This window comes from Stegostoma tigrinum, chromosome 39, assembly GCF_030684315.1.
Source record: "Stegostoma tigrinum isolate sSteTig4 chromosome 39, sSteTig4.hap1, whole genome shotgun sequence".
NCBI lineage: Eukaryota > Metazoa > Chordata > Chondrichthyes > Orectolobiformes > Stegostomatidae > Stegostoma > Stegostoma tigrinum.
Genome location: NC_081392.1, coordinates 12,320,732 through 12,392,820, shown reverse-complemented (window position 1 = coordinate 12,392,820; position 72,089 = coordinate 12,320,732). Strand labels below are relative to the sequence as shown.

The 72,089-nt window shown below is 45.6% G+C and overlaps 2 protein-coding genes across 2 annotated transcripts; both read left to right on the top strand.

Annotated features, from left to right (window-relative positions):
- The first annotated feature begins 10 nt into the window (after window positions 1-10).
- Window positions 11-1,119, top strand: LOC125447686 (forkhead box protein G1-like). Its single transcript, XM_048522303.2, has 2 exons — window positions 11-111; window positions 221-1,119. The coding sequence occupies exon 2, from the start codon at window positions 223-225 to the stop codon at window positions 1,117-1,119; it is 897 nt and encodes a 298-aa protein (XP_048378260.2). The 5' UTR covers window positions 11-111; window positions 221-222.
- A 29,379-nt stretch (window positions 1,120-30,498) lies between these two features.
- Window positions 30,499-41,745, top strand: snrpd2 (small nuclear ribonucleoprotein D2 polypeptide). The gene is made up of 3 exons (XM_048522517.1): window positions 30,499-30,613; window positions 37,455-37,634; window positions 41,415-41,745. Coding segments are annotated over exons 1-3 (357 nt in total). The 5' UTR covers window positions 30,499-30,611; the 3' UTR covers window positions 41,590-41,745.
- Window positions 41,746-72,089: the final 30,344 nt, after the last annotated feature.

The window sequence follows — 72,089 nt, the reverse complement described above, 5'->3', positions numbered from 1 at the left end:
TAGGTGAAAACCTCAAACATGAGTCTGGGAGGAATGAAAATATGAATGGAGAGGGGCAAGGCTTGATTGGACGCAGTGGCCATGAGCTGGGAGATGATTGGTTTGATTGAGGTAGGTGGAACCTCATGTCAATTTCATTACAAGGTTTGGGGAGATTTCTGAATGGGACACTGCAGCCGAGATAGTTGAAGTGTGCGCGTGTATTTTTTTTGGTTCGTAGTGATGTTGGACATGGCAGGTTTGGAAGAGGCAGAAATAACCAAGAAATCCAGCTTCAGTATCGAAAGCTTGTTGCCCGAGGAGCGGCCGGAGCAGAGTGAGGGGGCAGGCGGCTCAGGCAAAGACCAGGAGCCGGAGGAAAGGCAGGAGAAGCCACCGTTCAGTTACAACGCCCTGATCATGATGGCCATTCGGCAGAGCCCCGGGAAGAGACTGACCCTCAGCGGCATCTATGAGTTCATCATCCGGAATTTCCCCTACTACAAAGACAACAAGCAAGGCTGGCAGAATTCCATCAGACACAACTTGAGCCTCAACAAGTGCTTTGTCAAGGTACCCAGACACTATGATGACCCGGGCAAGGGCAACTACTGGATGCTTGATCCCTCCAGCGATGATGTCTTCATTGGGGGATCCACCGGCAAATTGAGGAGGAGATCAGCCCCTTCCCGGGCCAGGCTGGCATACAAGAGGGGCACCAGGGCGGGTCTGACCCTGGCCAGCTCCTTCTACTGGCCTACCCCCCCATTTTCACCCTGGCAGCACAACCCCCTGCCTTACCTGGAGCTGCCCCCGCCTCCCCCTCTGCCTCCCCCTTACCTCTCGGTGCTGTCCCAGAGCAGTACCCACCATCCTGAGGGCGCTCAGGTGGTCTATGGTGCCCCCCATGTCCAGCTGACAGCTGCCGCGACCACTACCCTGCCTTGCCCCATGCCCTGTGCCCTGAACCTCGTCACCAGTAATGCCAGTTACCTGTTCTCCCAGTTCTCACCCGTTACCCCCCTGATGGGGGGCTTGGGTCCACCAACGCTGAAGGGTAAAGAACTCCAGAGACCTTCTGCAACTTTCCCCGGGGCTTATTTGTCCACCCAGAACCTGGGATCGCCTTTCATCCTGTAAAAGACTGGATTAAACAGCAAAGCAATTTCGGAGGCTGCAGATAAATCTGAAATGTGTACATATATTACAACTGCAATTGCTGGAGAAAGTCAGCAGGTCTGTCAGCACCTGTGGAGAGAGGCACAGAATTAATGCTTGTAGTCCAAGATTACTCTTCATGTTGTAAAGGACTGGGTTAAACAGCAACATACTATTGGATATTGGAGATATGAAACCTATATTAAAATCAAACAAAGTTCAGAAGAAACTCACAGGTCTGGCAGCATCTGTGGAGAGAGAAAAAGAGAGAAATTATTAATGTTTTCCACTCCAATTTGAACTGCAGAGAATACCCCCTACAATGGAATGGGGTGAATTAATTTATTTTACGAATAGCAGATTTAAAGGTGTAACTTAGTCCTGTAAATTGTGTGCATTTTTTGGGGGGTTGTGGGAATAAATTATTTTAAAAAGACACTTTATCTGTATTTCATCAGTATTTCAAGAACTTTTAAGTTCACTCTGACCGAGGTATGTAATCTCTTTTAATATTTTAGTCAAATTTTCAGTTAGAAACTCATTTGAATAAAATTGTGTCAAAGTTTGTAATTTTTTTTAAAAAAGTAATTACAGCTGTGAGAATAATCTTTTTTAATGTTGGAATTAAAATGTGATATTGAATGTTGGGCTTACTACTTTGTGGAAGTAATTACTTTTAAAGATTTTTTTAACATCTGCAGTAATGTGTTAGACTTGTCTCAGTTGCTCAACTGTGAGTCACTAAGCTCTGGGGTTTGAGCCCCACAATAGGATTTGAGGACAAATAAAAAGCAAGGCTGCTCCTCACAGTGTCCTACTGAAGGAGTGCAGGACAGTCTGAGGTTCCGCTTCTCAATTCTCAACTCCAGCTGCCTGCTCTGGTCAGCATATGGGGGTGGCATGGGGGCTCAGTGCTTAGCTCTGCTGCCTCACAGCACCAGGGACCCAAGTTTAATTCCAACTTTGGATGACTGTGTGTGGAGTTTGCACGTTTTGCTGTGTCCATGTGGGTTTTCTCCCACAGTCCAAAGATGTGCAGGTTAGGGTGGATTGGCCATGCTAAATTACCCATAGTGTCCAGGATGTGTGGGCTAACAATGGGAAACATGGGATTACAGGAAAGGGGTAGTGCGGTGGATCTGGGTGGGATGCTCGTTGGATGGTTGGTTTACAGTATTGTTTACAATAGTGCACACATTTCAAAACACACCATTGGGTGTAAAGTATATGTGATTGCAAATGGTGGGTTGGGATTTGTGAAGTGAGATGGTAATGTCCCTACCTTAAGACCAGGTTCAAATTCTTCTGTGGACTGAAGTGGTGAAGGAGCTTGATATGAAAAATCATTTTTCTATAATTGTAAATAACTAACAGCATTGGGGAAGTGATCCGCACATTATATAGTACATTAGGTCACTTTCTGACACTTGCATGGATCAGATAAGACTGTGCCATTTTTTTGTCACAAATCCCTATCCCCCACTTAGCAGGGCACCCTTTCACTATCTTCAGAGTAGTGGAACAAGCAACGGGGGGGGGGGGGGCGGTTCAGGACAAGGGACACATTTTAAAAAAGATGCCGGGGCAATATTTTTACAAGAGGCTGGTTTGCATGTGGAATGATCTGCCTGAGGATGTGATGGATGTGGGTACAGTTACAACATTTAAAAGAAATTTCGACAAGTTCAAGAATAAGAAAGGTTTGGAGGGGATATGGGCCAGCAGCAGGCAGGTGGGACTAGTTTAGTTTGGGATTATGGTCGGCATGTGCTGGTTGGACCGAAGGGTCTGTTTCTGTGCTGTATGACTCTATAACTAATGGAAAGCAGTTGGATGAATACTTGAAGAGGGAAATATTTTGCAGGTTGAGGTAGATGTAAGTGATTAGATATTTCATTCAGGGACTGTGTGTGGAAAAGATGGGCTGTACAGCCCCTTCTCTGTGCCATTGGATTGCACTGTCTCAGCAGCAGAATCAAAGAGACAGATGCCAGTTATACTGTTTGGCATTTGACTTTCACCAGTTATTTTATACATAGGTGCATTTTCTCTCAAACTGCAGTTCTGCTGACTTGGCCAAATCAGGCCTGTAGACAATGCTCTCTTGTAGACTCTCTCTGTAGACAATGCTGCTTATGCTGTTGCCTCAGTCTAATATTGGCATTGACATTTAAGATTGTATTTTGTACTGCCAAACAGGGTGGATATGTTTGCAAGCAAAGTTTGGTAGCCCCTTTCACCACCCTGAGACATTCCGAAGCACTTTAACACCCAATACTGCACTTTTGAGACATAGTTTCTGTTCTAATGAAGGAAACACAGTGTTTAATTTGCACGCAGCAAGCTCCTATAACAGCAATGTGGTTGGTTGGTGGGGGGGTAAATATCGGCGAGGAAATTGTGAGCTCCTGAAACAGGGTAAGAGTTGATGTACATGGGTGTTTCTCATTGTTTATTCAATTGGCTGAAAATTCAATTCTTAAATGGCAAGGCCTTTCGAAGTGGACCTCAACCCACAGCCACGGTTGGTGTGGGTGTCCCCTGGTGGTGGTGGCTGTTTGGGAGCATTGGGGTTGGTGTTGGTGGCATTGGCTGATAAGAGCCGAGGCCTATTCCATGACTTCCCCAGTGCAGAGTTCAAATATCGTGGCTTTGGGTTAAGGATAGAATTAGCCTTGAGCTGTGAAATTCTTCCTGTTTGAACAGCAGACCCATCTGAATGAGATCTCAGAGGCGCTGAGTTTAATGATATTTCATGCCTGTAAAGAATCTGGGAGAATTATAGTGAAAACAATGTATGGAGCAATTCGTTCTGTGGGGATTTCTCACAATAACTGTAGAAAGCACTGTAAAATAAATATCACAGTTACTAATCCTTGGCTATAATTCTATTGTGAGGTGAAGTCACAGAGTTGTATGGTATGAAATTGGTCCAACTTGTCCATGCTGACCAGATATCCCTAATTAATCTTGTAACATGTGCCAGCATTAGGTCCACAGTCATTCAAACCCTTCCTATCCATGTACCCCGATGCCTTTTAAATGCTGTAATTGTACCAGCCCCCACCACTTCCTCTGGCAGCTCGTTCCATACACGCACCACCCTCTGTGTGAAAAAGTTGCCCCTTAGGTCTCTTTTAAATCTTTCCCCTCTCACCTTAAACCTAGTCCACTCGTTTTGGACTCCCCTACCCTGGGGAAAAGACCTTGGCTATTCACCCTATCCATGCCCCTCATGATTTTATAAACCACTATAAGGTCACCCCTCAGCCTCTGACGCTCCAGGGAAAATAGCCCCAGGCTATTCGGCCTCTCTCCATATGCCAAAGCCTCCAACCCTGGCAACATCCTTGTAAATTGTTTCTGCACCATTTCAAGTATAACAACACCTTTTGTATAGCAGTGAGACTAGAACTGAATGCTGTATTCCAAAAGTGGCCTCACCAATGTCCTGTCCAGCCACAACATGACATCCCAACTCCTAGACTCAATGCAATGACCAGTATGTTTATGCAAATACAGGTCAAATGTTGTCATTTTGTTTCTTTGTCCTTTCATGGGTTTTGTGAGTGCCGCTGTGGGCAAGCCCAGCATATTTTGCCCATCCCTAAGATCCCCTTGAACTAAGTGTGATTTCAGAGAGCAGGTAAAGGGCCAATCACATTGCTGTGGGTCTGGAGTCAGAGCTTGGAAGGTGGTGGGTGGTAGTAATATCGCTTGGCTTGGTAATCCTGCACCCCAGCCTGATGTCCAAGGGAACTTGAGTTCAAATTCGACTGAGAATGTGAAGAATTCAATTAGTTAAAAAAAATCTGTCATTTTAAAATAAGTGGTCTCACAGCGACCAAACTGTTACCTGGTTCACTGAAGTTCTTTAGGGAGGGAACTCTGCTGAAGTTACCTGGTCTGACATAACCCCAACCCCCCCAACAGTGTGGTTGATCCTTATAGGGGAAATAAATGCTGCTTTAACCAGTGATTGCAATGTTCCGTGAATAAATTAAAATGAGCACACAGTTGAGACTAGGTAAGTATGCTGGGTTACAGATCCCTAGACAGCACTAAAGAATCAGACGGGCTTTATGACAATCAATGAACATTTCATGATCACCTTCATGTTTAGATCATCTGTGTCAGCTTTAGGTTGTAAAGTGCAGTTTTGTCCTATTTATCTGAGGAAGGATGTTCTAGCTACGAAGGAAGTAGAGTAAAGGTTTACCAAACTGGGGAGATGATGGCCTAGTGGTGTTACACTGAACTGTTAATCCAGAGACCCAACTAATGTTCTGGGGACCCAGGTTCGAATTCTGCCTTGGCAGATGGTAGAATTTGAATTCAATAAAAATACCTGAAATTAAAAATCTAATGATGACCATGAATTGATTGTTGGAAAATCCCACTGGCTCACTAATGTCTTTTTATGAAGTAAACTGCCACCCTTACCTGGTCTGGGCCTATATGTGACTCCAGCCCCACAGCAATGCCATTGATTCTTAAATGCCCTCTGGGCAATTAGGGATGGGTAATAAATACTGCTTGAGGGGGAGAAATACCTTCACCCAGAGAGTGGTGAGCTTCTGGAATTCATTATCACGGAGAGTGTTTGGGGCCAGAACATTATGAGTTTCCATGAAGGAGATAGATATAACTCTTGTGGCTAAAGGAGGGATATGGGGTGGGGAAGGTGGGATTAGGGTATTGAGCTCAATGATCAGCCATCATCATGTAGTTTAGTGAAGCAAGCTCAAGGAGCCAAATGGCATGCTCCTGCTCCTGGGCTCTTTATTTCTATGTTATATTCCAGCTTTATTGAAGAATTGAAATCCCATCATGGTGGTGGGAGTTGAGCTGTTATTGATGAAGTATTGACCTGGGCCTCTGTACTACTAGCCAACTATCGCAAGGATTTTTTTTGTCCACAATGCCACTTGCTGTTAACTGACTGTATCAAAACTGGACAACTTCCCAACCCTACGTGCTGGGTAATCTGCAAACTGAGCCCCAAGTAACACAATCCTGAAAGTGTGAACAATCGCTATTCACCGTCCTTTTTAATTTTCTGGCTATAGAGTCACGCAGCACAGAAACAGACCATTCAGTCCAACCAGGCCATGCCGAACATAATCCCAAACTAAACTAGTCCCACGAGCCTGCTCCTGGCCCATATCCATCCAAATATTTCCTATTCATGCACTTATCCAAAAGTCTTTTAAATTGTACCAGCATCCACTATTTTCTCTAGAAGTTCATTCCATTTGCGAACCACTTTTGGTGTAAAAATTTTGCCTCCATGTCTTTCTTAAATCTTTCTCCTCCAACCTTAAAGAAATGCCCCTCATCCTGAAATTCCCCCTACCCTGGGGAAAGTCACCTGTCATTCACCCTATCCATGCCCCTTATGATTTTATAAACCTCTATAAGGTCACCCCTCAACCTCCTAGGCTCCAGTGAAAAAAGTCCCAGCCTATCCAACCTCTCCTTATAACTCAAACCTTCCATTCCCAGCAACATCCTGGTAAATCTTTTCTGAACCCTCTCCAGCTTCATAATATCCTTCCTATAGCAGGGCGACCAGAACTGGACACAGAAGAGGCCTCACCAACATCCTGTACAACCTTAATATGACGTCCCAACTTGCCTACTCAAAGATCTGGCCAATGAAGGCAAACGTGCTAAATGCCTTCTTAACAATCCAGTCTACCTGTGATGTAAACCTCAAAGAATTATGTACATGAACCCCTGGGTCTCTCTGGTCTACAACGCTATCAAAGTCCTATACTTAATTGTATTATTCCTGCCTGTTTAAAGGGGGACGGAGAGTTTGCCTCATTGGTAGATACATCTAAACCAGAACTCAGGGATCTGTAAGTATATTCTTTCGGATATGGCATTGTGTTTTTTTATTTGACCTGGAAGAATTAATTGAAGTGACGAGCGCAAGCTAACCTTCCAAAGTCCAAAGATGTGCAGGTCAGGGTGGAGTGGCCATGCTAAATTGCCCCATAGTGTCTGGGAATTTGCAGGTTAGGTGGGTTAGCCATGGGAAATGCAGGGTTACAGGGATAGGCTGGGGGCGGCGGGTCAGGGTAGGATGTTTTTCAGACTGTCAGTGTGGACTCACTAGGCAGAATGGCCTACTTCTCCATTGTCGGGGAATCTATGATTCTAAATGAGATGTTGTCTGTACAGCCGATACCTTAAAAGCCTGTTGAATATATCAACGAAGCAAGTCTAACTTTGGAAAACATGATTTCCTCAATTGGAGAGATATGGTAAAGGATGGAGACACTGTTTTAATTTTATGGCACTGGTTTCCCCATTCACACTAAACCTAAGTTTTGAATGATACATAAAAAAAGTATTAAAATCTAGGACCATTAGTGGGATGCAAGGCCTGCCGATTTCATCTCAATTCTTAGACGAAGACTAGCCTATGAATCCTGGGAACCCAGGTTTGAATCTTGCTGTGGCAGATAATTCAATAAAAATCAGGAATTTTAAGAGTATGATGGTGACCCTGAATCCATTGCACAATTGTTAGGAAAAACCCATCTGGTTCACTAATGCCCTTTAGGGAAGGAAACTGCCATCCTTACCTGGGCTGGCCTACATGTAACTCCAGACCCACAGTGATGTAGTTGACCCTAGACTTCCCACTGGACAATAAATATGGGTCTAGCAAAGTGTCCTGAATGAATTAATAAAAAAATACTCAGCCCATTTGATCTGTGAAAATCAGTGTCAGCAACAGTTAGAGATTTTGCAACACAAACAGAAGTTGCTGAAAAAGCTCAGCAGGTCTGGCGGCACCTGTGAAGAAAAATCAGAGATAACATGTGGGGTCTTTCCTCAGAATTGATCCAAAACGTTAACTCTGATTTTTCTTCATGGATGCTGCCAGACTTGCTGAGCTTTTCCAGCAACTTCTGCCTTTGTTTCTGATCTAGAGCACCCGCAGTTCTTTCAGTTTTCATTTAGTTAAAGAATTTGTTCAGTCAGGGGTTACGGTCTGGAGAGTGCTGCTGTGCACGTCTGTCACTGTTTTACACTGAAGGAGCAGTAGCCACTTTCAGTAGAGAGAGAGAGAGAGAGAGAGAGACAACTGGTCTAATCTGAGTGCCATCACACCTCAGGGGAGAGGTTGAGAATTCTTGGTAACCTCAGCTGGTACAGGATTCGAACCCACTGGTGTTGAGTCTGCATTGCAAACCAGCCATCCAGTGTACTTATCCCCAATAATACTGGTGCACACAACTTTCACATTATATAACACTGTCTCGACCCGAAACGTCAGCTTTCCTGCTCCTCTGATGCTGCTTGACCTGCTGTGGTCATCCAGCTAAACGCCTCGTTATCACAGTACAAGTGGGTACAGGTCTGACACCAGCATGCAGTTCAAGAATGTCACTGCAGGTGGCAGTGTTGGCACCAATTGGAGTGAATTTAACCGAGATAATGGGAACTGCAGATGCCGGAGAATCCGAGATAACGAAGCGTGGAGCTGGATGTACACAGCAGGCCAAGCAGCATCTCAGGAGCACAAAAGCTGACGTTTCGGGCCTAGACCCATCAGAGATCTAGGCCCGAAACATCAGCTTTTGTGCTCCTGAGATCCTGCTGGGCCTGCTGTGTTCATGCAGCTTCACAATTTGTTATCTTGAATTTAACTGATATTGCTGTCCCTTCAATTTGCTGATGCTCGTGTAAACAAAAGAAGCTGGGTATTGGAACAAAACTAATCCGGACGCTGAAAATCTGAAATAAAAACCGGAGGAACTCAGCAGGTCTGGCAGCATTTGTGGAGAGAGAACCGGAGTTCTGAGATAGACTAGGTCACTAGTCTGCGCAGCATAATGGCTCAGTTGTAAGCGCTCCTGCCTCAAAGCAACAGGGACCTGGGTTTGATTCCAGCCTTAGGCAACGGTCTGTGCAGGTTTCTTCCAGTTTCCTCCCACAATCTAAAGATGTGCAGGATAAGTGGATTGCCCTTGACAGATTGCTCGTGGTGTGCAGGTTCGGTGGATTAGCCATGGCTATTGCTGGGACAGGATACGAGGATGAGTCTGGGTGGGACCTTCTTTGGAGGGTCAGTGTGGACTCAATGGGCTGAATGGCCTGCTTCCACACTGGAGGGATTCTTCGAACACCATGACCCAAAATATTAACTCTGCTCTCTTGCTGTCTCTCTCTCCGTCTCTCTCTCTCTCTCCACAGACACTGCCAGACCTGCTGCATTTTTGCAACAATTTCTGCTTTTGTTTCCAGCATCTGCAGTATTTCACTTTTACGTTTCAAGTCTGATATGGCTTCTTCAGAACTGGGTGTTAAAATTGTTTTTAACCTGCATTGCCTGAAGAATAGCTGTACAATTTGATACTTTCAATGTGTTCTACATTACCTAAGGAGGAGCCTTTAAATGTATCTGTCCACATTTGCCTGTCTTTATGATGTATTTTCACCCGCGGGTGTATTACACAAGCCAACTCGCTTTTCCTTCCATTTTTCATTTCTCCTGAAACAGCATTGTGTTTCCAATTTACTCACTGCTCTGCAACGTCTCTCTCAGCAAACATCCATTTAAAAACCCTCTCTGTGTTTGGAGCTGATCATAGCTTAGTGACAATCATTGGTGGTAGTGTTCTCCTTAAGATTTTTAACAAATCTTAACACTTTTTTATTAAAAATGTGTACATCTCTAGGCACTTGTGACTCAGGGGTAGGGAACCCTGCTACTGTACCACTAGAATTGTACAGCATGGAAACAGCGTTGGTTCAATCAGTCCACGCTGAGCATAATTCCAACTAAACTAGTCCCACCTGCCTGTGCTTGGCCCATATCCCTCCAAATATTTCTTATTCATGTACGTATCTAAATGTTATAACTGTACCTACATCCAACACGTCTCCTGGAAGTTCATTCCACACATTAACCACTCAAAAAAGTTGTCCCTCAGGTCCTTTTTAAATCTTTCTCCTCTCACCTTAAAGAAATGCCCCCTAGTCTTGAAATACCCCACTCTGGAGAAAGGATACCTGCCATTCACCTTACCTATACCTCTCGTGACTGTATAAACCACTGCAAGGTCAAGCCTCAAGCTCCTACACTCCAGCGAGAGAGGCCTCAGTGTCTTCTGTGGGTGCCCTCAAATTGGTCTGGCTATGGGCGACCTCCCAGGGTTCTCACACTGAAGCACTGTCAACTGGCCTCGTCCTGCTGGAATTATTGAAGTTAGGAAGACAGGGAGTGGCACTGAAGGTGTTAAAATTTTGTCTTAACTCATGGATGCAGGTGGGCAATATCAAACTGAGCACTCATAAGACAGCTGCTGCCTGCGGGTGAGAAAGAAAACTTGCATTTGCATAGCACCTCGAGGTGCTCCAAGGAATTTGAGAGGCATCGAAGCACCTGTTTGAAGGCTGCTCACTGTCCTATCATAGGATTTGGTGCGCAGCGGGTACCAACAAACAGTGACTGCTGTTTTGTTTCATTGTGTTGGTGGTTAGGGGGTACATACCAGCACATTTCTCAGTTAAGTCTTTGCACCCTGAGTGTTAATTTTGATATTGCCCATCACAATGGGAGGTGATGGCCGAGTGGTATTATGGCTGGACTCAGGTTAGGATCCCACCACAGCAGATAGTGGAGTTTGAATTCAATAAACATCTGGAATTCAGTATAATCACAGCCTTCCTAAAGTGCAGCAGCAGACCATTCAGCCCACTGAGACCGCACCAACTCTCCGAAGATCATTCCACCCAGACCCATCCCCATCCCCCTACCCTATCCCTGTATTCCCCATGGCTAACCCACCCAGCCTGCACATCCCCTGATTTCATAGCATTCCTACAGTGTGGAAACAGGCTTTTCGGCCCAACAAGTCCACACCAACCCTTGGGGCATCCCACGCAGACCCATCCCCCTATAACCCATCTAATCTGCACATCCCTGAACGCTACAGGAAATTTAGAATGGCCAATCCACTTAGCTTGCACACCTTTGGACTGTGGGAGGAAACTGGAGCACCCAGAGGAAACCCATGCAGACACGAGGAGAATGTGCAAACTCCACACAGACAGTCGCCTGAGGGTGGGATTGAACCCAGGTCCCTGGCGCTGTGAGGCTGCAGTGCTAATCCACTGAGCCACCGTAATGACAGCCACGAACCCACTGTTGGAAAAACTCATCTGGTTCACCAATGGCATTTAGGGAAGGAAATCTGCTGTCCTTACCTGGTCTGGCCTACATGTGACTCCAGGCCAACAGACACTTAACTGCCCTCTGGGCAATTAGGGATGGGCTGGCATGGCCAGCGACATCCACATCCCGTGTGTGAACAAAGTAAAAAGCTGGTCCCTGGTGTTAAAATGATCATTTGGTCTGTGTCTGGGTCCATGGATGGCAGAATCAGGAGGATAGAAAGGAAAGGTGTAGTTACCTGAGGATCACTGATGGGAGCAGCACTGTACAACAACCTCCAACTAAGATTATCTACACTTTGACAGCTTTTCAAATGCAATAAATAATAAATCACAAAGGTTACACAAATAAGTGTCATCTATCAATTAACTGTGTATTTTTGCCATGTGTTAAATCATTTTGTAAAACAATGGTGAGTGATTTGAATTCTAAATGAGCATTAGGAACTCATAAAAATTAAACAAAATTAAATATTTGCAATGTATTGAGATCATTATTGTTGCATTTCACATTTACTGTTGATCGCTGCCTGTTTCTGCTTCTGGGTGGTCATTATCCGAACATATGACCTTGCGAATTGGGAGCAAAAGGAAGCCCCTTGAGACTGCTCCAACGTTTAAAAAGATCAGAGTCGATCTGACTGTAATTACAACTCTACATTACTACCTTCCCTCATGTCCTTTTACTCCCATTTCTTAACAAAAATCTATCCAGCTCTGCTTAAAATTATTCGGGGATGGGGGAATTCAAGGCCAGGGCGCATATTGTTAAGATGAGGGGAGGGGTATTGAAAAAAAGCACGAGGGGAAAATTTTTTACACTAGATGTGATATGTGTGTGGAATGAACTTCCAGAGGAAGTGGTGGATGTGGGTACAGTTACAACATCTAAAAGCTATTTGGATAAGTGCGTGAATAGGAAAGGTTTGGAGGGATATGGTCCAGGAGCAGGCAGGTGGGACTAGTTTAGTTTGGGATTATGGTCGGCATGGACTGGTTGGACCGAAGCGTCTGTTTCCATGCTGTATGATTCTTATTTCACCACCTTTTCAGGAAATGAGTTCCAAAGACTCATGACACACAATGACCTGATATTTATGGTGACACCTCATTTTAAATTCTCGCACAAAAGGGAACATCTTCATATATTCTCTGTCAAGACCCCTCAGTATTTTAGGTTTCAATCAAGATGCCCCCTTATTCTTCTAAACTGCACCCAGATACAAGCCGGTCTGGTCAATCATTCCTCATAAGACAACTCTGGCTCCAATATCTAATATACCATCTCTAAACTACTTTCTAATGTATTAATATCCTTCCTTAAATAAGGTGACCAGTACTGCGTATAGCATTCCAATTGTGGACTCAGTCGTGCCCCGTGTAACTGAAACCCTATGTACCTACTTTTGCATAGAATTCCCCTTGTGGTAAATGATAATTTACTATTAGCTTTCCAAATTACTTGTTGTAACCACTTACTAACCTTTTGTAGTTCATGCACTAGGACACCCAGATCCCTCTGCATCTCCGAGCTCTCACCATTGAGACAAATTTTTAAGTCTGTTTGTTAAAATGGGCAATTTCATATTTTCCCACATTATACTCAATTTTCCACATTCTTGCCGACACACTTGACCTACCAATATATTTTTATAATTCCTTCTTCACAACTTACTTTCGTACCTATCTTTGTGTCATCAGCAAGTTTGTCAGTGATACCTCCTGTGCTTTCACCTAACTTATTTATATAAATTGTAAACAGTATATGTCCCAGAACTTTGGCCTTGGCCATCTCTTGTTACATTTCACCGACTGAAAAGGATCCATTTACACCTATTCCCTGCTTTCTGTCAGGCAGCCAGCATTTGTTACACCAATATTCAATCCCCAAGCCATTGGCTTTTATTTTCTTTGATAATCTCTCATGTGTTATCTTGCCAAGTGCTTTGGGGACATCTAAGTATACACCAGATCCTCTTTATCCACGGCATGTGATCGATCTCCAATAGGTTGGTTATTTTGCTTTCACGAAACCATGTTGAATCTGCCTGATTGCCTTGAGTTGATCCAGGTGCCCACTTCTGACATCATTGCTAATTCCGATAATTTCCCTACAACAGATGTTAAAAGAGCTGGTCCATAGTTTTGTGTCTTGCTTTTTGAATACATGCATTACATTTGTTCTCATACAATCTATTGGACTGTCATAGAATCCCTGCAGTGTGGAGGCAGGCCATTTGGCCCATCAAGTCCACACCAAATCCTCCAAACAGCATCCTTCCCCAACCTGTAACCCTGCATTTTCCACGACTAATCCATATAGCCTGTGCATCCTTGGACACTATGGGGCAATTTCCCATGGCCAACCCATGCTAACCTGCACATCTTTGGACTGTGGGAAGAAACCCACAGACACAGGGAAAATGTGTAAACTAGAACATGCACAGACAGTTGGAATTGAACCTGGGTCCCTAGTATTGTGAGGCAGTAGTGCTAACCACTGAGCCACTGTACCTCCCATCATATCACACCAGTACAGTACACCCACTTTCCCCAGATTTATTCCTGACAAAGTGTGCAGTTATATGGATTGTTGATGGAGTATTCCTGTGGTGTTTGGTCATGAGAGGAATCACAGGAGTGCAGACAGCTTGGGTTCCTGAGGGCTGTGGGAGGGTTGGAGGAGATTACCTCGAAGCTCAATAAAACATATCAAAAAAATACCCACTGCTCTGCTCTAGATCACTGTGCAATGCACTGTGCTGGATTACAATATGTAATTGTGCCTTGCAACAAATTGTTTGAGAGAACAGTGGCATGGTTATAGGGTCGTGGAGGTTACAGCTCAGAAAAAGGTGCTTCGGCCCATCAGACCTGCACCAATTAAAAACTAAAACCTAAATTTATCGGTCAGCACATGGAGTGTAGGATCTAGGAGGTCATGTTGCAGCTATACAGAACAGTGATCAGGCCACTTTTGGAATACTGCATTCTGTTCTTGTATCCCTGCTATAGGAAATATATTGGGAAACCTGAAGGGGTTCAGAAAAGATTTACAAGGATGTGGGCAGGGCTGGAGGGTTTGAGCTACAGGGAAAGGCTGGATAGACTGGGGCTATGTTCCCTGGAGAATTGGAGGTTGAGGGGTGACCTTATAGAGGTTTATAAAATCACGAGGGATGTGAATAGAGGACAAAGCCTTCTTCCCAGGGTAGGGGAGTTGAAAACTAGAGGGGCATAGATTTAAGATGAGAGAGGCAAAATATAAAAAGGGCCCAAGGGGCAACTTTTTCACACAGAGGGTGGTGCATGTATAGACTGAGCTGCCAGAGGAAGTGGTGGGGGCTGGTACAGTTACAGCATTTAAAAGGCATCTGGATGGATAGGAGGGGTTTAGAGGGATATGAGCCAAATGCTGGCAAATGGGGCTAGATTCTCGTAGACTATCTGGTTGGTGTGGACGAGATGGACTGAAGGTTCTGTTTCGGTGCTGTACATCTCTATTCTAACCTCTTTTACCAGAACTTGGTCTATTGCCTTGCATTCCTGTGTTGTGCATGACGGTGGTTGAGGGTTAGCGTGACTTTGTCCTGTGCTGCGCAAATGTTTCAACTGAAGGCATTTCAGCTTAATGAATTGGAATATTGCAGCTTACTGCTTGAGGTTAATTAGATTTGAAGTTGATACCAACTTTGTTGCAAAACATAACTTGACAGACAACACACTGTATGAGACCTATTCAAGATAGATTAATTATGTTTCTGTGTTGATTTATGACTCAGTACTGCCAAAACTCATATACAGCCTGAAGTTTATTCTGACTGTAAAAACCAACAGCTTGGCAAGTTGTAACATGTCATATGCCATAACATGCAACATGGAAGTGTCAGGCATCAACATATCGTAGTTTTGTAGCAGAGGGAGAGTGTTATAACTGGGAACTTTACTTAAAAAGTGAAGAAATAATAGAGAGTATTTAAAACTTTTTAAATCATCCACAGCATATGTGCATCACCCATCCCTAACTGTTTCCTGAACTGAACAAGCTTTTTCAGAGGGCTGTTAAGATTCAACCACATTGCTTAGGTCTGGATTCACGTGTAGCGCAGGCTAGGTAAAGATGGCAGATTTCCTTTCCTGAAGGGCATCTGTGAACTCTGATTGGTTAATGATTTCTCTCCATGAATTAGGGTTTTTAATGACAATTGGTAACAGCTTGGGACCTTTGCTTTTAACACCAGAGTTATTTGTTTTTCAATGGTAGTATTATGGGCCCACCTCTCCAAGATCACTCTAGCTGGGCGTATAATGATTTGGTAAGGGAACCGCTTTGCCCAGGACCGTGAGAAATTGCAGAAAGTTGTGTGCACAGCCCAAACCATCACAAAAAACCATCTCCCATCTATGAAGATAGTAGGAACTGCTGATGCTGGAGAATCTGAAATAACAAGGTGTCGAGCTGGATGAACCAAGCAGCATCACAGGAGCAGGAAGGCTGATGTTTCGGGTCTGGACCGCTCTTCAGAAAACATTTGCTGTGGTCATCCAGCTCTAGACCTTATTATCTCCCATTGATGGACTCCACTTACACTTCTCATTACCATGGGAAGGCTCCCAACATCATCAAAGACCCCTCCCACCTCACTCTTCCACCCTCTTTCATCAGGCGGCAGGTACAGAAGCTTGAACAGATGGACCAAAGGTTCAAGAACAGCTTCTCCGCTGCTGTTGTTAGACTGCTGAACAGACCTCTCTAAATGTGATCTAATGTTGACCTTGCTTTCGCGCACCTTCAGTGCAGCCGTGACCTTGTAGACTTCTCTCTGTCTTAGCGCTCTATGTCATTGATTGTTATGATCTGCCTGCATTGCTCACAAAACAGAACCTTTCACTGTACTGAGGTACATGTGACAACAATGAATCAGATCCAATCAGCTCATTATCTGGCACCTCTGGGTGACTAGTCCCAGGGACACTGCCATAACGCTAACTGGAATACTGCAATGCATCGATAGAGATTCTGTAGTGTGAAGATTGATAAATCCAGCTCCCCTCTGCCCTCTCGGAAACAGGTCGCATGGCATTATTTTGAAAAAGAGTAGGGGACTTGGCCTCCGTGACCCAGCACATCTCTAACCCTTTAACCAACATTGTACAAATTTTTCTTTTAGTCATTACCACCTTACTCTTTGGGAGAGCTTGCTGTGTGCTAATTAGCTGGCCCGTTTACTACATTGCAACAGTGACAACACTTCAAAAATATGTTAAATAGAGGCCAAAAGAACTGCAGATGCTGCAAATCAGAAACAGAAACAGAAATTGCTGGAAAAGCTCAGCAGGTCCAGCAGCATCTGTGGAGGGGAATCAGAGTTAACATTTTGGGTCCAGTAACCCTTCCTCAGAACGGAGAGTATTTTTGTACTTAGCTTCCATGAGAGGTGACATTGTGCACTCTCACTATGCTCCTGTATTTCTGCGCTTGAGCACATGCGATGATAAAATTCATACCTAAAACTAACTCTGGTGCTTTACAGACATCTTCAAGCTTCGTAAGAAACATCACAACAAACATATTACCATGTTCCAATGTCCAAATATCTACTGTTTCGCCACAGTTTTCACAGACTTTGTCTGCATTTCACCCAAGGCCAGCTCTCTCTTGCTGGGAGTATAGTTCCTACACTCCTGGCCTGCCTACGTAGATCCATGGTTTCCACTTGCTTTTACAATTTAACTGTCTGATTCAAAGACCTGAGGTTGTGCAAGTTGCTACATAAATGGAAATTCTCCTTCACCTAAGAAAAGAAAATGGAATGGAACAGGAGGCAAAGTTCAGGGAAATTTTCATGAAGGTTGTGGTAATTTCATTCTCCAATACAGAACAGTACGATAGTACGTCTTGTCCGCACCGACCAGATATCCGAAATTAATCCAGTCCCATTTGCCAGCATTTGGCTCATATCCTCTTAAATCCTTTTTATCCATGTACCCATCCAGATGCCTTTTAAATCCTGTTATTGTACCAGGCTCTATCACTTCCTCTGGCAGCTCGTTCCACACACGCACCACCCTCTGTGTGAAAAAGCTGCCCCTCAGGTCCCCTTTAAATCTTTCCCCTCCCACCTTAAACCTATGCCTCTCTAGTTTTGGACTCCCCCACCCTGGGGAAAACACCTTCGCTATTCAGCCTATCCCCGCCCCTCATGATTTTAGATACCAAGGTGTGGAGCTGGATGAACACAGCAGGCCAAGCAGCATCAGAGGAGCAGGAAGGCTGACGTTTCGGGTCTAGACCCTTTTTCAGAAATGGCTTTATCATTTATGATTCATGATTTTATAATTTTTTTTGGGCAGCACGGGGTCTCAGTGGTTCGCACTGCAGCCTCACAGCACCAGGAACCCAGGTTAGATTCCACCCTCAAGCAACTGTCTGTGTGCAGTTTGCACATTCTCCCCGTGTCTGCGTGAGTTTCCTCCCACAATCCAAAGACATGCAGGTTAGGGTGGACTGGCCATGCTAAATCGCCCATAGTGTTCAGGAATGCATAGATTAGATTGGTTATGGGGTTTGGGTCTGGGTGGGATGCTCTGAGGGCTGGTGAGGGCTGGTGAGGGCTTGTTGGGCCAAAGGGCCTGTTCCAGCACTGCAGGGATTCTATGAGGTCACCCCTCAGCCCCTGATGCTCCAGGGAAAATAACCCCAGTCTATTCAGCCTCTGTCTATAGCTCCAACCCTGGCACATCCTTGTTAATCTTTTCTGAACCTTTTCAGGTTTCACAAGATCTTTCCTGTAGCAGGGAGACCAGAACTGAACGCAAAATTCCAAAAGTGGCCCTAACCAATGTCCTGAACAGCCACAACATGACATCCCAACTCCTACACTCAATGCCCTGACCAATAAAGGCGAGTGTACCAATGCCTTCTTCAATATAAAAACCGAAGGAACTGCAGATGCTGTAAATCAGATACATCCGCTTCTCCTTGGCCCATTGGCCCATCTGATCAAGATTCTGTTGTAGTCTGAGGTAACCTTCCCGGTAGTCCACTACACCTCCATTTTTGGTGTCATCTGCAAACTTACTAACCATAACCTCCTTTGTTCCCATCCACCTCATTTATATAAATGACAAAATGGAGTGGGCCCAGCACTGACCCTTACCGCTTGCCCAATTGTTTATAATTAGAGCTCATCTCAATCAAAAAATGTCCAAAAGTGGGGAACGGGAGATGGGAGGAATGAGCTCAAACAGAGAAGATGCCTACTTTGCCCAACAAGTCCTGTTGACAGTCTCTGAGGTGACCGTTTGAATGGGATACCAGTTGGAACCCTATCCATAGGCTGCCAGAGAAATTCCTTTTTGTCCTGTTATTGATGGGATGGGGGGAGGGCTGCCGTGGTGCTAATGATTTCCAAGTTTTCCCACACTGACTGTCCACCCATCATTGCTGCCTGGGCTCAAGTCTAGAGCGTAATATTTTAAGGAGATTCTCCAAACTCTTTAGCACCACAAGGAAGAACAATATGAACAAAGTTTGACCTTTTGTATGATTTGTTTCTGTTCAAAGGAATTAAAGTAATGAAGTAACCACATTCACACTGCATCATACCTGCAGAATGAGGTGTTTCCAGTATGGGGAGCCTAGGGGTAGAACTCTACACCAGTTGGCTTCAAACCATATACTAAATCATTGTAATGAACAACAGGCAGTTGTAAGTCTGAAACTAATTGCCGTCACATCCATATAATATAACACATGCAAATTGAAGTCATAATACAGCCAGAGAGCCCAACAGGTAAGTTTCAGGTTATGCTCCTTTATCACAATTCCACAATGTCCATCAAGCTCACACTAAGGTGTATGTTTGAGTCCCATTATATGTCAAAGTTGGCACTCATATGACTAATCTCAAGATCCCAGTCTAGTGTGGAGAAAGACCCTCCTGCTGCCTCAAATATATGTAACTATAATCTTGTACAAGGAAGAAATGCCTTAGGTTTGTTTGTTGGTTGGAGTCAAACTCTAAATTTTTTTTGCTCCTTCACAAGCGACTGTACAGACCGATCTGCTTCAGAGACTATGAGTGCACATACAGATATTTTTACTAGTAACGTACATTTTTGAAATAAAAACTATCAGTCAAGAAACATTTGCAGAGACTAGGGGGACAGAGAGAGTGGTCCACGTGGGGAATGACCTTCCAGAGGAAGGGGTGGGATGTGAGTACAGTTACAATGTTTAAAAGACATTTAGATAAGTACATGAATGAAAAAAGGAACAAAAACAGAAGTTGCTGGAAAATCTCAGCAGGGTCCGGCAGCATCTGTGAAGGAAAAAACAGAGTTAATGTTTTGGGTCCGGTGACCCTTCCTCCGAACTGAGATTCCCATATCCAGGAAGGTTTCTTTAAAAAGTGATCATCTTAGTACTTTGAGGTTTCCCTCAGTTACTCTCCCAGGCAGTTCATTCCAGGGCCCACCATCCTCTGGGTGAAAATGTCTTTCCTCAAATCCTCTCTAAACATCCTGTCTTTCGCCTGATCTAATACATCCTTATGTGGTTCGGTGCCAGTCATATTTTTAAAAATGTTCTCATGAGAGTATCCTTTGATGTCTGGTAGTGCTGTGATGTGCAGAGGCTCGGGGATACACTGCTTTGTCAAAGGCGCTTCATAAATGCAATTTTCAGACGTTGTTGTTGTCCGCAGGTTCAAGGGAGGAATAAATAGTTCAGACACAGCGCTTGAGGGTTCCTTGTAACTGTAGCCCAGTGCAAACTGCCCTCTCAAGAAGAAAGGTGGGTGGGGGAGCTGTGATTTCACAAAGAAGCTAACAAAGGATTTGAACTGAGCTGAGATCCGTACAGGTACGGAGCTGACTATTAAAAGGGAGGCACTAGCTGAAGTGAAAAGTGATAATGGGAACTGCAGATGCTGGAGAATCCAAGATAATAAAATGTGAGGCTGGATGAACACAGCAGGCCAAGCAGCATCTCAGGAGCACAAAAGCTGACGCATTTCCCGCAACACATCCCTCACACCCCGCCCCTGCCACAACCGCCCAAAGAGGATCCCCCTCGTTCTCACACACCACCCCACCAACCTCCGGATACAACGCATCATCCTCCGACACTTCCACCATCTACAATCCGACCCCACCACCAAAGACATTTTCCCATCACCACTCCTGTCTGCTTTCCGGAGAGACCACTCTCTCTGTGACTCCCTTGCTCGGTGCACACTGCCCTCCAACCCCACCACACCCAGCACCTTCCCCTGCAACCGCAGGAAATGCTACACCTGTCCCCACAGCTCCTCCCTCACCCCTATCCCAGGCCCCAAGATGACTTTCCACATTAAGCAGAGGTTCACCTGCACATCTGCCAATGTGGTATACTGCATCCACTGTACCCGGTGTGGCTTTCTCTACATTGGGGAAACCAAGCGGAGGCTTGGGGACCGCTTTGCAGAACACCTCCGCTCAGTTCGCAATAAACAACTGCACCTCCCAGTCGCAAACCATTTCCACTCCCCCTCCCATTCTTTAGATGACATGTCCATCATGGGCCTCCTGCAGTGCCACAAGGATGCCACCCGAAGGTTGCAGGAACAGCAACTCATATTCCGCCTGGGAACCCTGCAGCCCAATGGTATCAATGTGGACTTCACCAGCTTCAAAATCTCCCCTTCCCCCACCGCATCCCAAAACCAGCCCAGATCGTCCCCTCCCCCACTGCACCACACAACCAGCCCAGCTCTTCTCCTCCACCCACTGCATCCCAAAACCAGTCCAACCTGTCTCTGCTTCCCTAAACTGTTCTTCCTCTCACCCATCCCTTCCTCCCACCTCAAGCCGCACCCACATCTACCTACTAACCTCATCCCACCTCCTTGTCCTGTCCGTCTTCCCTGGACTGACCTATCCCCTCCCTACCTCCCCACCTATACTCTCCTCTCCACCTATCTTCTTTTCTCTCCATCTTCGGTCCACCTCCCCCTCTCTCCCTATTTATTCCAGAACCCTCACCCCATCCCCCTCACTGATGAAGGGTCTAGGCCCGAAACGTCAGCTTTTGTGCTCCTGAGATGCTGCTGGGCCTGCTGTGTTCATCCAGCCTCACATTTTATTAGCTGAAGTGAAAAGCTTGGCTCTTTCTCATTGTCTGGACGACAGGAAAACATCCCCTTTTCTGTTCTTCTGACGAACCGTTCCTATACCATGATCATATAAGAAAGAACTGTCAGGCTTCCCTGAACATCTGACCTTGTTTAACACCTTGCTGGGCCACTGTTGGTCAAATATATTGTTGCAATGGTCAAGAAAGCATAGGGCGCTAAGGAAATTCAGCACAATAATAAAGATTCTTACCAAATTTTACAGATGCACCAGAGAAAGCACTCTATCCAGATGCATCACAGCTTGGAATGGAAACTGCTCTGCCCAGGACCGCAAAATCGAAAGTCATGCAACACCAGGTTATCGTCCTGGAGACAGTAAGGACTGCAGATGCCAGAAGCTAGAGTCTGTAGATGTGAGTCTGGAAAAGCACAGCAGGTCAGACAGCATCAGAGTTTTGGACCCAAAATGTTGACCTTCCTGCTCCACTGATGCTGTTTGACCTGCTGTGCTTTTCCAGACTCACACCAGGTTATGGTCCAACAGTTTACAGTCCACAAGGTCATCTGACAAAGGAGCAGCGCTTCGAAAGCTTGTGTTTTCAAATAAACCTATTGGACTGTAACCTGCTGCCATGTGACCTTTGACCTTGTCCACCCCAGTCTAACATCAGCACCTTCAGATCAGGCCCGTAAGAAACTACAGAGAGGTGTTAACGCAACCCAGTCCATCACACAAACCAACTTTCCATTCATTGGTAACACAGTGTGGAGCTGGAGGAACACAGCAGGTCAGGCAGCATCAGAGGAGCAGGAAAGCTGACGTTTTGGGTCAGGACTCTACTTCAAAAAATTTCCTGCTCCTCTGATGCTGCCTGGCTAGTTGTGTTCTTCCAGCTCCACACTGTGCTATCTCTGACTCCAGCACTGGCAGTTCTTACTAACTCTTTCATCCATTGACTCCATTCTTACTTCCCACTGCCAACATCAAAGACCCCTCCCACCCCAGTTATAATCTCTTCTAACCTCTTCCATTGGGCAGAAGATACTGAAGCTTAAGCACACGTACAAACGGATTCAAGAACAGCTTCTTCCCTGCTGTTATCAGACTTTCTGAATGGACCTCTCAAATTTTAAATCTAATGCTGATCTCGCTCTTTGTGCACCTTCTCTGCAGCTGTAACATTGCATTCCTCGCTCTGTTCTATTACCCCAATGCACTTTGTATAGCATGATCTGCCTGTACTGCGCACAAGACAAAACTTTTCACTGTAGGGTGCATGTGACAATAATAAATCAAATCAAAAATACAAGAAAGAATGCAGTTACAAAGGAGGTCATGCTCATCAGTTATTAATGACTGGTTGGGAATCTGCTGAAACAGTGCACACAGTTTCAGCCAAGTTTATAAAGGATGCTATAGCTTTGGAGAAGGGAAGGAAAAGATTTTACTGGATGATACCAGGTATATGTACCTGAATGGTCACAGAATTGCAATGGGTCATAAGACACAGGAACAGAAATTAGGCTATTCAGCCCATCAAGTCTACTCCTCCATTCAATCATGGCTGAAAAGTTTCTCAACCTCACTCTCCCACTTTCTCACCTTTGATCCCCTTGACAATCAAGAACCTATCTAGGGTTAGTTAGCTCAGTTGGCTGGATGGCTGGTTTGCAATACAGAGTGATGGGAACAGTGTGTGCTCATTTACTACAGTAGCCAAGGTTACCAGAAACATCTCACTTTCTCAATCCTATCCCTTGTCTGAGACATGGTGACAAGCAGGTTAAACTCACCACCACGTCTCTCCCTGTAACAGCAGAGCAGCTCCATGGTCCACTGGGACTCTTTCTTTAATTCCATTAAGGATGTGGATATTAGAGTCATAGAGTCATAGAGATGTACAGCATGGAAACAGACCCTTTCTTCCAAATGGTCAATGCTGACCAGATATCCTAAATTTATCTAGTCCCCTTTGCCACCATTTGGCCCATATCCCTTCTTCACTGTCCACTAAACAACCAAGTTTGGTGTCATCTGTAAACTTACTAAACATACCTCCTTCGTTTGCATCCAGATCATTAACATGAATGACAAAAATCAGTGGACCCAGCACCGATCCTTGTGGCATACAGCTATGCAGAGGCATCCAGTCTGAAAAGCAGCCCTCCACCACCACCCTCTGTCTCCTACCTTCAAGCCAGTTCTGTATCCAAATAGGCCAAGCAGCATCAGAGGAACAGGAAGGGTCTAGGCTCGAAACATCAGGCTTCCTGCTCCTCTGATGCTGCTTGGCCTGCTGTGTTCATCCAGTTCTACACCTTGTTATTTCAGATTCTCCAGCGTCTACTGTTCCTGCTATCTCTGTATCCAAACTGCAAGTTCTTCCTGTTTTCTACATGATCTAACCTTGTTAATCAGTCTGCCATGTGGAACTTTGTCAAATGCCTTGCTGGAGTCCACAGTATGTCAACCACTCTGTCTTCATCAATCCTCTTCATTACTTCTTCAAAAATCTCAATCAAGTTAGTGAGACATGATTTCCCAGTTACAAAGCCCATTGTTAGCATTTATTGCCCCATCCCTAATTGCCCAGAGGGCAGTTAAGAGTCAACCATATTGCTGTGGGTCTGGGATCACATGTAGGTCAGACCAGGTAAGGATGGCAGATTTCCTTCTCTAAAGGCTACAAGTGAACAAGGAGGGCTTTTTAAATGACAATTGCTGGTCATTTCATGGTCATCACTACTATGGTCCACGTCAGGGGTATCAGCTTGACATGATTCTCACCCCAGCTCTGGGTAAATGCCAGCGGCAGCAAGATGAGGCCCTCAAATGGGAATTAATTGCCCACTGAAGGCTATCAATTGATGGGATGGTCATCCACAGGCCTAATTCTGTCCACTCCTCAAACGCCCAGCTTCCCCTCTTGCCACCCTCCCCCGAAACTCCTAGCCACCAAACTGGCCATGAGGAAGGGTATTAAATTTCAGTCAATAAGCCTGTCAGTTGTATTCAGGAACAAGGTACATTATCACCACCTTTTGTATTCATTCATGGAGATGCCCAACCAGAGTTCATTACATGCGCCCATCCCAAGTGCCCTTTGAGAAGCTTATGTTGAGCCGACTTCCTGAATTGCATCTGTCCTTGTAGGGTCATTGAATCCCTACAGTGTGAGAGCAGGCCATTCAGCCCATACTGGGCTTCCCAAGGACATCCAGACCCACCCTCCTAGCCTATTCCTGGGACCACGTACTTCCTATGGCTAATCCACCCTAAACCGCACTTCCCTGGATATTATGAGCAACGTACTACTTCTAATCCACCGTAACTGGCACATCTTTGGACTGTGGAAGAAAACCAGAGCACCTGGAGGGAACCCACGCAGTCACGGGGAGGATATGCAAACTGTGCACAGTCGCCCGAGGCTTGGATCGAACCCAGGTTCCTAGTGATGTGAGGTAGCAGTGCTAACCACTGAGTCACCACACTATGAATAAGTGGCAGTGGTTGTAAAACACTGCCAAAGGGTCAGTACAGCCTCCAATGGGCTGAGTGGCCCCCTTTTGTGTCAATGATAAAAGATCTACGAGACTCTACTCACAAAGAGCTGGCAGCTCTTATAGTGACCCACTGTACTTTCCCACATTCCAGACAATTTGCACACAGCAAGATCCCATAAGCACCAATATCAGAAATGGCTCTATTTAGGGTTGGAGTTAGTCAAGGATGAAAATTCACCATGAGCTAAATATTTTTGTGAGACATTTTGGCACTATGTAAATGTAAGTTCGCTTCTTTACCTCCTTCCCAGCTGAACTCTGTCCAGATGCTTGGCCGCACATTGCAGGGTCTCTTCCCCAGCTCAGACAGGGAGGGCTCCCAAGCTCTTAGATCTGTACCTTGAACATCAGGGTCATTTGGAAACAGTGATGCTTTGAAGTGTTATTTACTCATCGGCTGGGTAATTTGCCCAGCAAATGTTCCTTAAACCTTTATCAGGTTACATCGGTTTAATGTAGTTGTCACCCTCTGAATGTCAGACTGATGTGAAACTGTTTTGATTGCATGAAGGAGAGGTGGCCAAACTTAACCTAAATACAGGTATCGAATCCTCTTCCCTGAGGCAGAGCAGATCCAGAGCTTGTCTCAACATTACACCTAGTCTCACGTAGACCTGGAAACAATCGTCTCATGTTAGCGCCTTATGTTTAACTACTTCACATAGAGTCATAGACTTGTAAAGCATGGAAACAGATGCTTCAGTCAATTCAAACCTGCCGACCCAATATCCTAAATTAATCCAGTCCCATTTGCCAGCATTAGGCCCATATCCCTCTAAACCCTTCCTATCCATGTACCCATCCAGGTGCCTTTTAAATGCTGTAACTGTACCAGCCTCCTCCACTTCCTCTGGCAGCTCATTCCATACACACACCACCCTCTGTGTAAAATAGTTGCCCCTCAGGTCCCTTTTAAAGCTTTCCCCTCTCACCTTTAACCTGTGCCCTTTAGTTTCAGACTCCCCTATCCTGCGGAAAAGACCTTGACTATTCACCCTATCCATGCCCCTCATGATTTTCTAAATGTCAGCCCTCAACCACTGATGCTCCAGGGAAAATAGCCCCAAATTATTCAAACTCTCCCTGTAGCTCAAAGCCTCCGACTCCAGCAATATTCTTGTAAATCTTTTCTGAACCTTTTCAAGCCTTACACCATCCTTCCTATAGCACTGAGACCAGAAATGAATGCAGTATTCCAAAAGTGGCCTCACCAACGTCGTGTACAACCTCAACGTGACCCTCCCAACTCCTACACTCAATGCACTGACCAATAAAGGTAAGTGTAACAAATGCTTTCTTCACTATTCTGCCTTGATGCAATGTTTGTGTGATGATGTCATGATTTTAAAAGGTTATTTTTGTTCTTTATTTGAAGAGAGGCTGCAAGGCAGAGAGACCGAAACGGCTACTAAGGACAGCTTGAGTAAACAGCTTGTGAGGCCTTGGATTTTTTTTTTAAACAGACTGAATGGGTGTGGCTAGCTCTCATAGATCTACATTTCCAGGTTTTGATTTCTCATTTGCATAAGAAGCCTTTGGACTCTCAAATGAACTGGAAGCTTCAGTGAATGACTCCTAGCTGCTATTCTCTCTGAATTCTCTCTTGATGTTTTTCCTCCTGGATTGGAGAACTGCCTGTGAGAATCTGTATCTGAATTGTCTTTTTGCCAAGGGGGAGTGTTTATGAGTTGTTACTATATTGGTACAGTTAATTAGTAAGAGTTACTGCATCTGTTACTCGATTATGTTTTCCAATCGTTCGTTTGTTTGCGTTTTAACTACAGCGTTTAGATAAATCATGTTTTGTCTAATGTTGAGTAGTTTGACCAGTTGCTTTGTATCTGGAAAGTGACATTTCACATCTATCTTTAAGGTAAGAAAAATTTAGTGTCTAGGCTACCTTCTCAAAATATTTTGAGGTCGTGTGGTCTGGGCCATAAGATTTGTGATTGAAGTATTGCAGATCATGTTTTATATACGTTTGCTTCCTCTATAAATCGAGCATGGTCAACAGGGAAGCTTATCACCACAACCCCATCTATAAACAAAGTTCTGCACAGGTCTCATTGATGATGCAATGATTTGAGACACAACAGGACATAAGGGATGATAAAATGGACACTAGAAATGAGGAAACAGACATAAATCAGAAACAACTTTAAAGTGAAAAAAAACTTTAAACGAGGACTCCCCCTTGGAAGAATATGCTGATAGGATAAGGTGAAAAGAGGTGCAGCATGGACAGTTGGGCTGCAAGGCCTGTTACAGCAAAATATATACAAGAAGGGTTTGAACACTGACGCAAGTAGACTCATACAGCATTGAAATAGACTTTTTGGTTCAATCCATCCATGCCGACCAGATATCCCAGTCTGACCTAGTCCCTTTCGCCAGGGAGGTGATGGCTTAGTGGTATTGTCGCTGGACTGCTAATCCAGAGATCCCGATAACGTTCTGGGGACCCGGATTCGAATCCCACCATGTCAGATGGTGGAATTTGAATTCAATAAAATGTCTGGAATTAAGAATACCCTGATGATTGCTGGAAAACCCCATCTGCTAGACTAATGTCCTTTAGGGAAGGAACCTGCCATCCTTGCCTGGTCTGGCCTACATGTGACTCCAGACCCACTGCAATGTGGTTGACTCTTAACTGTCCTGTGGGTCAATTAGGGATGGCCAATAAATGCTGCCTAGTCAGCACTGCCCTCATCCTGTTAATGAATAAAGAGCATTTGGCCTATATCCCTCTAAACCCTTCCTATTGATGTCCCCATCCAGATGCCTTTTAAATGCTGTAACTGTACCAGCCTCCACCACTTCCTCTGGCAGCTCGTTCCAGACACACACCATCCCCTTTGCAGAAGCCTTCAACATGCCCCTGGTCATGAGCAGGGTGATAAACTCAGAGGGTGTGTGAGGGGGAGAACATATCTGTAGCAGATTTCCTGTGACCTGTAGCCAATATTATCTGCTTGTGAGGGACCTGGTTTCTAACTTTTTATATTTATGGGTTTAGACATTTCATTGGACTCTACTGTTCACACGACTTCAGGTCTACACCTTGTTCACTATCTTCTAACACAACTCTACCTTCTGAATTGTTCTATTGTACATGTCTAAACATCTCGCAGTCACACTCTGACATACAGCATAAAGTAACACTCACGATAATCGCTCCACCCTTTGTAACAGTGACGTTATTAGATCATTTGAATCTTTACTCCCTGATGTTCCATCTCCCCTGACGGTGTAGATTATGTGTAGTGGAGATACCTGTTCTTGTTTTTCCAAGTACCAAGCAAGAGATTGAGGGTTTGCAGGCTGCTTGAAAATGAGGAAACTATTAAGTTCAATTGAGCTTGCTCAGTACATGCACAAACACACATGTACTGCTCTTCCAGAAATACTCTCTTCCTCCCAGACAGGGCCCAACTAACTGAGTACATCGAGTCCTGCAACCTCTGTTGCTCATACACTATACAGCAGTGTGTCTTCCCACTGATTGTAGAGTCACACACTCATAACGTCATACAGCAAGGGAACAGACCTTTCGGTCCAACCAGTCCATGCCAGCCATAATCCCAAACTAAACACGTGCCACCTGCCCACTCCTGGCCCATATCCCTCCAAACCTTTCTCATTCATGTACTTATCCAACTGTCTTTAAATGTTGTAATTGTGCCCACATCCACCACTTCCTCTGGAGGTTCATCCCACACACGAGCCACCCTCTGTGGAAAAAAACTTATCCTTTATGTCTTTTTTTTTAAAATTTGGCTCCTTTCACCTTAAAAATGTACCTCCTAGTCTCAAAATCCTCATTCCTCGGGAAAAGACAACTGCCATTATTATACATACTATCTATACCCCTTAGCGTCCCACTTGATCAGGGTTAAAGGAAAAGAAACATATTGCATCTATATAGCTCCTCTCACAATCCCATGGAGAGCCAAAGGGCCTTCTGACAAAATAAGGAGCCTTGAAGCTGTTGTCAGCAGTCCCTCGATTTGGAGATGACGTCCAATCAGAATTGGGAGCTTCTACCATGGGTGCTCATGTGACTGAACAGGCCGGTTGTCCATCCTCACGTCTTTAAAGGATGACCCGTGAGGTCGGAGAATGCAGATTGCGAAGGATCTGCTTCCTTTCCTCCCCTCTCAACTGTCTCTCATACTGGCAGAAAGAGTGGCGCACCATCTTAAACGATGGGTAGCGAGCTCCTCTCTGTCATTGTCTTTACACTTCAAGGAAAGTGTCAGTGTCTTTATAGACTCCGCACTGATGCCATCATTTCTTTAGAAACAGTTCAGGGAGGATTCAACAGGATGAGATTGTCTTGTGAGCAAAGATTAAGCAGATAGGGGCTGTATACACTGGAGCTTAGAAGAATCAATGATGATCTTGTTGAGACATACAGCATTCTTAAGGAGCAAAAACAGAAGCTTCTGGAAAGGCTCAGCAGGTCTGACTGCATCTGTGAAGAAAAATAGTGTTTTCGGTCCATTGGCTCCTGAAGAAGGGTCCTGACTCAAAACATCAACTTTCCTGCTCTTTCTGATGCTGCCTGGCCTGCTGTGTTCCACCAGCTCCACACTGTGTTAACTTTGACTCCAGCATCTGCAACTCTTACTTTCTCTGAGACTCTGAAAGCCTGTGTCTTCAAATAACCCTGTTGAACTATAACCTGGTGTCATGTGATTTTTGACCTTGTCCACCCCAATCCAACACTGGCACCTCCACATCAGTGAGTTTTGAGAAGATTTGTAGCTCAGGTTCTATTTATAAATAGAAAGCGGGACATAACACCAGCGCTTTGTCGGAGGCTCACTGATGATGTTACCTAGAATGGTGACGAAATGTCTGAAAACGAACCTTCCAGCTCAGCGAGCAAACTCACATCCAGAACCTCCACATCAATTGTAGGCTGATGTGAGCAGGAATTTCTTCTCTCAGAGGGTTGTGAGTTTTTGGAATTCCTTACCCAGTGAGCTGTGGGGGCAGAGTCCTTGTGTATATTTAAGGCAGAGATAGATAGATTCTTGATCAATTGGGTAATCAAGAGATACAGGGAAAGGGAAGGAATGTGGATATGAGGAATGTCAGACTAGCCATGATCCTACTGATGGAGCAGGATTGAGGGGTTGAACTGTCTAATCCTGTTCCTATTTCCGATGGTTACCCAGATGACAGCACCCCATCTTTTGCCAGTCACTTTAAAGCATCAATTAAATCTTTTCAATACCAGACCTAGAATGGGTGTTCAATTTCATTAAATGGCAATGTCCCTTTAAAAACACCTGGCTGTTTGAAGTTGTCATTGCGGAGGCTAGTCGGAGCTGCTGGGGGTTGAAGTCCATATGCTCGCCTCCGCTTTGTTAAAGGGGCACTGACGAACTACAACACCCAGAATGCCCCCGGTTGTAGTCCCGAACGTTGCCTTTCGGACCGGATGAACGTGACGCGGAAACTGCATCTCCCGGCGATCATTGCGCCAGCAGGAAGTTAGTCAACCCCACTTCTGGTGTGAGGCGAAGCGCGGTCGGTTGCGGTTGAAGGAGTGAAGAAGAGGCGACTGGGGGGACATCTAGCACCATGTGAGTGAGAGGTGGAGGGTGATTGAGAGGGGAAGAGAGACAGGGGTAAAAGAGATGCTTCCCCTCTCATCACCCGCTCCTCTGCCGGTAACTCGGGCCCTTTCGCCGGCGTTGCTAAGGCCTGAGGCCTAGCCCGCGCGGGCCCGAAGCCTTTCCCCACCGAGGTGATGGTGGGCACAGATTCTCGGCTCCTACCCTTCCCTCCCATCGCTCAGGGCGGGAGGGGAAGGAGAGGGAGCAGTAGTTCCCAGATTCGCATTCCCTTTCCGCATCTATTACCCCATTTTACTGGTTCTTCAGATACCGGTTCTCACCCGCCGCCTCCCCCTTCCCTGTCCCTCTCCACTCTGACAAAGCTGTTCAGAATCCTTTGAGAAGGTAACAGGGCAAGTTAGACGAAGGTGAACCAGTCGATGTGATCTATTTGGATTTCCAGAAAGCCTGTGACAAAGTGTTGCACAAGAGGCTGCTAAATAAGAGCTCATGCTGTTAGGGGCAAGGTACTGGCATGGATAGAGGATTGGGCTGACTGGCAGAAAGGGTAAAAGGAGCAAATTACTGCAGATGCTGGAATCTGCACTGAAAATGACAAATGCTAGCGATCACAGTGCTCAGACAGCATCTGTGGAGAGAAAGCAAGCTAATGTTTTGCGCTTGCTCTCTCTCTATCCACAGATGCTTTCTGATCCACTGTGACCCTCAGCATTTATTGCTTTCAGTAGGGATAAGGGAACTTTTTCAGGATGGCCCTCCAAGTCTGTGCTGACATGTTGTGTCCTTCCATACTAAAGCTGCCTTTACTTACAGGATCTGTATCCCTCTACTCCCTTCCTAATCATGTATTTGTCCAGGTGCTTTTAGAAAGTTGCTTTTGTGTCTGCTTCTGCCATCATCTCTGACAGCGCATTCCACCCTTTGTGTGAAAAACTTGCTTGGCACATCTCTCTCAAACATCCACACGCTCACAGACATGCACCTTGAATCTGTGTCCCCTAGTAAATGACTCCTCCATCCTGGAAAAAAAATCCTCATCCTTTCCGCTTTATCCATGCCATTCACAATTTTATAAACTTCTGTCATGTTGAGCTTCCCTCCCGCCCCAACCATCTCCTGTGTTCCAGTGAAAACAAACCCAGTCTTTCTGACCTTTCTTGGCTAAAATCTTCCACACCAGGCAAACCTGGTAAATCTTTTCTGTACCCTCTCCAAAGCATCTACATCCTTCTGGCAGTGTGGTGACCAGAACTGTGTGCAATTTTCCAAGTGTGGCCTAACTAAAGTTCTATAGAGTGCAGCATAATGTACTCAACCTTATACTTAATGCCCCTGCCAAGGAAGGCAAGCATGCCATAAGCATTTTTTTGACGACCTTCTGTACCTGTGCCGCCACCTTCAGTGACCTGTGTACCTGCACGCCTCGATCCCTCTGCATAGCAATCCCGTCCAAAAGGGTTCTGCCATTCACTGTATAATTTCCATCTGTACTTGGTCTTCCAAAATGCATCACCTCACATTTTGCTGGACTAAACTCCATCTGCCATTTTTCTGCTCGTGACTCCAACCGACTTATATCCTGCTGTATCCTCTGACAATCCTCAGTTATCTACAACTCCACTAATCTTTATATTATCCACAAACTTAGTAATTAGACCAAACACATTTTTCCTCTAAATCATTTATGTAGATCATGAACAGCACATGTCCCAGTCGTTCTTTTAAGGCTAACATGCAGGTTCATTTGCCAGTTAAGAAGGCACATGCACTGTTATCAATCATTTCAAGAGGGCTAGAATGGAAAAGCAGAGCTGTATTGCTGAAGCTTCATCAGGCTTTGATTAACTGCATCTGGAATATTGTGAACAGTTTTTGGCCTGTATCTAAAGGAGTTCTAAGGTGGCCTTGAGCAGGTCCACTGAAGGTTTACACGAATGATCCCAGGGATGAAGGAATTGTTGTACGAGGAATGGTTGACGACTCTGGATTTGTACTTGACAGAGTTTAGAAGGATGAGGGGGGAGTTTGATTGAAACTTACAGAATGCTGAGAGGCCTGGATGAAGTGGATGTGGAGAAGATATTTCCTCTAGTAGCAGAGACTAGGATACAAGGGCACAGTGTCAGAGTGAATGGATGACCCTTAGAACTGAGATGAGGAGGAGCTTCTTCAGCCAGAAGCTGGTGAATCTGTGGGACTCATTGCCGCGGAGGGCTGTGGAGGCCAAGTCATTGAGTGTATTTAAGACAGAGAAAGATGGGTTGTTGATTGATAGGGGTATCGGGGTAATGGGCAGAAGGAAGGAAAATAATGTTTAGGAACGTATCAGCCACGTTTGAATGGCGGAGCATACACGATAGGCCGAATGCCCTAATTCAGCTCCTATATCCTGTGGCCTTATGGCTGTCACTGCCCCATCCCCATCCATCTTGCCTCACTGCTTCCTCCTAAATTTGTGCTTTCATCACCTTGTTCAAATTACTCAAATTAACTTACCTTATCCAAGCATTTCCTATACTGCTGTTAAGGTAGGGTATTTACACGGTTTCTTTACTGCAGTTGTTGGAACTAGATATCTAGTTCCAGAGTCCGATCCACTGGGTTTAATGTGGTCTGGCATGTTCATTAGCTATTTCTAATTGGGAACCTGATCAACTCATTTTCTTGAAGGCATACAGAGTCTAGCCCGTTCCCCTGACCCGCTAACATGCTCTTTAATGGCAAAATTTACATTTATATAGTGCCTTAATGTTGTAACTGACATACAGAATCTCTCATGAGCATTATAAAACATTGTGACAGTTGTTCAGTCAAATGACCATACATTTGGTCGAATCTTTAAGGGGCATCTGAAAGGGGGAATAGAAAGCCCTAGAGGCGAAGAGCTTTGGGAAGTGAATTCCACATCCTGGGGCCCAACCAGCCGAAGGCATGGCTGCCAGTGCTGGACTGACTTACATTGGAGAAACTCAGAGCTGGAATTGAATGAGGGCAGGTTGTTGGGTGAGAGGAGATTACAGGATAAGGAGGGGTGATGCTATGGGAGGATCTGAAATCAAGGACGAGAATCTTGAAATCGATGTGGATTGATGCCAGTATCGATCAGCAAGCATTGGGTTGATGGGAGAAGCTGAACTTGGTGTGTTGGGTTCAGTGACACTTCAGTTGAGGCAGGTACAATATCTGGGATGTTATAGATTGGTGACAGCATTAATGTCTGGTTGGACACTCATCCCGGGGCTGAACATTATTGAGTTGAACAAATTGGTTTAATTTTGGACTTTTGCCAGTGTATGGCTAGAGTGGGTATTGGCAAGAGAGAAAAGTTTGGAGTGAAACTGAATGTATTGGCTTGAAGCATCTTAATGTTTAACTAGAAAAAATTCTGCTTATCCTATACTGGATGTCAGGTACACGGTTGGTCACTACAACAATAGTGGAGCAGTGAGAGAGATGGCAGTAAGATTCAGCTGAGTGTCATCAACAAACATGTGAAAAATGCCAGTGTGCATGAAGTAGTAAAAGGGGAGGGGTCGGATGGGAAGTACATACATAAGAGATAGAAAGCAGAGGACCTGTATCTTTGAGGATTGGTAGAGGGAGGTTATAAATATCAGCTGCTGTTCTAAATAGAAATGTCCATCTAACATCCTTTAGATATGTGACCTCTGGTTTTTTGAACTTCTGTTTACTTGTATGAAAACATCCCAAAGTCTGCATCCTTTTAGAAACAATAAACCTAATCTCTAGAGGTCTGTAAATAATTAGCTTTTTTAAAGAGTGAGCAAGTGAGTATTTGTGTTTCGGGGGTGTTAGTTGAGTTGGTTGGAACTTTCTAAAACCAACACTGTGGAGCATTCCAGCGTACAAGCTGTTTAATCCCTTTCACTCAAATAGTTGCCTTGCAGGCTTCACCATACCTGTATTTCCTATACCAGTATAGGAAGTGATATGGAAAAGGTAAGTTAAACAGAGTAATTTGAACAAGGTGATGAAACATACCTGATTCTGTCTTTGCCATTCTAATAACTAAGACTTTTGCTGCAGTGATGGACTTAATTCTTTCCTGGGTTTTGTCCAAACAAAATTTGTGGCATCAACGTGACCTGGTTTATCCTAAACCTGTTCTGACTGTAGGTTCAAGCTCCTAATTGATTTTTAAGGAGGCTAGATTAACTTTCACAAGGTGATATCTTGAGTGTGCTACCTTTCATAGAGCCATACAGCCTGGAAACAGACCCTACAATTTCACTTGTCCACACTGATCAGTTTCTATTTCCCTGTGAGGAAGGTCACTTCTGAAGAAAGGTCTAGACCCGAAACGTCAGCCATTCCTGAAGAAGGGTCTAGGCCCAAAACGTCAGCCTTCCTGCTCCTCTAATGCTGCTTGACCGGCTGTGTTCGTCCAGCTCTGCACCTTGTTATCTCTATTTGCTTGTGTTTGGCCCTGATCCCTCTAAACCTTCACTTATATACATGTACAAATGTCTTTTAAAGGTTGGAGAGTACCTATGTCCAGTGCTTCCCCTGACAGCTCATTCTATGTGCATACCACCCTCTGTGTGAAAAAGTTGCCCTCAGGCTGCTATTCACTCTTTCCTCTCTCACCTTAAACTTATGCCATTTAGCTTTGGACACACTTAACCTTAGAAGAACACCTTAGCTATTCACCTTATCTATGCCTGTCATGATTTTATAAACCCCTCTAAGGTCATCCCTCAGCCTTAGCTGCAGGGGAGACAAGTTTCAGCCCACCTTATAACTCAAACCTCTGGCAACATCCTTGTAAAATTTTTTCTGAAACCTTTCTAGTTTCACAACATCTTTCTTGTGGGAGGGCAACCAGAATTGTAAGCAGTATTCTAAAAGTGGCGTCACCATTGTCTTGTACAGCTGCAGCATGACATTCCAGCTCCTATACTCAACGCTGACTAATGACGGCAAGTGGGCTAAATGCTGTCTTCACCACCCTGTCTACATGTGAAGCCACTTTCAAGAAACTATGAACCTGCACCCCTTGGTCCCTCTATTCAGCAATATTCCCCATAGCCCTGCCAATAGCTGTCTAAGTCCTTCCCTGGTTTGCCTTGCCAAAATGCACACTCTGCATTTATCTAAATTTAAATGCCATCTGTGACTTCTCAGCCAATTGGTCCGTCTGATCACGATCTTGTGCTCCTAGATAATCTTTTTCTGTGTCTGTTAGACCACCAGTTTTGTGTCATTCGCAAACTTACTAACCACAGCTCCTATATTTTCATCCAAATCGTTACTATCAGTGACTGACAACAGTGTGTCCAGGGCCGATCTTTGTGGCACACCACTTGTCACAGGCCTCCAGTCTGAATAACAACCCTGTGCCACCACCCCCTGTCTCCTACCATCAAGCCAATTTTATATCCCATTGGCTAGCTCTCCCTGGATGCCATGTGACCTAACTTTACAAACCAGCCTACAATGCGGGACCCTGTTGAAGTCCATGAGTATGTGTCAAACTTTCCGTGGCTTTGTTCAAAGTAGTGCTGGCTGTTCACACTGTGTCACGACTGAACACTTAAGAACACAAAAAACCAGAGCAAGTGTAGTCCATTTGGCCTGTTCCGTCATTCAGTCCAAACATGGCAGACCTTTGGCTTCAAGTCTAACCTCTCACCTGTTGCCCATTATCCACAATTCTGTGACAGACCAGAACATTGTCTGTCCCAGCCTTCCATATTTTCAACAATGAACGTTCACAACCTTCTGGGATAGTGTTCCAAAGATTTGCAATCCTTTGGATGAAGTAATATGTCTTCCACTCAATCCTAAATGTGTAGTCCTTAACCTGAGACTGCACCATACTTGAGATTCCCCAGCTTAAGTGGGAATCTCTGTTCCTGTCCTGCCAATCCCCTTTAGAGTCTTTTAACATTTTGGTGAAATTGCCTCTTGTCCACTAATGAATGAGTTTTGCAGTTTGCTTTTGAGACATGGTCTTTGTGGAGCCTTGCTGGAGCTTTCTGATGTGCCAAAATGATTGTCATGATGTCCTGAATTAACCGGCTAATTAGGATTCAGCTGCCATAATCTTCCAAACGAGGGACAGCAAAGACTGGTATATTACAGGAGTACAGGAGTTTACTGGGACTTTCCAAAGGGAGATTTGTTTTGATTAATTCATGGGATGTGGGCATCACTGGTTAGGCCAGCATTAATTGCCCATTCGGCAGGCACATGTAGGCCAAATTGGATAAGGAAGGCATTTTCCTCCCTTAAAAGGCATTAGTGAGTGAAATGGGTTTTTCTGACAATCAATGTCATTAAACTCTTTTATTGAATTTTTATTGAATTCAAATTCCACCATTTTCCCTGGCAGAATTCAAACTCGGGACGTTACCTGGTACTCAGGATTAATCGTCTAGCGATAATACAACTTGATCATTGCCTCCTTTGTGATACATCAGGCTGACAACTTTAGAACAGACCAAACAGTTTATTTTTCTAAAATCCACAGAATATAGACCCACTTTATTCAGCCTTTTAGCATCGGTCTACCCTTTTCATTTTGGTGACCAGTTTAATTTTTTGACTCCAGAGGAAGGTAATCCATTTGTAAATAGAGACCAAGCTTAATATAGCAGTTACTGGGAGCATAGTATCTTGCCAAGCAGTTGCCACTTGCACAGTTTTGCTGCGCTGTTGTCTATGTAACAACAGTAATTACTTCAAAAAACTTGAGTCGATTGTTCAGAGCATTCTATCATTAGGCCCTTTATGGTAGATCACTCTGCCTTATTATTGTGTGTGACTCTCCGCTGTTGGATACTTAATGGTAAATCTCTGAAGTAACTCTTCTTAATCCTTCTAGGAGTCTGCTAAACAAGCCGAAGAGTGAGATGACTCCTGAGGAGCTTCAGAAGAGAGAGGAGGAAGAGTTTAACACAGGGCCACTCTCTGTTCTGACGCAGTCCGTCAAAAACAACACACAAGTCCTTATCAACTGTCGCAACAACAAGAAGCTGCTTGGCAGAGTCAAGGCCTTTGATCGGTAGGCTCATTGTGATCTTGCTTCCGTGTCTGCTCTTGCTTTCCCATATTTTGGCATCTCTAACCAAAAATGCATGTTGTGGGAGGACTGTTCACTGGTAGGTTTTAACACATGAGACCTATGAAATTTTTGTCATGACCAAAACCCAGCAGATGGCAAGTAAGTTGACATTATTTTATAAATTCCTGCAGGTATTGATGGGTATGGAGAAAACGTGGGAGTGTGGTGTTGAAATTGAGGATCATTTATGATCATATTGAATGGTCAAGCAGGCTTGATGGGCTGATTGGCCTACTTGTGCACCTATTTTCTATGTACCTTTAGCACTAATCAAATTGCCGGTATCTTTGGAGCATTACTGTGACAGATTATATTTAAGTCTTTCACCCTCACCCAGTAGTGAACTTTACAACTGTCCCTAGTTTGCAGGTGTATTGAATGAGAAAAACACTGTCAAATTCTGGTCTGTTGACATTTCTGTTTTAAAAAAAAAATGAACACGGAACAAATCGGGACTTTAATCTGTAATTGTCATCCTTTCCTGGAATAGTCTTAACTTTGTGGTCTATCTGCTGTCATGAGTCACAATGGATTTCACCTGGGGACTGGTGGTGTCTGGTATGCAAAGCATCTGGTGCTGGAAGTTTGCCCTGTGGGGAAGGTCTGGGACCCTGGGTTTAATTTAGAGACAACCTGGAGATTTCTTTGTTTGCTGCTTTCTACCTGTACAGTAAAACTCTGCATTTTGTTTCTCAACTCCAGTGCATTGCAAGTGAAAAGCCTTGTTGCTTTCTGACAAGACAAAGATGGCTTGTCTTCTTTATCAAAATAGAATAGTTTTGGTTCTATCACTCATGCAGTCATAGAGATGTAGAGCACAGAAACAAACCCTTCAGCCCAACTCGTCCATGCTGACCAGATAGGCTGCATTAATTTAGTTCTGTTTGCCAGCATTTCACCCCATCCCTCTAAACCTTATGCACGTATTCAGATACCTTGTTAAATGTAGTGATTGCACCAGCCTCCCTTCTATTCACTCATTCCACCAAAGATTGTCAGTGTCCTGTTTGTGCAACTGAACTGGTTGAATTGTGGTACTTTGTCAATGCAGATCCCACCATTCTGAGCCCCCTGATCCTAGAAAACCACTCATATATGGCAAATGTTGTTAATTGTTCACTATCACCAAAGGTGTTATTTACAAAAAAGCAGCTGAATGTGATTTATTTTGGACAGTTTAGACAGCTGTCTGCACTGTGTTTTCTAATGAAGCTTGACACAGATGGAGGGGCAGCACCATCTTTCCTATTTAGGCACTTTATGAACTTTAGAACTTGATACTGCATTGCACAACTTTGAAGCAAGTTGTACCATGCTGGCGCTTCACTTCCCGCTCAATAGATTTTTTTTCTTGTTACACCCAGTGTGCAAACAGACATAAACAAGGTCACGTCTTTTACTGTCATCAGCATTCTGTTGTCTTTTGCTGTGGGCATCTTCATCGTCTGTTCACTCACACCTCCTGCCCCTCTGATGACAATGTCATAATCACTATTTTTTAGTCCCTTTCAGTTCTGAAGAAGTCTTATTGGATTCAAAATGTTAACTCTATTTATCTCTCCAGAGATGCTGCCACCCCCACTCAGTCTGTCCACTGCTTTGTTTTTTATTTTGATTGCTAGTGTCAGCAGTATTTTGCTTTTATATTCCTCTTTGAGGTCTGATTACTTGCCTTTCAATGGTAACCTTTGTGGTTTGTCAAATGGCTGCCAGCTCCTAATGGCTTGAATGTATTCTGGCTCCACCTTAAATCCTTGGAAAGAAGCAAAATGGACCAACTTCACCGCCCCCCCCCCCCCCCCGCCCCCCCCCCCCACCCCTATGGGGAAGTGATTCAGTTAATGTTAGATCCAATCCAAAAAAATAGCAGGTATTGAAGTGACCTGTCCCAGTTCCAGGTTAAGATGATAGGGTACACTCTTGGTCAGGCATCTTACAGCAAAGTTGATGAGATGGTCAGTGGAGATTTCTGAACCACCCTCTGTGTGTGAAGAACAGAATAAACTGACTTAATTTGTACCTCTACTACGTTGTGCCATTGATCTTTGTAACACTGCCCACCAGTGAGGGCTATATTATAAACATTTGGCTAGCGCAGCACCACTGGAGCCCGGACAAAAGTACAGTCCTGACAGGTAGGGATGTGAATTTTCACCCCATTTGGTGGTGGTGAACTCTATTTTCAGGCAGTTACAATAGATTCACAAAAATACATTGAATTGATGTGACTGTCAGCAGCTCCAGAAATTGGCTTGAAGGCAAATCTTTATGCAGGGGAAGTTAAGGATTTGAAGTTTGCTACCTGATAGCCTTTCAATAAAGAATTATTTGAAGACAAAAAAAAATTGCCAAGATGCAGAGGCGAGCTGGGGGACAAATGCTACTGTTTGAATCAGCTGGTTTAGGCTGGCTGCAATGAATATCTGCCTCTTCTCCACTGGTGACCCTGTTATTAATAGGTGTTGGCGCCCTTGCATAAAATTGCCTGTGGTTGGTGCTAAATTGTTAAAACTCACTGACAAGGTGCCAGGTAGATGGTTGGTAGAGGAAACTGAAATGACACTGGTGTGGACGGGTGTTCACTTCAGCTTAGTGTGATGAACTTTTGAAGATGAAAGAAGTTGTAACCAACATGGAGGCCTTTTAACTTCCCGGTGCTGCTGCTACTCTGATCAAGGAAGTATGCTAAAATAAGTATCCTCATTGCTGTTGCTTCAAAATCCTGGAGTTAAGATGGTGTCATATTTGACAGGGCAATTTCTGACTTGTGTACAGAAGTCTACAGTGGGTTTTTTATTCGTTCATGGGAATTCAGCGTCACTGGCTAGGCATCAATTATTGCTCATTGCCCAGAGGACAGTTAAGAGTCTGTGGGTCTGCTGTCACATGTACGCCAGACCAAGTAAGGGTGGTACTTTCCTTCCCTGAAGGACATTAATGAACCAGAAGGGTTTTTCCCGACACTTGGTGCTCAGTCATCATTGGATTCTTAATTCCAGATATTTATTGAATTCCAATTCCACCATCTGTCGTGGCGGGATTCAAACCCAGGACTCCAGAACATGTGCCTCTCCTGTTTGTTATCAGTTACAATCTTGTCACTGAGGTAATCAAATTTTGACAGTTCATTGTGCCTATTTAGGTAGAGCTGTGTCTTTTGACTTACTTCATGGTTCCATCACCAAAGTCCTACAGTTTTAATTTCCAATTCCTTTTCCAAATTTACTGCTAAATCTGAAGTGGCATTTTTGTAATTGATATAGTACTGTGATAAGAAACACTGAACCTGTAGTTTGTGAGCACTGCATCTCTATTTCTGCCTTAACTGCAGCTTTTTGCCTTCCTTATGATTCCAACTTCGACACAATGTACCTGTAGCTATGGATAATGCAGTTTCTGCACTGGCTGCCTGGTTTGCCTTTGGATACATGATATGTTTTAGGACAAAGGGCATGTGGAGAAAGAGAAGCACTTGCAAAAAAATCTCCAGTTCATGCACTGAGAGAGATTATAATCTGCAGAACAGTTTGATTCCTGATAATAAAATGTGAGGCTGGATGAACACAGCAGGCCAAGCAGCATCTCAGGAGCACAAAAGCTGACGTTTCGGGCCTAGACCCTGATTCCTGAATTTTGTTGCATTGATGCAGAAAGTGTGGTGTTGGAAAGCATTTCTGTTCTGAAGAGTTTTAAAAAATTCTCACCCATTTCTTGTTCCAGACATTGCAACATGGTGTTAGAAAACGTTAAAGAGATGTGGACTGAGGTGCCCAAGAGTGGGAAAGGCAAGAAGAAATCAAAACCAGTTAACAAGGACCGATACATCTCCAAGATGTTCCTCCGAGGGGACTCTGTGATTGTTGTTCTCAGAAACCCTTTGATTACTGGCAAATGAAATGGCTGCTTTTGTGAAAATTGTAACTTATGACATCGAGCCGAAAACCTGGAACTAATAATAAACTTAGTTCTTGTTTTTGTTTCTTAAGTTGGGCCCTTACAACACATTTTTGCTGTGTGGAATTTAGTTTGTAATAAAATTCATTTTGGCATACATACTTTTTCTTTAGCTTAAGTTGAACTTTCAGTCGTCAGATATTGACGTGGGTCTTTTTGAAACTTGCTCTTTCAAGTCTTGTTGGGTGGCTGATGCAGTCCGGTCACAGTGCACCAGCACCAGGACCAGCCTGGCACTGTGTATGCGCCCTTTAAGGATATTTCACCCAGTGGTTAGTGGTGAATAAGCATGTCTGGGCATCAATGCCTGTATTGAACTACTTCCTGTTCCCCATGTTTGGAATCCCAGCACCCTGCTCTGGGACCAGTTGGCACACCTCTCGCACATAAGGACCTGTATTGTGCCATTCTAAACATAAGTTTGTTACCGTCTTTGCGTCGGGAAAGTGCCAGTAAAATGGTGATGATTAATTATCCAGTGCGTAGGTGCTAAGTACACATGACAGAACTGATTTGCATCCTGCTTGATGGATGCTTCCTGAAGGCCGAGTAGGAATGCAGTTGCAAATATGCAGACCACAGTATCCATCTCAACTGGACTGCCAGTGTAGTTTGTACTTCTAACCAGTGCAACCTAGCTTTGGTTCGGTGCACTGAATTATATGTTGAATTGTGCTCACTATCACCTGGCTTTGCTGGGGCTTTGTTCCTTGTTCACTGTCTACCGACTAACTACATCTTCCTTCAGAGAAACTGCTTATGTTTGTTACCACTTTATGCTCTATGGTGTATGATCAGGGTGGTTTAAAATGGCATGCCAGGGAACAGCAGTTCATGGCATGATCGAGCCTCAGTAACTACTGAAGAGGTAGGTCTGCAACCAATCTGTCTTGCCTGCTTCACAACCGGTATTTGAAGTGGCTGTCTTGTCACTTTGGAGAAAGGTTCTTTCCATGTCGGCACACGTTGGCCTGTCAGGATAGCAGCTAGAACATTTCTGGCTCGTTTGTCAACTTGTAGCTTGTTGACCAGTAACCTTGTTCATGAGTGACAATGTTGTGGGCTCAAGTCCCACTCCATGAGACTCGAGTTCTACAATATGACACTGATAATTGCAAGTTATTGCAAATGTTTAAACTATCTGCACTAAATAGGTGACCCTGAGTTCCCCTTAATTTGATTTTTATTTAGTGTAATTTGTCCCATTGCTGTAAGAGATTGTAGAATTTTTCGTCAGTGTTTCAGGACTTTCTGTTCTTTAGTGAACTAGAAGCGGGTCTAGTGCTTACCAGTTAATGACACACTCCTGAAATATGATGCCTACTTGTGGTATTTTTCTAATTATAATTATATTATTTTAGAGTTTAGTCTGCCAATGATAATTATACACAGTGAATAGTTCTGTTCTTCCCATTTTCAGTCATTTAAAAACTACTTCACACTGTGGATTGACATCGATTGAAAATGTTTATTTCCACCTGTGATAAAGCCACTCGCAGTTTTAATTATACTTTATTAAATCAGCTTGAATATTTTTGAAAGTATCATCTTGTTATAAAACAAATTTATCACAGTTGATGAGTGTACATCAACTGAAAAATGCAGAGATCAGTGTGAACCAGGTTTCTGTTTTTAGCCCCTTTACACAAGTGAGCAATTGTCAACTTAATACAAGTCCAGAAAAGTAGCCGAACCACTTCCAAATTCTCTGTCCCAAATATTGGGAATCTCCTGGCAACCCAGAGCATGGAAACAAACCAATGTGTTGGGATCCCAGTGTATTTGATGTTTTGAATCAGTGCTAACTCCGTTGTCTGGGACGTATGAGCCAAACGGGTTGCCATGCTCCTGAAAACATGACCTGTGGCAAGATTGGTATTGGCATGAGATCAATAGGGTGCCTGCATCTGTGATACATGGATTACTGTAAGCCAGACGTCCAATGGACCAGGATTGGATTGAATGCACGGTAAGACTGCAGAAAGCTACAGAACAGAGGGATTTGGGAGTCCTTGTCCGTAAATCACAAAAAGACCATAAGACGTAGAAGCAGACTTGCACCATTCAGCCCATTGAGTCTGTTCTGCTATTTAGTCATGGTTAATAGGTTTCTGAATGCCATTCTCTTGCCTTCTCTCCATAACCTTTGATCCCATTACCAATCAAGAGCTTATCTCTCTCTGTCTTAAACATATTCAATGACTTGGCCTCCACAGCCTTCTGTGGCAATGAGTTCTACAGATTAACTACCCCCTGGTTGAAGAAATTTGTCCTCATTTCAGTTCTAAAGGGCTGTCCCTTCATTCTTAGGCTATGCCCTTGGGTCCTAGTCTCTCCTATTATTGGAAACATCTTTACGTCCACACAATCCAGGCCCCTTGATGTTCGGTAAGTTTCAATCAGATCACTCTTCTTCCTTCTAAAGTCAATTGAGTACAGACCCAGAATCCTCGATGCTCTTTATATAACAAGCCGTTTATCCCCAGGATCATTCTTGTAAACCTCATCAGGACTCGCTCCAACTCCAGCACATCCACCCTTCAATATAAGGTCCAAAACTACTCTCAATTGTCCAAATGTGGTTTCTCCAGAGCGTTCTACAGCCTCGACAGTACATCTCCGCTCTTGTATTCTAGCCCTCTAGATATGAACATCGCACTTACCCTGTAAAAAGCCAGCAACCAAGTTTAATGGGTGATTAAGGAAGGTAAATGGAATATTGACATTTATTTCAAAATAAATGGAGACAAAAAGGGAGGTTTTACAAAAATCTTTGCAAGGCACTTTTGCACCACAGCTGGAATACCGTGAATGCTTTTGTGCCCTCTATCTAAGGAATGATACCCTGGCATTGGAGGTAGTCCAGAGAAGGTTCACCATGTTGATACAAGGAGGGCTTGTCTTGTGAGGAGAGGTTGAGTAGAACCTGTCTGTATTTATTAGAATATAAAAGAATGAGAGGTGACCTTGTTGAAATATACAAGTTGTTTAAGCGACTTGACAGGGAAGATGAGGTAAAGTTTCCTCTTGTGGGGAAATCTAGAAGCAGTAGGCATAATGCCAGAATAAGAGTTCATACAGACGTGAAGAATTTTTTCTGTCCGAGGGTAATGAATCTTTGGAATGCTTTCCCATAGAGGGCTTTTGAGACTGGTTCAATTAATACATTCAAGGCTGAGATAGATTTTTAATCCATAATTGGGTCAAGGCTTATGGACATAAGGCAGGAAAGCGGAGTTGAGGATTATCATATGAGTCACAATCTCATTGAATGACGGAGCAGACTCAACGGGCTGAGTGGCCTACTTCTGCTGTGTATTATGGTCTTAGGTACTTGTTGCTGTCCGGAGTGAGTGGGGACAAACAGGAAAGGCCTGGTAAAACAGAGGGCCAAAGAAATGATTATAGATGGCCAGGCAGAAGGAAAAGCATCAGTCAACTTCAGCCTGATGCTATGTGTCGCTGCCAGGCAAAGGGACTGCCACTCACAAATCAGCCTGGACAGACAATATGCAAGACAGAAGTGATGTTTATTCGGGGTAAATTGTACTCATTGTCCCAAGACGTGATGTCTCTGAAATCTTCAGTAAAGGATTGCGATGGTTCAGACTCCTTCCCAAGGCATGGTCAACCAACAACGCTGTTCACCCTTGCCACCTGCCATGGTACATATTGGAAGAACTCACAGGGTGAGTCCAACTTGTTATGAACACACGTTCCTGGGCCATCAAGTTCTCAGGTCAGAATCTCATACCAAGCGTTTGGCCCAAGGGCATTGGTGCGACCCACCATGCCAGAGGACCCCAGTTAACATGTATCAGCATTAAATGGGTGGCACGGTGGCTCATTGGTTGGCACTACTGCCTCACAGCGCCAAGACCCAGCTTCAATTCCACGTTGGCCCATCGCCTGTGTTGAGGTGGCACATTCTCTCTGTGTCCGTGTGGGTTTCCACTGGGCGTTCCAGTTTCCTCCCACAGACCAACAAAATGCAGATTAGGTGGTATGTCCATGCTAAACATAGTGTCCACAGATGCACAGGCTAGATGGGTTAGCCATGGGAAGTGTAGGGTGATGGAATAAGGTAAGTTGTGAGCCTGGATGGGATGCTTCTCAGAGACTTGGTGTGGACTGAATGGTCTGCTTCCACACTGTTGGGATTCTATGATTCTTATTTGAGAACGTGATTAGGGATGCAAAGCGTAAATGGAGCTGAGGCGCAAAGCTTAATAAAACTGTGCATATTGTTATAGACCAGACCATAATGTTATAAGAAGTAGCTAGGCCCTAACGTTTTCAAGGCAAATATGAAGTGTCTGTCCCCAGTGCAGTGTGACTGGTCAAACTATTCGACATTAAGCAAAACACTATGGTTAGAATACAACCAAAGAAAGAGGAATTTAGAATAACAACTCAATTGGAAAACTTAACAGAATAATAGATACTGTAACTATTACTAATTAACTTCCAATATAGTAACATAAATACAGCCCTTGGCAAAAAAAAATCAGACACAGATTCTACATGCAGTTCTCCAATCCAAGAGGAAACAAAGTAGAGAACATTTTCAGAGAGTAGCAGCCAGGAGACATTCACTGAATCTCCAACTCTTCTGAGATCCCAATAGGTTCTGATGCTACGCAGAAATCCAGATCTAAGAGAGTTGACCACACCCATCCAGGCTGTTTTTAAAGAAAACCCAAAGGCCTCCCAAGCTGTTTACGCAAGTGGTCTTAACTTACCAGCTTGATATGTCTGCCTTACAACCTCTCAAAAAACATCCCAGACAAAGTAACCCTTAAAGTGACAACATCGTCACAATATCTTGCTTCAAGAGTGAACAACATCACCTATAAGGGTACTGGATAAGTATTTGAAAATGAGGACTAATAAAAAATGTTGAGGAGGGGCAACAAACGAGATTAGCCCTTACTACTGTAGCAACCATCAGAGGTGAATGGGATGAAATAGGCTTTAAATTCAATAGTGTAGGACTTCATTAAATATTGGAAGAAAGTCTAGAGACGAACTGCTTATTGCTACATAATCTACATTGGAAAGGGTTCATTGGTAACACTAGAGAGGCAGACTCCAGTAAGTATAGGGAGCACTTATGTACAAAGGCCAGATTTATGTGAAGTCTATCCGCACGTCCAGCAATATTCACCCAAACTCATGCACAGTTGCCAGTTCCTTACTCCCCTTAAGGGCTTTTGAAGTGTCACAAATGCAATATAAATACCACGGACAATATCCCTTGACCAACCTCATGACAACTAGATTACCTCATCAGTTATTTGGTTCTTGTTTGCGGGAGCTTGCTGTGTTTTTTCCAGCAATGTCTACACCACCGAAAAAATATTTTAATTGACAATACAAAAGCAGGTCAGAGGCTAGGAATACTGTGGCAAGTAATCACCTCCTGACTCCACAAAGTCTTTCCATTGTCTACAAGGCAGAAGCTAGGTGTGTGATGGGATACACCCCACTTGCCCTGGATGGGGGAAGCTCCAACAACACTCAGGAAGCTCTACTCCATCCAGGACAAAGCAGCCCCCGCTCGATTGGCACTGCATCCATAATCATTCACTGACACTCAGTAGCAGCAGTGTGTACCATCTACAAGATGCAGTACAGAAATTCACCAAAGGTCCTCAGACAGCAGATTCCAAACTCGTGACCACTTCCATCTAGAAGGACAAGGGCAGCAGATACATGGGAACATCACCCCTGGCAGGTTCCCCTCCAAGCCACTCCCCATCCTGACTTGGAACCATATCGCCATTCCTTTGGTGTTACTGGGCCGCAGTGGTTCAAGAAGCAGCTGACCACCACCTTCTCAAGGCCAACCAGGGACAGGCAATAAATACTGGCCAGCCAGCGACGCCATAAATGAATGAATAAAAAAATGTTTGATATCCCAATGTTGTGAAAGCAGTAGGTAAATGCAAGACTGTTTTTTAAGATGTGTGAACTGCTGCTTGTCACAGCAAAGCAATACATTATAGATGATGCAATCTCACAAGTAGTTTACAAGGTGGTGGTGCCTAAGTGAGAGGGAGCTTTAACAAAAGGGGATCAAAGACATCTCATGACCTCCAGAGAAACCTAAGGCCCCTGGGGCACACTGGGAGGATATTTGCGAAGCTTTGCTGCCACGTTTGTATACTAAACATTAAACTCTCTCTACCCCTCTGCGCCCTGGTCCTCCCTCCTGCCGCCAAACTCTCTTCCTTTATTACAGCTGCTTGATGCTCCTGTCCTGTAGTTCGAGTACCTGGAGTGGTGTTTTGTAAACTGATGAGCCGTGACAGTGTGTGAGGGATGATGCTATCTGCCACTTAGTGTCAGAAGACACGCAGCGGAATGTGCTTTGCAGCATTAGAATAGAATTAGCTTGATTGTTGCATGTACTCCAATGAGTACAGTGAAGAGTTGACAAGTTGCCATTTATTGCACCATCTTAGGCACCTAGGTACAGATCCTTATGTACAAATTCTTAGGGAAAGAACTTCGAAAAAGAAACAACGTCCGGCGTTACAGATCGTAGGACTAAATTAGAAAAATGAAGAAAATTTCAGAGCAACTGTCCTTCCAATCCAGTCCACACTGCCACAGAACACGGCCATGCCAGGCCGAGAGACCGCCATGTTAGGCTGGGAGCCACACCAGGCTGAGAGACCACCACGTTGGGCTGGGACACAGCCACATCAGGCCAAGAGACCACCACGTTGGGCCGGGAGCCACACCAGACTGAGAGACCCCCATATTGGGCCAGGACACAGCCACACCAGGCCGAGAGACCACCACGTTGGGCTGGGACCCAGCCACATAGGATCTGCACTGAGTTTGAGAGTCCAAGTCCACGTTGAAGCCGGGAGTTCAGGACATCACCAAGAAAAAAGAAGGAAATAAATGCAAAAGAGAAAAAAAAGAAAAGAAGTGGATGATCTCCGGCTGAGGACTCCTACTCTGCTGCCATTTTGGATTTGAATTATGGCAAAATAAGACACACAAGAGAACCCGGGGCAGGTGCAAGACAGCTGGCCAAGGCTTGATAAGTTAACATAACAGCTACGCACTTGATAAAAATCTGGGTTTGCTGGGAGGCCGGAGGAGTAACTTGTTGGGCCAGCTTGGGGGAGCAAACAAATAGGCTATTCAACCCATTGAGTCGGCTTCACCTCTCAGACCTTTCACAGCTGATTTTGGGCATCAGCTCCACTTTCCCACACTCCACCCACATCCATTGATTCCCTGAGAGACCAAAAAGCCTGCCTGTCTCAGCTTTTAATATATTCATGGATGGGCCATCCGCAACTGTCAGGGGTGGAGAATTCCAAAGAATTGCAATTGTTCGAGTGAAGAAATTTCTCCATCTCTCATACCAAAGAGATCTGCACCTGATCCTGACATTCTGTGATCCTGTGTTTTAGACTCCCCAGCAGCCTCACAGAGTCCATGCTTTTAAGCTGAAAGTAAAGTTCCCCCAACACTATTCCCATCAAACACTTGCTGGGGTCTCTCTCTGCTCTTTTAAACTAGAAATTAATGGAAAGTAAAGGTCCCTAGACTCCATCCCCAGCAATGTACCCAGGGCAGGGACAGCACGGGGTTAGACACAGAGTAAAGCTTCCTCTACACTGTCCCCATCAAACACTCCCAGGACAGGGACAGCATGGGGTTAGAGACAGAGTAAAGCCTTGTCAACCCCTTCAGAATCTGCAGCCAATTCCATTGTTTCAGTTGCTGGAGGCTCACAGAGTTGTATAATGTGGAAACAGACCCTTCAGTTCAATTTGTCCATGCTGACCAGATAGTCCCATTTACCAGCATTTGGCCCGTAATCCTGTTAAACCCTTCCTATTCATGTATTCATCCAGATGCCTTTAAATGCTGTAACTGTACCAGCCTCCACCACTTCCTCTGGCAGCTCGTTCCATACACGCTCCACCCTCTGTGTGAAAAAGTTGCCCCTGAGGTCCATTTTAAATATTTCCCTTCTCACCTTAAACCTATGCCCCTCTAGTTTTGGACTCCCCTACTCTAGGGAAAAGACCTTGTCTATTGATCCTATCCATGTCCCTCAGAATTTTATAAACCTCTATAAGGTCACCCCTCAGCCTCCGATATTTCAGGGAAAAGTAGTATGAAGGGAGGGTAGAATTCAGTTGATGCTTTATATAACTTGATAACTTGCTGGTGTCTATGAAAACTTTGTATACTGTGCTTTTTACGCCTTCAGCCATTAACTGTAAGATTCCTACAGTAAGACAGGCAACGCTATATGCACTTGAGCAGAGCAAGGGAATAATGATTAGATTATCTATCTGTTTAGTGCTGAATTGTAAATATAAGCCAGACCCCTGACCCTCTTCAAAATAGTACCATCCTGGGGCCCATCTGAGAGGCTGGAGAGGAAGTCTGTTCAATATTTCATATAAAAGGCAGTGACTTGAACCATGCAGCACTCCCTCAGTATTACACTGTGTGTGTCAGCCTGGGTTTGAGAGTCATAGAGGTATACAGCACGGAAGCAGACCCTTCTGTCCAGCTTGTCCATGCCAACCAGATATCCTATATAAATCTATTCCCAGCATTTGGCCCATATCCCTCTAAACCCTTCCTATCCATGTCCCCATCCAGATGCCTTTTAAATGTTGTAACTGTACCAGCCTCCACCACTTCCTCTGGCAGCTCATTCCATACACGCACCACCCTCTGTGAGAAATAGTTGCCCCTCAGGTCCCTTTTAAATCTTGCCCCTCTCACCTTAAACCTATGCCCCCTCTAGTTTTGGACTCCTCTATCCTGGGGGAAAGACCTTGACTATTTATCCTATCCATGCCCCTCATGATTTTATAAACCTCTATAAGGTCACCCCTCAGCCTCCGACGCTCCAGGGAAAATAGCCCCAGCCTTTTCAGCCTCTGTCTATAGCTCAAACCCTCCAACTCAGCCACATCCTCGTTAATCTCTTCTGAACACTTTCTAGTTTCACAATATCCTTCCCATAGGAGGGAGACCAGAATTGCGTGCAGTATTCCAAAAGTGACTAAACCAATATCCTGCACAGCTGCAGCATGACCCCTCCCCAGCTTCTATACTCAATGTACTGACCAATAAAGCAAGCTACCAAACACCTCTTTCACATATTATCTAACTGTGACTACACTTTCAAGGAACTATGAACATGCACTCCAAGATCTCTTTGTTCAATAATATTCCCCAGGATCTTACCATTAGGTGTATAAGTCCTGCCCTGATACTCCTTTCCAAAACGCAGCACCTCACCGTTACCTAACTTAAACTCCCTCTACCACTCCTCGGCCCATTGGCCCATCTGCTCAAGGCCCTGTTGTACTCTGGGGTAACCTTCTTCACTGTCCACTACATCTCCACTTTTGGTGTTATCAGCAAACTTACCAACTATACCTCCTATGTTCACATCCAACTCATTTATATAAATGACGAAAAGCAGTGGACCCAGCACCGATCCTTGGGGCACACTGCTGGTCACAGACCTCCAGTGTGAAAAACAACCTCCACCACCAGAGATAACACGCTGCGAAGCTGGATGAACGCAGCAGGCCAAGCAGCATCGGGGAGGAGGAAAGCTGACGTTTCGGGCTGAGACCCTTCTTCTGAAAGGTAAACTGTAAGATCACATGGAATACATGCAGGCAGCATGGATTGTGAGAATCTTTTCCCCATGGCAGACATGTGTAAGACCAGACAAGTTTAGAGTGAGGATTAAGTGGCTTTCAGGGAAAGGTTATTTCATCCAGAGGGTGGTAGAAATATGGAACGTGCTGGAGGCAGACAGTCTCGTGACATTTAAGAAGCATCTGGATGGGCACTTAAAATGCCAGGGCATAGTAGGCCCAGGTCTGAGTGCAGGTAGATGGGATTAATGTAGTTAGGTGTTTGTTGGTCCACATAGACATGGTGGGCCGAAGGGCCTCTTTCTTGCTGAATGCCTCTAACTATTTGCAATGTGCCAGTCAAGGTCTTGTACAGTTTTAGCACAAAACCTCCCTACTTTTATACTCCAAACCCTTTGAAATAAAGGCCAACATTCTTTTGGCACTAATTGTACAACCCCTGCAGCGAAGGAAGCAGGCCATTCAGCCCATTGAATGCACACTGACCCTCTAAAGAGCATCCCACTCATCCTACCCTTGTAACCTTGCATTTCCCATGGCTAACCCACTATCTGCACATCCCTGGGCAGTACAGGACAATCTAGCACAGCCAACCCACCCTAACCTGCACATCTTTGGACTGTGGGAGGAAACCGGAGCACCCGAAGGAAACCGACACAGACACTGTATGGAGGAGAGCATACAAACTCCACAGACACTTTCCCAAAGGTCAAACCTGGGTCTCTGGTGCTGTGAGGTAGCAATGTTAACCGCTGTGCCACCAAACCACCCAGATGCCCCTAATATGCCACATTTTGCCTCTGTGAACTGCCCTTGCACCTTCAACTGTGTTGGAGGGGTTATACGTGTGTAAATTATTGTTGTTGGTTGCACAGCGATGGTTACCAAGGCTTGTCAACAAGACAGCCAGATGAAAGGTGTCCACCCATAGCATCGCTGAACACATTGGAGAGGTGTGGCAACAGATCAGTGTGGAAACAATGATGAGCAGCAGTGTCACGGAATTCCATATCTTATTGAGTTTCACGCTCGGAAAGAAGAATGTGTTTGTCTGTGCAGACGTGCCCTTTTGTAATGTGTCGAAATCAAGCTTCTTCTCATATCACCCTTAATGGAGGCCAAGCCCCATTTGTCACTTTCCTGGTGTTGGGCCAGGCGCTGGAGGGGTGTTGGTTATAGTGAACTCCTTCGTCACAGTGGGTTCAAAACATGCTCTGCAGGCTGTGCTAGGAGAAAGGGAGCTTCTCAAGTTACCTGCAGCTGGGCCCTGGTCGGCTAGAAGCCATTTACAACTGGTGTTTTGCACACCTGAACTCCCGAAAGGTCTCGGTTGGGGGGTTGGGTTTGTGTTAATCAATAACTGTGTGACGGGATGGACTGCCACCGACATGATCTTCAACAGGGTTGCTTGTGGAAAGGGAGAAAACAGCACTATCATAATCTAGACCATAAATCTCCGACATGAATAAAGCATAAGAATATAATAAATAGGAGCAGGAGTAGGCCGCATCAGGCCACTCGAGCCTGCTCTGCCATTCAGTAAGATCATGGCTGATCTTTTCATGGACTCAGCTCCGCTTACCTGCTTGTTCACCATATCCCTTAATTCCTTTACTGTTCAAAAATCAATCTATGCCTTAAAAACTTTCAGCGAGGAAGCCTCAACTGCTTCCTTGGGCAGGGAATTCCACAGATTCACAACCCTTTGGGTGAAGAAGTTCCTCCTCAGCTCAGCCCTAAATCTGCTCCCCCTTATTTTGAGGCAATGCCCTGCTAGTTCTAGTTTCACCCACAGGTGGAAACAACCTCCCTGCTTCTATCTTATCAATTCCCCTCAAAATTTTATGTTTCTATAAGATCCCCCCGTCATTCTTCTAAATTCTATTGAGTATAAGTCCCAGTCTACACAATCCCTCCTCATAGGGGAACCCTCTCAACTCTAGAATCAAACAAGTGAACCTTGTCTGTACCCCCTCCAAGGCCACTATACATCCTTTCTCAAGTAAGGAGACCAAAACTGTACACAGTACTCCAGTGTAGCCTCACCAGGACCCTATACAGCTGCAGCATAACCTCCCCATTTTTAAACTCCATCCCTTTAACAGTGAAGGACCATTTTCTATTTGTCTTCTTAATTAACCGCTGCACCTGCAAGCCAAATCTTTGTGATTCATGCACGAGGACACCCTGGTCCCTCTGCACAGCAGTGTGCTGCAATTTTTCACCATTCAAACAACAGCCCATTTAGTTGTATCCCTGCCTAAATGAATGACCTCACATTGTACTCTATCTGTTAGACCCTTGCCTATGGCGCTTTTATGGTAGGGATGGTACAGTGAAATAACTTTGAGGTTTGTTAGATTGAGCTGCTGAAATGCAACACAAATGTCTACAGAGTTTGGACAGTGTGACCTCCTTCCTGTGGAAAAATCAAACGCATTTTAAACACATCAGCAAAAGTGAAGCCCTGCTCTCTACTTAAAGAGTGACAACTAGTGGTGAGGTTAACCTGAGGTTCACCGTACCTCAGGTGAGGGCCATATTTGAGACCTTTTAGGTAACCTCAGGCAATGTGGGAAATAAACACATAATATTAGCTCTGCTCTGATTTCAGAGACCAGCCATTTATTTGCTGAACCCTAACTTTCCCTGGAGCATCGGAGGCTGAGGGGTGACCTTATAGAAGTTCATAAAATCGTGAGGGGTATGGATAGGGTGAAAAGTCAAGGTCCTTTCTTCAGGGTAGCGGAGTCTAAACCTAGAGGGGTGTGGGTTTAAGGTGGGAGGGAAAAGATCTAAAAGGGACCTGGGGAGCAACCTTTTCACACAGAGGGTGGTATGCGAATGGAATGAGCTGCCAGAGGAAGTGGTGGAGGCTGGTACAATTACGACATTTAAAAGGCATCTGATGGGTACATGGATAGGAAGGGTTTAGAGGGATGTAGGCCAAATGCTGGCAAATTTAGGATATCTGGTCGTCATGGACGTTCTGAATGGTCTGGGTCTGTGTTGTACATCTCTGTGACTCTGTAGCTGTAAGTAAGCTCTCTGATTGTGGATCTTTGGAACTTAAACTGCACCAAAAGAGGACAGCAATTTTTCATCTTTCAGGAATCAGGATCGAGGCACAAGAAAACCAACTTAAAGTTGCAACATAAGTCTTCAACAATGTCTCCCATGAGGGATGTCAAAGCAAGCAATTATATTCACAGATGAAAAATGCAGGTCTGTTTGGGGGTTAAGTTTAACAGCTCCGGAGATGGATCTTATTCCAGTTTTTGTTTAAGAGCTGTGCCCTCTCTTCAGAAAGAGGAAGGAGGAGGAATATCTTACTTACCCCTTCCGACTACATTTCCCCTTCCTCCCTGTCTCCTTACCTTTCCCTCATTTTTGGCTGTAATTGCACTGTTTTACAGGTAAATTGGCAGTTTAGAAATGTGGGTGATTTTGTGGTGAGCAAAAAAAAAATTCATTGGCATGTAAAAGAATGTCTGGATATAGAAAAAAGTTTGAAAAACACAAAAGAAATCGAGCTGGATTCTTCTCTCACATCCCTCACACCCCGCCCCCGCCACAACCGCCCAAAGAGGATCCCCCTCGTTCTCACACACCACTCCACCAACCTCCGGATACAACGCATCATCCTCCGACACTTCCACCATCTACAATCCGACTCCACCACCCAAGACATTTTTCCATCCCCACCCCTGTCTGCTTTCCGGAGAGACCACTCTCTCCGTGACTCCCTTGTTCGCTCCACGCTGCCCTCCAACCCCACCACACCCGGCACCTTCCCCTGCAACCGCAGGAAATGCTACACTTGCCCCCACACCTCCTCCCTCACCCCTATCCCAGGCCCTAAGATGACTTTCCACATTAAGCAGCGGTTCACCTGCACATCTGCCAATGTGGTATACTGCATCCATTGTACACGGTGTGGCTTCCTCTACATTGGGGAAACCAAGCGGAGGCTTGGAGACCGCTTTGCAGAACACCTCCGCTCAGTTCGCAACAAACAACTGCACCTCCCAGTCGCAAACCATTTCCACTCCCCCTCCCATTCTTTAGATGACATGTCCATCATGGGCCTCCTGCAGTGCCACAATGATGCCACCCGAAGGTTGCAGGAACAGCAACTCATATTCCGCTTGGGAACCCTGCAGCCCAATGGTATCAATGTGGACTTCACCAGCTTCAAAATCTCCCCTTCCCCCACCGCATCCCAAAACCAGCCCAGATCGTCCCCTCCCCCCACTGCACCACACAACCAGCCCAGCTCTTCCCCCCCACCCACTGCATCCCAAAACCAGTCCAACCTGTCTCTGCCTCCCTAACCGGTTCTTCCTCTCACCCATCCCTTCCTCCCACCCCAAGCCGCACCCGCATCTACCTACTAACCTCATCCCACCTCCTTGACCTGTCCGTCTTCCTTGGACTGACCTATCCCCTCCCTACCTCCCCACCTACACTCTCTCCACCTATCTTCTTTTCTCTCCATCTTCGGTCCGCCTCCCCCTCTCTCCCTATTTATTCCAGCTCCCTCTCCCCATCCCCCTTTCTGATGAAGGGTCTAGGCCCGAAACGTCAGCTTTTGTGCTCCTGAGATGCTGCTTGGCCTGCTGTGTTCATCCAGCTCCACACTTTATTATCTTGGATTCTTCTCTAGTGGTTTCTGGGCAGAGAAAAGGGGAATGTGGAATCTGTTGTTTGTGCTAAAGTGCAGATTTACGACAAATTCTGGCAAATCTCTGAAAGTCTTTTCTCGTCTGATTTCACAAATGGATGTCAGTCTGTTAAACATCCTCAGACACAGGGACAACAAAGGCCCAGTTTGGGACAGGTCCAATTCAATTCCTTCTCAGCACCATCCCAAAGCAGCTACTAAATGGGTGGTTCCACGAGGGGAGGACATAGAAGTTGAGAAATTGAATATATTATAGGTTGGAGTGGTGGCTCATTGGTCACAGTGGTGGCTCACAGCGCCAGGGACCCGGGTTCGATTCCACCCTCAGGCAACTGTCTGAGTGGGGTTTGCGTATTCTCCCTGCGTCTGAGTGGGTTCCCTCTGGGTGCTCCGGTTTCCTCCCACAGCCCAAAGATGTACAGGCTAGGGTGGATTGGCCGTGCTAAATTGTGGTGTCCAGGGATGTGTAGGGTAGGTGTGCTAGCCACAGGAAATGTACGGTTACAAGGATGGGGTGGATCTGGGTGGGGTGTTCTTCAGAGGGTCAATGTGGCCTTGATGGGCTGAATGACCTGCTCCTACACTGCAGGTGATTCTATGATCCTGTTATATTGGTTCAAAAATGAAATGCTCATTTAATTCTGAAAAATGAAGCAAATGGTGCTGTAGAGGAGCAGAAAAACAGGAATTGCAGGAAAGGCACAGCAGGTCTGGCAGCATTTGTGAAGAGAAAGCAGAGTTAATGTTTCGGGTCCAGTGACCCTTCTTCAGAGCTACAGTAGAAGGAGCTTTATTCTTGACTAACCCATGCTGCACCTAACCCTCCAAACCTGACAGGGTGTTGTGGGCAAGATGAAACATTGGCCTGAAATCTCATTCAAAAGATGGCACTTCTGGCAATGTGGCCACCCCACAGTAGTGCGATGGAGTACCAGCCTAGGTTTGTGCCCAGTCTCTGAAGGGCACCCTGAACCCAGAGTAATGTGCATTGTAGCGTGTTAATTTTGCAACCTGCCACTTTAACCGCCCATGGAAGATCGAGGCAAGGAAGGGATTCAGGTTTCACTCCATTGTGGGATGGAGATGCTGCTGTGTTTTGGATTAGGCATTACACTGAGGTCCTGCTCAATATTTATCCCGCAGTGAAGCTGACTGAAAAAAGCAGCTGGTCCAAACCTCGTTTCGCTGTTTGTAGGATCTTGCTGAGCACAAATTGCCAACAATGGGGAGAGGTGCTGGGTGAAATGCTAATGCTGCTGGACTGGCAATCCAAAGGCTTGGGCTGATGCTTTGGGGACATGAGTTCAAATCCCACCAGCAACCCTAGTGGAATTTAACTGGGATGCTCAGTGGTTAGCACTGTTCCCTAACAGTGCCAGGGACCCCGGCTCAATTCCACCCTCAGGTGACTGTCTGTGTGGAGATTGCACATTCTCGCCGTGTCTGCATGGGTTTCCTCCGGGTGCTCTGGTTTCCTCTAACTGTCTAAAACTGTGCAATTTACAGTGGATTGGCCGTGCTAATTTACCCATAGTGCCTGGGGATATGCAGGTTAGTGTGGATTGGCCATGCTAAATTACCCATAATGTTCAGGGATGTGCAGGTTAGGGTGGATTGGCTGTGCTAAATTACCCATAGTGCCCAGGAATGTGCAGGTTAGGGTGGATTCGCCGTGCTAAATTACCCATAGTGCCCAGGGATGTGCAGGTTAGGGTGGGTTGGCTGTGCTAAATTACCCATAGTGTCCAGGGATGTGCAGGTTAGGGTGGATTGGCTGTGCTAAACTAACCATAGTACCCAGGGATGTGCAGGTTAGGGTGGGTTGGCTGTGCTAAATTACCCATAGTGCCTAGGGATGTGCAGGTTAGGGTGGATTGGCTGTGCTAAATTACCCATAGTGCCCAGGAATGTGCAGGTTAGGGTGGATTGGCCGTGCTAAATTACCCATAGTGCCCAGGGATGTGCAGGTTAGGGTGGGTTGGCTGTGCTAAATTACCCATAGTGCCCAGGAATGTGCAGGTTAGGGTGGATTGGCCGTGCTAAATTACCCATAGTGCCCAGGGATGTGCTGGTTAGGGTGGATTGGCCGTGCTAAATTACCCATAGTACCCAGGGATGTGCAGGTTAGGGTGGGTTGGCTGTGCTAAATTACCCATAGTTCCCAGGGATGTGCAGGTTAGGCTGGATTGGCCGTGCTAAATTACCCATAGTGCCCAGGGATGTGCAGATTAGGGTGGATTGGCCATGCTAAATTACCCATAGTGTCCAGGGATGTGCAGGTTAGGGTGGGTTAGCCATGCTAAAATACCCAGAGTGCCCAGGGATGTGCAGGTTAGGGTGGGTTAGCCATGCTAAATTACCCAGAGTGCCCAGGGATGTGCAGGTTAGGGTGGATTGGCCATGCTAAATTACCCAGAGTGCCCAGGGATGTGCAGGTTAGGGTGGGTTAGCCATGCTAAATTACCCAGAGTGCCCAGGGATGTGCAGGTTAGGGTGGGTTAGCCATGCTAAATTACCCATAGTGCCCAGGGATATGCAGATTAGGGTGGGTTAGCCATGGGGAATGCAGGGTTACAGGAATACAATATGTGGGGGGGTTTCGGTGGGATGTTCCTTGGCAGAGCAGACTAGATGGGCCAAATAGCCTCTTTTCAAGCTGATTCAAAATGCGGCTTGCCTTCCTTTTGGAGCTGGCAGCAGGGAGAAATGGTCACATTGGTGCTGTCACTGGATTTATTATCCAGAATGCCAGGCCATTGCTCTGGGGATATGTGTTTAAGTGCCACCATGTCAAATGGTGAAGTTTGAATTCAGTTTTAAAAATCTGAGACAAAATGTTGTCAGTTGTTGCAAAAACCCATCAAATGTCCTTTCGTGAGGGAAAATCTGCCAGCCGGGCCCACATGTGACTCCAGACCCAGATCAATGTAGTTGTAGAATGCTTCCAGTGTGGAATCAGGCTATTTGGCCCATCAACTCCACACTGGCCCTCCAAAGAGCATCCCATCCAGACTCAGCCCCACTGCCCACTATCTGTAACCCTGCATTTCCCCATGGTTAACCCATTTAGCCTGCACATCCCTGGGCACTATGGGTAATTTAGCACTGCCAGTCCGCCCTAACCTGCACATTCCTGGACACTATGGGGTAATTAGGCATGGCTAATCCACCCTAACCTGCACATCTTTGGACTGTGGGAGGAAACCCACAGAAAGATGGTGCAAGCTCTACACAGACAGTCGCCTGAGGGTGGAATTGAACCTGGGTCCCTCTTGCTGCGAGACAGCAGTGCTGGACACTGGGTCACTGTGTCACCCAAGGCTGGCTCCTACTGCCATCTGGGGCAATTAAGCTTGGCCGATAAAAGGTGAGCCACATCCCAAGAACAAATACAAACAAAAGGCCAAACAAAGAAAAAAAACAACAATGACTATGCTTCAAAATTTCATTGGCTCCATAGTTTCCTTTATATTTATTCATGGAACGTGGGCGTCACTGGTCAGGCTAACAGTTACTGCCCCAGGCAACCACATTGTTCTGGGTCTGGAGTCACATGTAGGCCAGATCAGGTAAGGATGACAGATTTCCAAGCCCTAGAGGACATCAGTGAATCAGGTGTGCTTTTCCTGACAATCGATTCGTGGCCATCCCCAGACTCGTAATTCCAGATTTTTTTTTACTGAATTCAAATTCCGCCACCTGCCATGGCAGGATTCAAATCCAGGTTCCCCAGAGCATTACTGGGCTCACTAGATGAGCAGTCCACCAAGCCTCCCACAAAGTGGACTGGGGCACCCTGAAGTTGCGCACGGCGCTATATAAATGCACAAGCTTTCCCTGTGCTTCGCAGTAGGCGTGAGCCTGACAGCCGATGCCTATGCCTCGCTGCCTGCGGGTCCAGGGTTCGCCTACGATGCAAACTCCAAGGTAAGCCAAGAGTTAATCTGTTTTCTGCCCCTCTGCTCAATACACCAGAGTGTTCCTTTTACATTTTAAATGGAACAAGCTTTACTAATGAGGTACCAAATAGCTGGCACTTAAAAGAAAACCTGCTACCAAAACAAGTTTACTTAAAGTATCAGTTACATCTAAAATAAGGGAAATCAATAAGACATTTCTTTGCCCGTCCCAACCTCCCAAACCATACAAACCTCTGATTCAAGGCGTTTATTAAATATTAATAAATGAGCATATGAGCTGACAGCCATTTAATCAGGTATTAACCTTTGAACAGCCTCCAAGGGTTTCAAGGCTGTGAATCCATCTGGACGAGCTAATCGGTTCATTGACTCCCCAGTGATGCTGGCTTTATGTCTCTGTCTACTTGCCTTGACAAAGTTTAGTACTGTGTGCAGGTCAGGATAGTGCCAGCTGGTGTAGTGGCTCAGTGGTTAGCACTGCAGCCTCACAGTGCGAGGAAACCAGGTTCAATCCCAGCCTCGGGAAACTGTGTAGAATTGTTCTTCCCTGTGTGGGTTAGGGTGGATTGGCCATGCTAAATTTCCTGTAGTGCCTAGGGTGTGTTGGCTAGTTATGTAGGGGGTTTGGGTGTTCTTTGGAGGGTTGATGTGTAGGTTGAATGTAATTTTATAAGGTTCATAAAATCATGAGGGACATAGATAAGATGAATGAAAGGTATCTTATCCTTATGATAGGGGATTCAAGGGTGACAATTTTTTTAAGGTGAAAAGAGTACGTTTTTAAAAGACAAAATTTTCACACAGTGATTTGTATGTGGAATGACCTTCCAGAGGTAGTGATGAATGTGGGTACATTTAAATGAAATTTGGTTAAGTTCATCAATAGGAAAGGTTTGGAGGAATATGGGCCAGGAGCAACAGATGTGACTAGTTTAGTTTGGGATTATGGTCGGCATGGATTGGTTGGGCTGAAGGGCCTGTTTCTGTGCTGTATGGCTCTATGACTCTATAACATATCCAACATTAGTGAGGGCCTTTTGGAACAGTGGTTAAGAGGAGGTCTAGGCTCAAGTCCCACCTGCCCCAGGGGTTATCGCAACATCACACCAAAGTACTGCGGATGCTGTAAATCAGAAACCAAAAATCAGAAATTGCTGGAAAAGCTCAGCATGTCTGGCAGCATCTGTGATGACAGAATTAATGTTTCAGGTCCAGTCGTTCTGAAGAAGGGTCACTGGACCCAAAACATTAACTCCGCTTTCTCTCTACTGTGTGTCACAACATGTTTGAACAAGTTGGTTGAAAGTATCTGAAAGCACTGACGATGAGGGTCTCGAAACGTAGAAACTAGGAGTGGGAGAAGGCCATTCGGCCCTTTGGACCTGCTTTGACATTCTATGCAATCATCCAAGTCAGTCCCTTGTTCCTACTTTCTCCCCCCATATCCTTTTATCGCTTTGGCCCCAAGAACTATATCCAACGCCTTCTTGAAAACATTCAATGTTTTGGTCTCAACCGCTTTCTGTGGCAGAGAATTCCACAGGGACCCCCACTCTCAGGGTGAAGGTATTTTGTCTCATCTCAGTAACAGAGATTGGCCACAACAGTAGCATTGATGAATGACTTCAGTTCAGTGGAGAGACTGGATAAACTGGGATTAATATCCTCAAAGTGGGAAAATCTCAAGGAGAGACTTACTAAACCTGCTCACAATTATACAGCGTTACTGAGGGAGAGGACGTTTTTGGTAGCAGAAGGATTGGTGACCAGAGGAGAGTCATAGGAGTCACACACCATGGATACTGACCCTTTGGCCCAACCAGTCCATGCCGAACATAGTTTTAAAAAATTCATTCAGGGGATGAGAGCGTTGCTGCCCATCCCTAATTGCCCAGAGGGACTTTAAGGGTCAACCACATTGCTGTGGTTCTGGAGTCCCATGTAGGCCAGACCAGGTAAGGAGAGCAGTTTCCTTCCCTAAGGGACATTAGTAAACCAGATGGAATTTTCCAACAATCGGCAATGGATTCATGGTCATCGTTAGATTCTTAATTCCAGATCTTATATTGAATTCAAATTCCACCATCTGCTGATGGCAGGATTCGAACCTGGGGCCCTAAAACATTATCTGGATCTCTGGATTAACAGCCCAGTGATAATACCAGTCAGCCATTGCATCGCCCAAACTAAACTAGTCCCATCTCTCTGCTCCTGACCCATATCCCTCCGAATCTTTCCTATTCATGTACTTATCTAAAGAGTCTTTTAAACATTGTAACTGTGCTCACATTGACCATTTCCTCAGGAGACTATTTCTACACACGCTGTGTGAACTACCCTCCATGCAAAAAATTTACCCCTTATATCTTTTTAAAATCTCTCTCCTCTCACCTTAAAAATATACCCCCAGCTTTGAAAATCCCCATCTTAGGGGTCAGACACCCACCACCAGCTCTATCAATCTACACCCCTAATGATTTTATAAACCTCTATAAGGCCCACCTCTCAACCTCCTATGGTCCAGTGAGAAAAGTCCTGGCCTGTCTAGCCTTTCTTTATAACTCAACCTCCCATGCGCCGCAAAATCCTGGTATATTTCTTCTGAACTTTCTCCAGCTTCACAGTATCCTTCCTATAACTGGGTGACCAGAGCTGGACCCAATACTCCAGAAGAGACCCCGCCAATGTCCTGCAACATGAAGTTCCAACTCCGATACTCAAAGGACTGAGCAATGAAGGCAAGTATGCCAAATGCCTTCTTAACTAGCCTGTCAATATGTGATACAAACTTCAAAGAATTACATACCTGCACCCCCCGAGGTCCTGCTGCTCTATGACTTAAGAAAATTGGCAATGCAAAAGGATTTTAGTTTTGAGGCAAACTTACAATCGAGATCCCATTCGCTGAAAGAGTAGTGGTACAAATTTGATTGTAACATTCAAAAAGAAGATTGCATTTATTCTTGGAAAGGAATAAATTTTAAGCAGTGCTGTTAACAATGGAACGATTTGGAAACACCTTCAAGGAGCCATCATGAGAATGATGGGCTGAATAGCCTGTTTCAGGGTTTTTTGACTCTATGAGTAGTGGTTGTATATGTCGATTTGACTCGGTGTGTAAAGCAGGTGGAAAATTCAACTGAAGATGCCATTTTTGTCTCAACTGACCGTGTGCCCACCTGAACCACAGTAAAGTCACCAGAGCCCAACCTTGCCATAGGGCTGTTCTCTTATTAGGGAGAGGTGACTGGTGGTGGTTTAACCTGAGGGTCACTACACCTCAGGTGAGGGGGAAGAGGTTCAGAATGAGGGTAGGTGTAGGAAGTGAACCCACACTGTTGGCGTTGCTCAGCATTGTCCCTCAACTCAGCAAACTGACCTCGTAACTGAATGATGCCCACCTTACTGAACCACATCACCAGAAACACCTGAAGCACACAGTGAAACCTTTCAGTGTGTCTGATGTTTGTGCCAGCTCTTGGCTTCAGGGAATCCAAAATGAATGCTGTGATCTGATTGGTTACAAACTAAATTGCCAGATTTTTGAACTCTGAAAGAACCAAGCGACTTGGCTGTTGGGTGGGAAAGCAGAGTTGACATTTAACGCAAACTATAAGTTGTGTTCAATGGCAGAGTAAATACAAAAGGCCAGATGGCCAGTGGAGTGATACAGTACAGAAACAGGTCCTTCAGCCTGACATGTCCATGCAAACCAGTATCCTGAACTGAACTTGTCCTATTTATGTGCATTTGGGCCATATCTCTCTAAAAGTTTCCTTTTCAAATACCTGTCCAAGTGTCTTTTAAATCTTGTAATTGTACCCACCTCTACCACTCCCTCTGGCAGCACGTTACATACAGGCGTCACCCTCTGTGAGGAAAAAGCCCCTTTTAAATGTTTTCCCTCTCACCTTAAACCGACACCCTCCAGCTTTGGACTGCCCCGTGCTGAGGAAAAGACCTTGACCATTCTCCCTCTCTATACCCCTCATGATGTTATAAATCTCAAAGAGGTCACCCCTCAGTCTCCGATGGTCCAGGGGAAAAATGTCCCAGCCTATTCCAGCCTCTCCTCATAACTCAAATTCTCCAGTCCCAGCAACATTCTTGTGAATCATTTTATACAAATTCCAGTTTACTAACACCCTTCCTACTGACCTGTTGTGTTCCTGTGAGAAAATTATCATAATTTGCTTTCTTTTTGTTATTCCTTCCTTGGATATGATTGTTGCTTGCCATTATGGGCGGCACAGTGGCTGGGTGGCTAGCACTGCTGCCTCACAGCTCCAGGGACCCGGGTCTGATTCCAGCTTCGAGTAACTGTCTGTGTGGAATTTGCACCATAATATTAAGCAGAGGAGAATTTAAGACACAATCCAATTGCCCAAATGAACGCAATAGTGATCGATTTTCTTGAACCATTGCTGAATATATTTCCAACCTGCTTAATGTTGTTTTCTCTGGCATGTATCTACACATGATACAAGAAGGGGTTAAAATAACAGCCACCCGCATGTTAAACTGAGTTGTCATACAAAGGCTTCAGATGCAAATCTGAATGTCAGGCCTCGTCATTGCGATGGGGTGTACAGTTGCTGTGAATGAATATTAAAGGGCCCTCAGAGACAGACTTTCCCCAGAGACCGAGCACAGTTTTGCAAAATGGATTCACTTAATGAAACTGATCCTCCCCACAGTTTGTATCAACTCTTTGCAATGTAACCCAAATCCAGGTAATGTCAGTGATACTTTGCACAGGGCAAAGGGGGAAGAGGCAGAACACAAGATGTTCGGGCAACTGTCCATCTGGTAAGGTGCTCACTCACCCTGATAATCGAGTGGCCTGTGATTTCGTTATTGCAATTGAGAGCTGGAGACTAAATCAGTGAGTTACACACAGAGTACAGTAGAGAGTGTTACTGTGAGGCTTGTGGGGTATATCAAAGCTTTACAGTAGGAGTGTGGGGTATATCAGAGTGTTACAGTGAGGGGTGTGGGGTATATCAGAGTGTTAGAGTGAGGGGTGCGGGGTATACCAGTGTGTTACAGTGAGGGGTGTGGGGTATATCAGAGTGTTACAGTGAGGGGTGTGGGGTAGATCAGAGTGTTACAATGAGGGGTGTGGGGTATGTCAGAGTGTTTCGGTGAGGAGTGTGAGGTATATCAGTGTGTTACAGTGAGGGGAGTGGGGTATATCAGAGTGTTACAGTGAGGGGTGTGGGATATATCAGAGTGTTAGAGTGAGGGGTGCGGGGTATACCAGTGTGTTACAGTGAGGGGTGTGGGGTATATCAGAGTGTTACAGTGAGGGGTGTGGGGTAGATCAGAGTGTTACAATGAGGGGTGTGGGGTATGTCAGAGTGTTTCGGTGAGGAGTGTGAGGTATATCAGTGTGTTACAGTGAGGGGAGTGGGGTATATCAGAGTGTTACAGTGAGGTGTGTGGGGTATATCAGTGTGTTACAGTGAGGGGAGTGAGGTATATAAGTGTGATACAGTGAGGGGTGTGGGGAATATCGGTGTGTTACAGTGTGGGGTGCGGGGTATATCAGTGTGTTACAGTGAGCGGTGTGGGGCATATCAGTGTGTTACAGTGAGGGGTGTGGGGTATCTCAGAGTGTTACATTGAGGGGAGTGGGGTATATCCGTGTGTTACATTGAGGGGAGTGGGGTATATCGCTGTGTTACAGTGAGGGGTGTGGGGTATATCGCTGTGTTACAGTGAGGGGTGTGGGGTATATCGGTGTGTTACAGTGAGGGGTGCGGGGTATATCGGTGTTTTACAGTGAGGGGTGTGGGGTATATCGGTGTGTTACAGTGAGGGGTGTGGGGTACATCGGTGTGTTACAGTGAGGGGTGTGGGGTATATCGGTGTGTTACAGTGAGGGGAGTGGGGTATATCAGAGTGTTACAGTGAGGGGTGTGGGGTATATCTGTGTTACAGTGAGGGGTGTGGGGTATCAGAGTGTTACAGTGAAGGGAGTGGGGTATATCGGTGTGTTACAGTGAGGGGTGTGGGGTATATCGGTGTGTTACAGTGAGGGGTGTGGGGTATATCAGAGTGTTACAGTGAGGGGTGTGGGGTATATCGGTGAGTTACAGTGAGGGGTGTGAGGTATATCAGTGTGTTACAGTGAGGTGTGTGGGGTATATCAGTGTGTTACAGTGAGGGGTGTGGGGTACATCAGTGTGTTACAGTGAGGGGTGTGGGGTATATCACTGTGTTACAGTGAGGGGAGTGAGGTATATCAGTGTGTTACAGTGAGGAGTGTGGGGTATATCAGTGTGTTACAGTGAGGGGTGTGGGGTACATCAGTGTGTTACAGTGAGGGGTGTGGGGTATATCGGTGTGTTACAGTGAGGGGAGTGGGGTATATCAGTGTGTTACAGTGAGGGGTGTGGGGTATATCGGTGTGTTACAGTGAGGGGTGTGGGGTATATCGGTGTGTTACAGTGAGGGGAGTGGGGTATATCGGGGTGTTACATTGAGGGGAGTGGGGTGTATAGTGTGTTACAGTGAGGGGTGGGGGGTATATCAGTGTGTTACACTGAGGGGTGTGGGGTATATCAGTGTGTTACAGTGAGGGGAGTGGGGTATATCAGTGTGTTACATTGAGGGGAGTGGGGTATATCGCTGTGTTACAGTGAGGGGTGTGGGGTATATCAGTGTGTTACAGTGAGGGGTGTGGGGTATATCGGTGTGTTACAGTGAGGGGTGCGGGGTATATCGGTGTTTTACAGTGAGGGGTGTGGGGTATATCAGTGTGTTACAGTGAGGGGTGTGGGGTATATCGGTGTGTTACAGTGAGGGGTGTGGGGTATATCGGTGTGTTACAGTGAGGGGTGTGGGGTATATCAGAGTGTTACAGTGAGCGGTGTGGGGTATATCAGTGTGTTACAGTGAGGGGTGTGGGGTATATCAGTGTGTTACAGTGAGGGGTGTGGGGTATATCAGTGTGTTACAGTGAGGGGTGTGGGGTATATCAGTGTGTTACAGTGAGGGGTGTGGGGTATATCGGTGTGTTACAGTGAGGGGTGTGGGGTATATCGGTGTGTTACAGTGAGGGGAGTGGGGTATATCAGAGTGTTACAGTGAGCGGTGTGGGGTATATCAGTGTGTTACAGTGAGGGATGTGGGGTATATCGATGTGTTGCAGTGAGGGGAGTGGGGTATATCGGTGTGTTACAGTGAGGGGAGTGGGGTATATCAGAGTTTTACAGTGAGGGGTGTGGGGTATATCAGTGTGTTACAGTGAGGGGTGTGGGGTATATCAGTGTGTTACAGTGAGGTGTGTGGGGTATATCGGTGTGTTACAGTGAGGGGTGTGGGGTATATCGGTGTGTTACAGTGAGGGGTGTGGGGTATCAGAGTGTTACAGTGAAGGGAGTGGGGTATATCAGAGTGTTACAGTGAGGGGTGTGGGGTATATCAGTGTATTACAGTGAGGGGTGTGGGGTATATCAGAGTGTTACAGTGATGGGTGTGAGGTATATCAGTGTGTTACAGTGAGGTGTGTGGGGTATATCGGTGTGTTACAGTGAGGGGTGTGGGGTATATCAGTGTGTTACAGTGAGGGATGTGGGGTGTATCAGTGTGTTACAGTGAGGGGTGTGAGGTATATCAGTGTGTTACAGTGAGGGGTGTGGGGTATATCAGTGTGTTACAGTGAGGGGTGTGAGGTATATCAGTGTGTTACAGTGAGGGGTGTGGGGTATATCGGTGTGTTACAGTGAGGGGAGTGGGGTATATCAGTGTGTTACAGTGAGGGGTGTGGGATATATCAGAGTGTTAGAGTGAGGGGTGCGGGGTATACCAGTGTGTTACAGTGAGGGGTGTGGGGTATATCAGAGTGTTACAGTGAGGGGTGTGGGGTAGATCAGAGTGTTACAATGAGGGGTGTGGGGTATGTCAGAGTGTTTCGGTGAGGAGTGTGAGGTATATCAGTGTGTTACAGTGAGGGGAGTGGGGTATATCAGAGTGTTACAGTGAGGTGTGTGGGGTATATCAGTGTGTTACAGTGAGGGGAGTGAGGTATATAAGTGTGATACAGTGAGGGGTGTGGGGAATATCGGTGTGTTACAGTGTGGGGTGCGGGGTATATCAGTGTGTTACAGTGAGCGGTGTGGGGCATATCAGTGTGTTACAGTGAGGGGTGTGGGGTATCTCAGAGTGTTACATTGAGGGGAGTGGGGTATATCCGTGTGTTACATTGAGGGGAGTGGGGTATATCGCTGTGTTACAGTGAGGGGTGTGGGGTATATCGCTGTGTTACAGTGAGGGGTGTGGGGTATATCGGTGTGTTACAGTGAGGGGTGCGGGGTATATCGGTGTTTTACAGTGAGGGGTGTGGGGTATATCGGTGTGTTACAGTGAGGGGTGTGGGGTACATCGGTGTGTTACAGTGAGGGGTGTGGGGTATATCGGTGTGTTACAGTGAGGGGAGTGGGGTATATCAGAGTGTTACAGTGAGGGGTGTGGGGTATATCTGTGTTACAGTGAGGGGTGTGGGGTATCAGAGTGTTACAGTGAAGGGAGTGGGGTATATCGGTGTGTTACAGTGAGGGGTGTGGGGTATATCGGTGTGTTACAGTGAGGGGTGTGGGGTATATCAGAGTGTTACAGTGAGGGGTGTGGGGTATATCGGTGAGTTACAGTGAGGGGTGTGAGGTATATCAGTGTGTTACAGTGAGGTGTGTGGGGTATATCAGTGTGTTACAGTGAGGGGTGTGGGGTACATCAGTGTGTTACAGTGAGGGGTGTGGGGTATATCACTGTGTTACAGTGAGGGGAGTGAGGTATATCAGTGTGTTACAGTGAGGAGTGTGGGGTATATCAGTGTGTTACAGTGAGGGGTGTGGGGTACATCAGTGTGTTACAGTGAGGGGTGTGGGGTATATCGGTGTGTTACAGTGAGGGGAGTGGGGTATATCAGTGTGTTACAGTGAGGGGTGTGGGGTATATCGGTGTGTTACAGTGAGGGGTGTGGGGTATATCGGTGTGTTACAGTGAGGGGAGTGGGGTATATCGGGGTGTTACATTGAGGGGAGTGGGGTGTATAGTGTGTTACAGTGAGGGGTGGGGGGTATATCAGTGTGTTACACTGAGGGGTGTGGGGTATATCAGTGTGTTACAGTGAGGGGAGTGGGGTATATCAGTGTGTTACATTGAGGGGAGTGGGGTATATCGCTGTGTTACAGTGAGGGGTGTGGGGTATATCAGTGTGTTACAGTGAGGGGTGTGGGGTATATCGGTGTGTTACAGTGAGGGGTGCGGGGTATATCGGTGTTTTACAGTGAGGGGTGTGGGGTATATCAGTGTGTTACAGTGAGGGGTGTGGGGTATATCGGTGTGTTACAGTGAGGGGTGTGGGGTATATCGGTGTGTTACAGTGAGGGGTGTGGGGTATATCAGAGTGTTACAGTGAGCGGTGTGGGGTATATCAGTGTGTTACAGTGAGGGGTGTGGGGTATATCAGTGTGTTACAGTGAGGGGTGTGGGGTATATCAGTGTGTTACAGTGAGGGGTGTGGGGTATATCAGTGTGTTACAGTGAGGGGTGTGGGGTATATCGGTGTGTTACAGTGAGGGGTGTGGGGTATATCGGTGTGTTACAGTGAGGGGAGTGGGGTATATCAGAGTGTTACAGTGAGCGGTGTGGGGTATATCAGTGTGTTACAGTGAGGGATGTGGGGTATATCGATGTGTTGCAGTGAGGGGAGTGGGGTATATCGGTGTGTTACAGTGAGGGGAGTGGGGTATATCAGAGTTTTACAGTGAGGGGTGTGGGGTATATCAGTGTGTTACAGTGAGGGGTGTGGGGTATATCAGTGTGTTACAGTGAGGTGTGTGGGGTATATCGGTGTGTTACAGTGAGGGGTGTGGGGTATATCGGTGTGTTACAGTGAGGGGTGTGGGGTATCAGAGTGTTACAGTGAAGGGAGTGGGGTATATCAGAGTGTTACAGTGAGGGGTGTGGGGTATATCAGTGTATTACAGTGAGGGGTGTGGGGTATATCAGAGTGTTACAGTGATGGGTGTGAGGTATATCAGTGTGTTACAGTGAGGTGTGTGGGGTATATCGGTGTGTTACAGTGAGGGGTGTGGGGTATATCAGTGTGTTACAGTGAGGGATGTGGGGTGTATCAGTGTGTTACAGTGAGGGGTGTGAGGTATATCAGTGTGTTACAGTGAGGGGTGTGGGGTATATCAGTGTGTTACAGTGAGGGGTGTGAGGTATATCAGTGTGTTACAGTGAGGGGTGTGGGGTGTATCAGTGTGTTACAGTGAGGGGTGTGGGGTATATCAGAGTGTTACAGTGAGGGGTGTGGGGTATATCAGTGTATTACAGTGAGGGGTGTGGGGTATATCAGAGTGTTACAGTGAGGGGTGTGAGGTATATCAGTGTGTTACAGTGAGGGCTTTGGGGTATATCGGTGTGTTACAGTGAGGGGTGTGGGGTATATCAGTGTGTTACAGTGAGGGATGTGGGGTGTATCAGTGTGTTACAGTGAGGGGTGTGAGGTATATCAGTGTGTTACAGTGAGGGGTGTGGGGTATATCAGTGTGTTACAGTGAGGGGTGTGAGGTATATCAGTGTGTTACAGTGAGGGGTGTGGGGTGTATCAGTGTGTTACAGTGAGGGGTGTGGGGTATATCAGTGTGTTACAGCGAGGGGTGTGGGGTGTATCAGTGTGTTACAGTGAGGGGTGTGGGGTATATCAGTGTGTTACAGTGAGGGGTGTGGGGTGTATCAGTGTGTTACAGTGAGGGGTGTCGGGTGTATCGGTGTGTTACAGTGAGGGGAGTGGGGTATATCAGTGTGTTACAGTGAGGGATGTGGGGTATAACAGTGTGTTACAGTGAGGGGTGTGGGGTATATCAGAGTGTTACAGTGATGGGTGTGAGGTATATCAGTGTGTTACAGTGAGGTGTGTGGGGTATATCAGAGTGTTACAGTGAGGGGTGTGGGGTATATCAGTGTGTTACAGTGAGGGATGTGGGGTGTATCAGTGTGTTACAGTGAGGGGTGTGAGGTATATCAGTGTGTTACAGTGAGGGGTGTGGGGTATATCAGTGTGTTACAGTGAGGGGTGTGAGGTATATCAGTGTGTTACAGTGAGGGGTGTGGGGTGTATCAGTGTGTTACAGTGAGGGGTGTGGGGCATATCAGTGTGTTACAGTGAGGGGTGTGGGGTATCTCAGAGTGTTACATTGAGGGGAGTGGGGTATATCCGTGTGTTACATTGAGGGGAGTGGGGTATATCGCTGTGTTACAGTGAGGGGTGTGGGGTATATCGCTGTGTTACAGTGAGGGGTGTGGGGTATATCGGTGTGTTACAGTGAGGGGTGTGGGGTATATCGGTGTGTTACAGTGAGGGGAGTGGGGTATATCGGGGTGTTACATTGAGGGGAGTGGGGTGTATAGTGTGTTACAGTGAGGGGTGGGGGGTATATCAGTGTGTTACACTGAGGGGTGTGGGGTATATCAGTGTGTTACAGTGAGGGGAGTGGGGTATATCAGTGTGTTACATTGAGGGGAGTGGGGTATATCGCTGTGTTACAGTGAGGGGTGTGGGGTATATCAGTGTGTTACAGTGAGGGGTGTGGGGTATATCGGTGTGTTACAGTGAGGGGTGCGGGGTATATCGGTGTTTTACAGTGAGGGGTGTGGGGTATATCAGTGTGTTACAGTGAGGGGTGTGGGGTATATCGGTGTGTTACAGTGAGGGGTGTGGGGTATATCGGTGTGTTACAGTGAGGGGTGTGGGGTATATCAGAGTGTTACAGTGAGCGGTGTGGGGTATATCAGTGTGTTACAGTGAGGGGTGTGGGGTATATCAGTGTGTTACAGTGAGGGGTGTGGGGTATATCAGTGTGTTACAGTGAGGGGTGTGGGGTATATCAGTGTGTTACAGTGAGGGGTGTGGGGTATATCAGTGTGTTACAGTGAGGTGTGTGGGGTATATCGGTGTGTTACAGTGAGGGGTGTGGGGTATATCAGTGTGTTACAGTGAGGGATGTGGGGTGTATCAGTGTGTTACAGTGAGGGGTGTGAGGTATATCAGTGTGTTACAGTGAGGGGTGTGGGGTATATCAGTGTGTTACAGTGAGGGGTGTGAGGTATATCAGTGTGTTACAGTGAGGGGTGTGGGGTGTATCAGTGTGTTACAGTG

What these genes read in the sequence shown, in the direction of transcription:
- LOC125447686 (XM_048522303.2), top strand. Translation starts at nt 223, where the DNA reads ATGTTGGACATGGCAGGTTTGGAAGAGGCAGAAATAACCAAGAAATCC.
- snrpd2 (XM_048522517.1), top strand. An exon ending in AGAGTCAAGGCCTTTGATCG is followed by an intron (nt 37,635 to 41,414) that starts GTAGGCTCATTG and finishes TTCTTGTTCCAG; the next exon opens with ACATTGCAACATGGTGTTAG.